Consider the following 72,089-nt stretch of genomic DNA (forward strand, 5'->3'; position numbering starts at 1 on the left):
TGGCACTTTACGGCGTTGGTCACTTTGAGTTAAGCAAAGAAAATGGCTGATGTCGAAAACAAGGGTCAAAGGGTGGGATAAATGAAGTCGTATATGGTGTAAGTCTTATATCGCTATTTGTAAATCAATAAAATAATGCAGGACTGGTAACTCTCTTCCACAAATGTTATATGGGTGTAATAAACACTTGTCTTAGAGAGTGACCAACATTGCAGTATACTTTCTTGAGTTCTTCTGCAACAACAATATAAACAGTGCAATGCAATTTAGCTTGAAAACCACGGCCCTCTTTCAACAACAAAGGTAGAGCAATAGCGTGCAGAATGTAGTATACAGAACAATATTGTAAGTAATTTATACAAACAAAGGCATATCTAAAACAAACAAAACGAGTCACTCATTTTGAGTAGAATATTGCGCCTGCAGCCAAAATAAAGCATTTGAAAACTACATCTTCTGGAGTAGCATTTATTGTCTGTGACAAGTAGTCTTAAGGTATGACAAATCGTCTACATGTGATAAAATATGTGATAATATTTTCATTGCATAAAAGGGTTTTGTAAATACGTTTCTTTCAATTATACATCTCGAGCAAGCCGATTCTGACAGTATAAGGTGAAATTAACTAAAGGTGCCCGTAATGCGCGTGATATAACTTTATCCAGTATAAGTGAAGTTACTGATATGACGTGACCTTTGGTTTTTCTAGCTTGAGAGGCAACGCTGACATACTAGACTCATATCACAGTCTAAACCGAAAATATATTTTCGACTGTATGTCGATATTCGACGCACAAAACAGGGTCGGAAACTTACCGATGCTATAGATTATCCCTTGGAACCTGTCAACTAACAAAGATGGCTGCCAAGTCCTTGAATGTTGATTGGCGTAACATTTCCCTAGAACTTCTCGATGCCGAAGACATCGATAAAACGCAATCAGTGTTTCTGCCGTGTCGAGGCGGACTGCATGTAGGTATGTCAGCTTAAACGTAGTTCTTCGAAGCTGCATCTATCAGACGAATTAATTGATATATGTACCAGTGGAAACATGACAAGAACAATCGTTATTGTACAGCCCGATCGAATATTAAACGCCTACTGCATGGTCATGAGGGCTATTGCACCCGTCTATTACCAAGAGGGGCCGTGTGTTACCAGAAACACATCTGTTTTTCTGGTAACACCCGGCCACGAGGGGTAATAGACGAGCGCTATTGCCCGAATAAAGACCAGGCTATAGGTGTTTTATAACACACCACATGCTCATGTTGTATTGTTATATAGTTTTTAATGTGTTTTGATATTTTGCACCGCGACAATCCATTGTGACAAGTTTACTAGGCGATATACAGCGGTTTCAGTTGTACATGGTACCACTTTATTTCAAAAAATATTCTGAGCATACCTAGCGACATCGTTAGTTGCACTTTAATCTTTTCCGTCGATGAGCTGTTCAAGTTCCTACGCTGTTGGAATGTTGGAAAATGTTAGAAAATCTGTTTTAGAGAATGTGTCGTCACCTATCCCGGACGCACATCACGTCCAGTCAACCGCCATTGTTGAACAGCTGCAGACGACACTACGGTCACGTGACCGGGCACTTTTCCAAATTTGGTCAGAACTATTTCTCTAGGGAAATAGCTTTTCAAAAAATACCCTCTGACGTCACTTTTGTCGATCCGGAGGGGACTAGACGTATCTATTTTCTCGTCACGTGACGTATTCTGGCGAATCGCAACAGGAACGAGCATTTGGCGTGTTATAATAACTTATTTTTAATCTACAGTACCACGTGGTGATAATGGGGTTCACAGGGAACAAGTGATGTATAGTCCTCTATCGAAGCGACACTGATAAATCAGAATGAATCTTTTGAACATAAGTCACTGAGTGCGAAACATGAACAAAACACTCGCTTCAACCTATTCTAACCTAACCTATCGTGAATTTCCAGGAAACGACAATAACACCGGAAATACAGGACTACAACATGGTTTTGAAACACTAATCTCGGAAATCGACGAAAGGGCTATTGAAGGAAATCTTTCAAGCAATGGTAAGAATGTTTATTTTAAGGTATATTGTTGGCTTCTTTTGCTAAAGGTATACTGTCACCTGTTCCAATTTAGCCACATTTACCCTAAAAAGAGATAATCTAACCAATCACAGATTTTAAGCGGGTGGCAGTTTGTAAAAAATAGCGCCCTCATATGGGCATTTTGAATACCAAGGAACCCCCTTTGACCATGTATGGGCATATTTAGATTACAGATGACTGTATACCTTTATGTGTAAAGACATATTTTAATTTGGCAACTCCAGCTCAAACACTAAAGTCAATAGGTTGAATAGATGTTTTCATAGCAAACAACAGGACACTCAAAAGCTAACAAATTCATTTGTATTTCTATGATGTTTCCCATGTATTGTCATCAATCACCTGGCCACAAAGTCACTGGCCAAATGCTTGATACACATATACTGATTCTGCACATGTCAAATACGTTAAATATACACGTACGTATGCCAATAAAATGCAAAATTACAGTGTACACTTAATGTGCAAAGATCTGCATTACGTATACGCATAATCTGCATAGATATACGCTACGCATATCAACATATTGGAATACACGTTACGTATGCAATTAATATTGTGTTCCATATACGTCAATATACGTAAAATACTTAACGTATTTTAAGCATATTGTCCAGTGAAATCTTGATTAATGACATTATTGATTTAGATATTAAAAAACAAAAAGACCAAGCAGCAACATCTATGTTTGTTTGAAAAACAAAATGAAATTTGCAGTGATGGTAGTACATTGATCTTAAAAGTTCTGTCAATTATGTTGTCAAATAATAATCTAAGTGTAGTTCATAAAAGTGTCCATACAATGCAAAACTAGTATATCTGGGATGTTTTACAGATAATGGACATATGTTTTTAGGCAAAGTATAATTTATGAGACAAAAACTCTTAGTAGCTACGGTGAATGGACAAGCGCGTTCTTATTCATATCAAAGGCATGCTCTCTTCTCTTGTACAGATGTTCAAATAATTATGAACACTTTCGCACATTTCGGTTACATCTCAATGTCGCTCCTGGATTCCCCAGAAAGCAAGGAAAATGGCAGTGTTCACAACAAAGAAACACCAAGCTTCGAACTGAATAACAAACGTAACATCAACTCAAACGAGCCGGGACGTCATTCGAGTGAAAATTTCATTGAAAGAGAGAATCGAAAGAAAAAAGACATTGCCAATCATAATAAGGTTGTAAGGGCATCCACTCGGCTTAAAGCCAGAACTAAACACACACATCGTCAGTCTGAAAACAAATCGAATACCTGCAAACGTCAAAGAATGGCGCTAAGACACGAAAGGTTGAGATCTAAGGAGGTTACATGCAAAGAAAAGAACAGCAACAACTCAATGATTAAGAAGCACTATAATAACCAAAAGGCAAATTCAACCATTCACCCGAAAACACTCCGGCATAAAAGCATCAAAAGTGGTCGACATTCTTCACAAAGATGTAATCTAAGAAAGTATTCGAAGATGTGTAAACCTTTTAAGTGCACCGAGTGTGGCAAGACATTCAAACGAAAGTATCATCTTAAGATTCATCAATTAATACACACACAGAAACGACCACACTCATGCCATCAATGTGGTAAGACATTCACTCAATCTAGCAATCTAAAGACCCATCTCAAGACTCATTCGAAAATACAGCCATACTCATGTAAAGCTTGCGGTAGACGATTTTCTCGCAAAGGCAACCTACAGCGTCATCGTCGGATCCACACAAAGGAGAAACCATACAAATGTAAAGACTGCGGGAATCGTTTCTCTGATCCGGGCAACTTAAACAAACACCACAAAGTCCATTCAAACGAAAGGCCATACCTGTGCCACCAGTGTGGTAAAGCCTTCAAGCGTAAAAACAACCTAGAGGTCCATCTCCAAACGCACAATCGGTAGACGATTTTCTCGCAAAGGCAACCTACAGCGTCATCATCGTATCCACACAAAAGAGAAACCATACAAATGTAAAGACTGTGGTAAACGTTTCTTTGATCTGATCAACTTAAACAAACACAGCAAAGTCCATTCAAACGAAAGGCCATACCTGTGCCACCAGTGCGGTAAAGCCTTCAAGCGTATAAACGACCTAGAGGTCCATCTCCTAACGCACTCACATGAATATCTATACTCCTGTGAGGACTGTGGTAAGAAATTCAAACAGAGTTTAAACCTGAAGCAACATCGGAGGATCCATACAAATAAACGACCATATAAGTGTAGAGACTGTGGGAGAGCATTCACTCACAGTGGTAACCTTCGCAAACAAATGCGAATCCACTCAAATGAGAAACTTCAAGCTTTCTCTATTTGTCAGAAACCATTCACCGAAAAGGCTGTCCTTAAAACTCCTCTGAAAGTCATCAACAGTGAAAGAAGGTATCGGTACGAGACGCGCAGTTGCGCCAATAACCAGAGGGGCAAGTTGAGATCGAGTTTACCTGTCTACTCGACAAAGCCAAACCGTCGGACAAGTTAAAGGCAAGAGATGGACGTAATCAATATAAGAAGTGTTAAATTGAGGCAATGATAGAATAGTAGAAGGCAGTCTATTGTACCTTTGCTCGAACAAACCGCAATTTGTGCCCTTGTTGTTTTTCGTTTCTGAATATACAATGTTACGAGGACTGCAATAGAAATGGCATAGAAAATAGAAAATATGATACAGTAATACTGCCACAGTATTGCTCAACACTGTTTAGATTTCCGTACCGGTAACGTGACACCGGAAGATCAGCTCCAGCAGTTCTCCGTATCTGTTGACATGACAGTGGTTACGACATTTAAGTCAAAGTCATACGCAGCCAAGCAAAATCGCACCAACCCATCCAATTCTCTCTCCAACCTTGCCTAAAGAATTCATGAAACTACCCTAGTTTCAAGTATTGTTATGTGTTAATATATAGAATCAAAACACTTCCTACAACGACAAGTTTAACCAAGGTTCTTCTATTGAGACTTGGCCTCAGCCGTATGGTTCCAGAATGGCACACAGTCCGCAGTTACAAAATACATTACTTCGCCTTCATTGAGGAAAACTAGAAGGGATACTTAAAATGAGTCGGTAAAAGGATACTTGCCCTATATGCATGAAAATAGGCTGCCATCAGATTATTTTGAATGCACACATTGATTTATAGTTGTTGTTGGGATCTTTCCTGGAGATGGTGTAGGGCTGGTCGGAGGAGTTAGACCTGGAAGAAGGTGATAAGAAAAGTGAAAGATTTGAATAAATTCATGCTAATGAACTTCTATATGCCGTACTATGGTGCTTAATCTTAACGCTCCCTCTTGGCATTTTTCTGTTGAACAGGTTGAGCTACAAGAATTTTTCGATTTTACTTACCTTGTATGACTCTACTTGCACAGTCTCTCAAATTTGTACGTACAATTTCTAAAATTACGCCCTTCCATAGTGCTTTTGGATAATGACTCTCTATCCTTATTTATGTAACTATGAAACTATGGAAATATTTTCCTTTCTGAGAGATTCTGACGAGGAATTTGTTTTCTTAATGCCGTGTAAGCTTATTTACTTTGTAAATAGTTTTTAAAATTGTAGATATTGGATTTTCATGAGTATTTAACGTATAACGAAAAATAGTCTCGTTATAGGAAAAGTTATATGTTTTAAACACGAGAGACCTTTACAAATGTGGCCTTATGTGTGTTTGCGTCCTCATCAGGAGAGACAATAGTTTGGTTTAAATATAATTATGCCATTTTCTGTAAGTAAGGGTCATGTAATGTATATTCACATACAGTGTATCGCTTCTTAACCTAGAAGATTGATCAAGAAATCTTCCAATTCTCTGCAAATGCTGATGTGGTAATGAAAATCTAGTTTACTATCGATATTTACACCTAGAAGTTTCACATGATCATTTATTATAATGTTATTATAGCGTTCAATGTATTCAATATGGTTTTTGACATGTCGATCATTTTCATGCTTCCTCAATAATTTAACTTTGATACATGTCTTTTTTATGATGTAAGAATTTTCGTAGAACTTCCGTCTATATACAGGCGATAATAAATCAGCAAATACATACATACATACATACATACATACATACATACATACATACATACATACATACATACATACATACATACATACATACATACATACATACATACATACATACATACATACATACATACATACATACATACATACATACATACATACATACATACATACACGTACGTACATACATACATACATACATACATACATACATACATACATACATATATACATACATACATACATACATCTTTCAAAATATACAGTATTTTAAAATATATTCATATGTCTATTGTTTTTAAGAGCACTTTAAATTCTCTTTACAGAAAGAAAGTACATTCGTTTGATAACTTATAAGTAAGAACGCGTGGTAACTATGATTTATAGTACATATAGTTCGTGGTTTATCAGCTACCATAATTAGTCAATGAAGATGTAAACTGCTCTTGCTAGGGTTATTACAACTGGAAGTGAGTCTGCTTGAGTTCTAAGCTGAGCAGCAATGAGAGTGTAACCACTCCAACATCGGAATGCATATAAATGTTTAAGAATGCTGACTGGCCATGACGGCAACATCATATTTCCCCCCGGGTGCCTTAAAGATGTTGCACTCACTGTCAAGGCTATAAGCCGGATAAAGCAAACTGTTTCGGACGATGCACCGATCTGTAGGAAAGCAAGGATACGCTGGCTCCGAATATTAGCCGGCAAATATGTTTCTGTTACACACTTCACCAATTTACTCAGAAAGATCGAGTAAAATCTCCACAGTTACTGGTTTCGTTTGCAGACGACACCGCCATGAGCACTCTCGTTTTCTAGTATATTCGCGTGCACATTTGGCGCTTAAAATTTTACACGGGTAACGTTTGTTCAAACCTTTAATATTTTCAAATCTACCAACAAGGATTCGGCTCTTCGCAAGCATCGACGCGAAAGTGATGCATACCTGAAGACCACAATTTATATAACCAAGGGAGGAGATTTGGATAAGGTGTGTTATAAATCAAACTTTACGACGTAAGAGAATATCTGTGTATTTTACACTTTCACTCATTATTTCTCTGGGAAAAATCTTTCGAGCATTTGTCAAAATTAACATAGCTTTCCGACACTGTAATGCTCATATGAAAGCGTGCCAGTGTTAAATTTCTGATTTCAGAAACGGAGTAAGTTTCATTCAAAGTCTTTAATCTAATCATTATTTTGTTTGTCAAGTTATTATCATTTGCCACTGGCTGATCTTTCATTAAGCAATGAATATTCTACTTACATTGAGTTACCGACTGACATAAGTACACAGATCTTAACATTGTTTAACCAGAATGCAGTTATATTTTCATGTGTGCAATCACCAACTTAAAGTTCCCGTATGTTTGCTTTTCAAAATGAAAACTGTTTTACGTGATCGACCAGGGCATAAGTATGCCATCAGCTCTGGGCCATTGCTGTACACTTATTCATTTGAATTCAAAGCATTGGTTGAACTAGCAGCCCTGAACTCGGGTTAGCATACCAGTTTAGTGTCACGACCCATTGGTGTTAGCATACTGTTAGCTTCATTGGTAAAAGTAGACATATTGAACGTTACATCATGTCGCTGTTGTAAACTACACGACCTTGGGCTAATTGTAAAAGCATCCTAAGAACACTTTGGCCTTGATCCATTTCTGTCTGTCTGTCCGTCTGTCTGTCTGTCCGTCTGTCTGTCAGTCCGTCCGTCCGTCCGTCCGTCTGTCTGTCTGTCTGTCTGTCTGTCTGTCTGTATGTATGTATGTATGTATGTATGTATGTATGTATGTATGTATGTATGTATGTATGTATGTATGTATGTATGTTGTATCTATGTATCCATGTATCTATCTATTTAATTAGCTATCTATCTACCTAGGTCCGTCTGTCTGTTTCTTCTATCTATCTATCTATCTATCTATCTATCTATCTATCTATCTATCTATCTATCTATCTATCTATCTATCTATCTATCTATCTATCTATCTATCTATCTATCTATCTATCGCTTCATCTGTATCTTTTCCTTCAACAAAACGATAATGCAGCTATGGTTTCAGAAGTCAACTCATCATATTGTGTTCAAGGCAGTGAGAATATAAATATAAGAGTTGTATTGATTAGCTTGCGTATTTCTCGAAATCCTTCCTGTCGATATTGTTTTCTGGTTGTGTTAAGTTGATCGACGATGGACAAAATGGAGGATTAGAGTCGTTGGACAGTGTGCTTTATACAACTAACCCCCAGCAGTTTTTTAAACACACAGAATTCAGTGATTAATTTGAAAATTACAAGTTCACCTTGTGTTTGCAAAGCAAACTCACTGACAGAAAATAAAATCAAAAACGAAAAGAGTGCTTGATGAAAGCCCATTTTAGAAAGAAGCAATGGACAGAAACGATTCTCTTTTATACGCCCAAAAGTCGATGTCAATGATGCTGTATTTTAGTCCTCTAAACAGCGCCACCACTAGCTTTGATTATAATTCCTAGACATACACATCAACAGTCCGCGGCACAGTGAGGTTAGTAACTATAGATCTGATAATGCCTCGTAAACCCGAATATTATCGACGCGCCAGCGCCCGCTACAGTTACATAACATCTTCACCTGACCTGCCGCAATTTTTTATTGACACCCGTTCGCATTAGACGCTCGTGTCGAGTGTGTACAGTATTTAGTGATAAGGTAGAGACGATGTGTAAACAGGCTACCTGATAGTGACTTCACGTTTTGGGTGCACGTACAAAGACTTCAGTCGGCAGATAAGCCTGCAGTCAGGACGTGGAAAGACGGAAGGCGGAAGGCAGCCAGATTGGTTATTGGCCCGGAAAATGACAAGAACGACGGAGCTACTGTTTTTAGCTGGGTTTGTTGTGGGTTAGTGTTTAATATGACAGTCCTTCGTACAGATAGGCATGCTTGTTCACTACTTGTATTTACGACTATTCGTGTTACCAGAAGTTTTGAGTTGTCGTTTATTGCCGGGATGCAAGGCATAGCAAGACTCTTTCGTGATATTGTAGCGAAATATAACGGTAAAGTGGGAGACGGCATGTTTTTATTTGTTGCCGAAATGATGTTATGTGTACAGGCAGCTTAACAGAATTGTTTGATTGCTTATGTGGTGCAATGGGATTTTTACAATACATCGATTAATCAGAATATTTCGGCTTAGAATCATCATTATGCATTTCATATGACGAGTTTGTCTCGTATGTTTTCCCATGATTGGTACATGCGAGTTATCGCGTCAGATTGACACGCCGTCCATTTCTCGTCGACAGGTTGCGCTCTATACGGCGGGCGCGCGTTCGAAGTTGTCCCCACAGACACGCTGGTGCTGTCAGGCGACGTTACGCAACTGAACTGTACGTTCGAAGGACAGCCAATTATCCCAGCATGGTACAGAAATAACAGCCTGCTGTCGTTAAATGACGACGTCCGTTTCGAAAATGATACATATGAAATAGTCGGCATCGGACCCGAATATAACCTCCGCATTTTAAACGTGACTCGCGATGAGGAAGCATCGTATACATGTAAAGATCTCGCGATCTTGGACAGCGAAGCAAGCGCCGATTTATTCACTGTAGGTAAGAAACTGCAGAAATAATGGGGTGCTTGGATCAGAGACTGACAAGGTGAGACGAACTGATAGCCAGATAAAGAGATAGATATCACGTTTTCGAAAACGTGAAGACCTCAAACTCACTTGTAAAGCATGGAGTTTAAATTTGAGCTGCTTGTATTTTGCAGGATTTTTTTTTCAAGCGTTTATAATTCATTTTTTTCGGATACCCCTTATTACTTTGGAGCACGCATCTGTACATGGCCTGCTTTGGCGGGACTGCTATGTGGTCCCACCAAGCAATCAAACGTTTACGGCTACATAATTGTATTGTGATCAATATAGACGATATGTGACGTAGGTTTGACTGAAGCAAGTTGACATCAAGTTGGTGGGTAAGATTGTATATCTCTGCAACTCACTTCTCTGACGCCCGTTTTTACAATAGTGGTGTGCTCATTAAATATTAGGCAAGCTATGATGAATTTCTTGAGATCAGGTATATTCAAAGACATGTAATGTGAAGATATTTGTTTTATAAAGACGTATTTCAGAGTGTGAGAGAGAGACAGAGAGAGACAGAGACAGAGAGACAGAGACAGACGGACAGACATAGAGACAGACACACAGAACGACAGACATACATATGAACTGGAAGGGATGAAGAAAGACAGTCATACTTTTTCTATCGTCCATGTAAAGTTTTAAATGAAAGAGTTATTTTCCTTGTCACTTGCACATCTAACATCGTTAAAGAAACTTCAAACAATAACACAAGCATGCCAACCCCTTTGACAGGTTCTGCCCCGAGTGCCTCGGCGTCACCGGGAAACACCGTCATCGAATCCGAGAACGTTACCTTCACCTGCGAGATAGACCTGGATCCCCTGGCGCCGGGAGATCTCGTGTGGCTGAAAGATGGGAGGGAATCGAGTCGGGGAAGGACGCCAGTCAGTCAGTGGACGACACAGTTTAATAGAACAGACAACGGTGCTGACATCCGTTGCCGACTTGAGTACATCACACTGCCATCGTCGAAGTGGCCGCTGATAACCAGCGCCGAAAACATCACCATGGACGTTCAATGTAAGTTATTAATTTTCTACATTGATTTTTATAACTTAAAGGTCAATATCTGTAGCTTTTAATGTAATCTTTTTTTATTAACTTCATTATATGAGATAAATCTAACTAGCGTTCTCCCAGAGTGTTGACATACAAAATAATCATCTAGTCACTATGTATAAATATTACTGCTGATACATGAATTCTAGTCCACACTGGAATTCAGTCAAAGTCCTGATCATCTGATATTACACAAATGCCGGCTTTATTGACAAATTGATGGCTGGAAATTTCGACTTGAGTTTTAATGTAATCAAACTTTTACATTCGACTTCAATTTATATTACTCTATTTAGTCGTCTAATCATTATCCACCTTTTATTTGTTCACTTTCTCTTTAACCATTACATCTTAAAATCGTTATAAACAATATTGTAAAAACCACTTTCGTGTATTTTTTCTGGCACAAACAAACTTTGTTTCCTTTCTCCCTTTTAGTAGAATACGCCTCCGAGACAGATATTCAGACTAAATTTGTACATTTCTTTTCTGATCTACCACTTGTGTGTGTTGATTTTAAAGCTCTTGGTGTAAGAAAACTTTTCGCTGTCTTAGTTTTTTTTTTTGAAAAAGGATGGCGGCCATTTTGATTTTTAAAGTATGGGTAACTTTTGGGAAAATCGTTTCTCCAGTATTAGGATTTGTACAGTGACTCCCTATTTTTATTCTCGATTTTGAAAGAGAATACTTGAAAGATTCATTGAGGAAACTCTTCCACTTTCGAGGCACATACTGTCTTAAAGGGCTAATTTAATTGGTTTTTTTTCTTGTTCTCGTTCAATTTATACTAAACACGTTGAATCGTCTGCTATTTATCGAGCCAACTCAACGTTTCTATACATGTAAAATGCGCTATTATTGTTTATATTCTAATTCTAGCCCGGGCCATAATTCGTTGTCAACAACAATACTGAGGTGTAGTCTCCATATGCTTTGGAAAGTTGAACATTAGATTGTTGTAGTCGACGTTAGAAACAATTGATGTGGGGAAAAGGTTGACATTAAATTTAAAGACACTAACCCGTCAAGTTTGTCGCAATGCAGAATACAATCATTGCAAACGTTGTTATACATGAACAATATGAACTTCTTTTTTTTCTCGACAAGTGAATCCTAGTCCACGTCTAAATTTCAGATGTCAAACATTTGGCATAATAGTGCATACATCCTCAGCCCAAATGGAAAGTTTGAGCTCTATCAAGCATAACATGTTCTTGTTAGTAAAGCGCGAAATATTTTTTTCTCAAACGGAATAAACAAACTAGAAAATACATAACGGGGTCAGTGTGGATTGAATCTTAATATGTGAACTGGTTTATCTGTATTTTGAATTTAATTTTTATTAAATCACATTTATGTACAACATTTAAATATAAGCACAGCCTTACTGTTCCATTTTAATCATGTCACAGATATTGTTATTATTATGTCATCAATAATCGTCTTATTCAGTGATGAATGAATAAGTGATGACTATGTTATATCTGTACGATTCAGTCACTACCATGTCGGTCGGTACATTTTCTATGATCGATGCTTTTTGAAAAAAAAAGTAACATTACAATGCGGGGTATGTGTTGTGTATGGATGTTTAAAGGGAGTAAAAAACAGATTGACTTTAATCAAGACTTTTATTGGTGTAAAACATTTCCATACCAATTTAACTACAGTTCACCTATTCGGTAGGACAAAATCGTCCGGCGATGCATGGCTTCGTTGGATACAGGCCATGCATAAATTACACCAAATGTGACACTATCTTATTTTTCATTTATATGATTAATAAACAAATATTTTATTTTCATTACTGGAATTAAGAGTATTGGATAATAGTTAAACTGGCCATGCATTTATTTTGGGTCATTTTCACATTGAAAACTGACAGACTTTATTAGCCATATTGTTATATCGCTGACGATCAATCAGTGGCGTAGCAAACGTTAAAGCTGTACATTTTCTTGTTTTCTATTTTTATTGCTGTCTTTTCCCCCCATTGTTCTATATTCGACGTGATTGATCGGGGCTTCACCACATGTGTGCAGATGCGGCAACCGTTCGCATCGACTCTGACGACAACACGAACTATGCCATCGAAGGTCGGCCTTACGAGGCCACGTGTGTTATCGTCGACGGCAACCCGGCCGTCGCATCCGAGGTGTACTGGACCAGCCGGGGAGGGGAGAGGATCTCTGAGAACAGGACGGTTCTGACACTGGCAAATGTCACGGTGATGGACGAAGGCAACTATTCGTGTTTCGTCTCCAACACGTTCTACAACGAACAAACTGGGACGGGGCAGGCCAGTGTATTTATAGACGTGCAATGTAAGTGTACCTGGTATAGTCAAGAAAAATCGTTCGCGGCATTAAATACGAGGGGCTATCGGCTGCCTTGACCATACATGGGGACATACAAATCAGCAATGATGTCATTACAGTCCGACAATTACCGTAGTAAGATATTTAATTAAATGACCGGATATTGGAAATTAAAGTTAAGTATTAGTAAATAGGAAACGTTAATACTTCAGATTATTGCAAATATTATTGACAGTTGCAATAATGTTAAAGTCTCACATACATTGGAGAACAGAGATGGATTAATGGTTAAAAATAAAGTAGAAATAAAACAGAGAGAGAGAGAGAGAGAGAGAGAGAGAGAGAGAGAGAGAGAGAGAGAGAGAGGGACTTCAATAATGTCGACATTCGCAAACTTCGCAGATTTTTCATAAGCCAATGATTGTTGCTGATAACCAATTCACAGATCACCCAGTAGTCTTTGTTGATGACATAAACAACGGCACGTTCACGGTCATCGAAGGTCAACCTTACACGGCAATCTGTATGGTCGATGCTGATCCGGAGGCGGACAACGTCACCTGGACAACCTCGAACGACGCCATTGTCGCGACGGGCGAGGAACTCGCGATACCCGCCGCCACAAGGGACCAGGCCGACGTGTACACATGCCGTGCGCAAAACACTTTCTATAATAACGAAACTGGCGAGGGTTTTCAAGGGGTCTATCTGGACGTACAATGTGAGTAGTCGCGCGTATGCTAATTCTACTAAATGCGCTCTAACTGTGGCTTGCAACAGCTGTGCATAACTTATGTAGATTTACGGCATCAGTCATTTTGAACAATCAACGATTTGATTGACCCATATCTCATATGAATTCGACGCTCCTATAAACGATATCAAAATGACGTTTTCCTGCTCCAGCTTACAGTACAGACACGGACCATAGCGGAGCGGGGGAGGGGATGGCAAGTGCTCCCCTCGCATTTTCAACAATATGTAAATATAATTACCAATATCCTAGCTGAGCTAGGTTCTGACCCCCTTGGCAAGTTGGTCAGGTTGCAGCCCTGCAGGTATTTTGCAAATCAAGTCGGCTGTACATTCGGCAAGGCAGAACTCCAAAGTAAATTATACCGCAGGAATTTATGTCGGATTTTTTATTCGCCCACAGAAGTATTGCATGCCATTAATGGAGCCAGATGTAATCTATAAAGTATAATTACTCAACCTTTTGCGCGATATCGTTCAACCACACAAAAACGACACAACTGTTAACATGGCATGTCAGACCATAACTCCCTTGTTAATAAAATGCATAGCTACAGTGCTACAGAATGGCGGTTACCTTTTTCATCATTTTGACTCAGATGCTCGCAGAAAATGAAGCTTATGTTTTTCAATCTAATTTTTCCAATTTTAAAAAAGCAGAAGAGTACATTAGCCTAGTTTGTTTCAAGGAAATCACACTAAATTGATGTCAGTGCTAAAGAAGGGAAAGTTCATGTGTTTTTTAATGTCTCTAAATATGCAAATGCTGTTCCAATTTCACTACAGATAAACCGAACGTGACTGTGGTCGTGTCCGGCGATGCAAGTGACGGTGGGAGGGCGATAGAAGGTAGCTCATTCAGCTTACAGTGTCACGTTGACGCTAATCCGGACATAGACACCCTGACCTGGTCGCGCGGTTCAAACTACAGCACACACAGTAACTGGCTGAACTTCACAGAAATCCAACGTTCGGGCTCGGCGAACTACACGTGCGCAGCGAGGAACACATTCTGGAATGACCAGGAAGGAAGAGGATCGGCCACATTTAACGTCCAAGTTGAATGTAAGGTCATCATCAGTTCAGCCTTAACTGAATTTATGAATTACTGTCAGGTCTTACAATCGTAACATTATTGTGAAATGCCCGCAATAGCTTTCCGAGTGAATGTGCATATATTATTAACAGCAGAAATATCAAAGCAGAGAGACAGACAAAGAGACAGAGACAGAGACAGAGAGACAGAGACAGAGAGACAGAGAGACACAGAGTCACAGAGAGACAGAGACAGAGAGAAATCGCCAGGGAGGAAGGAAGAGCGTATTGTCATCTCTAGTATCTTTAAATCTTTTTATTGCATCATGTAGATAGTCCAGACGTAACAGTCGTTGGAGACTTTGTTCGAGTTGAAGGTAGTGTGTTCACGGCAGATTGTGAGGTTGACTCATTTCCGAGAGCTGCCGTGGTTTGGGTGGACGGCGACGGGTCAACTGTGCAAGAAGGAGAAAGCCTCACCATTGAAAACGTAGGCAGGAGACGAGCTGGCTCCTACACCTGTTTTGCGACTACCCTGTTCTGGGACGGGACGACGGCTAATGAAAGCATAACACGTTATCTTGATGTGCACTGTGAGTACCGTGTGTTATATCATTTGAGCATCAAAATGATCTCCCATTGCATTTTTATGTAAACTGTGGTACAAGAGGTGGTATTGCCCATTGCGAACATACATACGTCTGTGGAAATAACGGGATCGGAGAAGATTTGCGTCCGTATGTATGGCTCTTCAGTGATAATGCATAAGTTTTTTCTACCATTCAGTTTCTCCAGATTTGCAGTGCCGTTCACGCTCAGCCTAAGTCTACAAAAGATATAAGTGCAAGCGAAACTGACGAGAAATGATGTGTCATTCTCGTCACATTATGCAAATACTATATTTTTGTATTGCCCAAATCGCCAGTGTCAGAAGATAGTGCTTGTGCTACTGCTCGCGTTCCAACATTACGTAAGAGAACATGGTAGGGGTGTCGCTCAAAGACAAATGCACGACCACTGATTCACAGGGACGAACGGTCGGTTATGCGTGATTGGCGATCAGTGGAGGAAAACCTTTGCATATGACCTACACGTTACTTTTGTTTTTGTTTGTTTTTTTTTTATGGATGATGTGGTCTCTAGCTGTAAACATAATCCCTGACCCTAATCCAACAAGCTTTTAGTTTATCACTCATAAATACTATATAGTGTGCATGCTCAGTGATTCAGGGCTCCATTGCTCCATCCTTATCTTCTGATCTATTCAACAGCGTAGAATGAAATCACCAAAACGTAATATGTTGTTGCTTGCCACGAACTCTATCGACTTGTTAGCGTTTAGCTGTACACGCACGTACTGACGCTCTAGATGTCTATCTTTTTCATCATCAAATACAGGTGTCTTTAACCAGCCATCACGGCTTTATCTTTCCTTCAGATGCTCCCTCGCTATCAACAGAGCAACTTGTCCGGGTGAAGGAGTTTGAAAACGTGACCGTTGACTGCTTAGTAGCTGATGCTAATCCGAACAATGTCTCTTTTACTTGGTATGACCAAGATGGCGCGATCTTGTCGGAAGACAGCGCCCTCGTCCTGGATGACGTTACACGTGATGCATCCGGACGTTACGTTTGCAACGGCACGAACTTGCTGATTGGCGGAGTTGTCGGGGAAGGAAGCAATCGCACCGAATTGGATGTGCAGTGTGAGTGTCAAGGCCATTCCCATATTCAAATAAATCTTCGAAAGATCCGAATTTGAAGTGCGATTAAATCGAAAATACACACTTAGGTTATACTTTCACAATGCTTTATTGTGCTCGAGTAAACTTCAAAAATGCATTTTCCACAATATACAATTTATTCTATAACCGATAACAGTACAGCAGAAGGGATACTAAGACTTCCTGGTGTGTCACCACGTCATATAAAACACACGGTGTCATACCTAACAACAGAAAAAGCTAGCATACTAGTCTGTTGGAGCGATCAAGTTACTTTCTCTTACACCCCACTCCAGAACACTCGCGTCCATGTACCTCAGAGATCCCCTCTACTAAAACATTTTACATTTTATTTAGTACGTCAATTTTCAAGAAGCAAATTGATTCTTGCTTTATAATAATATTCCGCGAGATTTCATTCGGGTTACCAAAGACTGTGTAATAAAGAAAACAATATTAATAGTATTTTGTTCAGTTTAGATTATAATTATGTCGAAACATGTAGTTTCATATCTGGTAAATAAAAATAGAGCAATCCAGGGTAATAACAGCGTAGCGACATATTGCTCAGTTACATATCAGCTAAAAATGGCATAATATTATATGGGTTAAAGTAACTGTCTTTCTTCAGTCCAGATGTTAAATTACTTCGATTTGACATATTTTAGTGTATAATTGTTGAAAACATTGTTTTAACACTTTGAAAAATGTCAGATTTGTAAAGTTAACAGCGTAATTTTCCCTTGTTTTAAGATCCCCCGACTGTTAGCGTAAATGGATCCGTTGTCACTGTGGAGGGACGCAGCTTTACAAGCCTGTGTGAAGTCGACTCGAACCCAGATCCGACCATCACCTGGTTCGGTGATTCCGACCACTATGTACAAAGCGGCAACGAACTAATTTTAGACAACGTAGATCGACGCCAGAGCGGTAACTATACCTGCCACGCGCAAACTGTCTTCTGGGATGGCACGACCGGAAACGGAAGTGAAATTCTTTTCTTGGATGTCCAATGTAAGTATGCCGCCATCTGTGACCGACTATTGTCACGCGACTCGAAAATTTTTGCGTGTCGCCAATCAAATATAAATATAGGCATCGTTTTTGGCCTTTCATAGATATTCCATATCAGACACAAGTGTAGTTTTGTTTACTTATTTTTACCATGGATTGATTTAATATGTCCTCTTACATACAGACAAGGAGAAAAAATTTGTCCGTGTCTTACGTATGCGTACTTATTCAACCAGGATGTCATTCGAAGGTCTTATCGTTCTGTCAAGGGTCCTTAACGAGAAATAGGCGTGCAACAGCTTCTTATATATGTACATTATACATTATTCTCTGTTTGGCATTGTGCTTTATTATCAATCACTTGCATTATTAAAAGATAAAAAAATGTCAATATTGATATTTGACTGTTTTATCGGATGTGCCATTTTAGTCAATATATACAGAGTCCATGGCTGAACAATATACTGGATGACAGCTGTGCTTTGTACGTGCAGACTTAAACCGTGCAGTTTTCTTTTGTTGGGAAAAATATGTCTGACCTACGGTGTTCACGTTATGACATAGACATACCATTTTACGTTGGTAACAGCTGGGATTGTTTTTCAAATAATACCACTTAGTTGTTACCGTCGAATTTTTATTTTATTTATGATAATACCGGGTCAAACGTACAGGCATTTACCAAATGGAAGTATATTTGCATTTTATGAAATATTTGGTGATTTTTTCCAGGAAAAATTAAAATAAAGAAACAATCTTAGATAAAATGACAACTTTCCACTACAATCGATTTCCTTATCGTTCACAAAATCAATAAATCTATGAAAAGCGTTGTGTGATATATATATATATATATATATATATATATATATATATATATATATATATATATATATATATATATATATATATATATATATATATTAATTATACGGTAAATCGCTCTGCCATACACGTATTGAGCACTGTTTTACACGATGAAGATTTCCGAACTTGATATATATATATATATATATATATATATATATATATATATATATATATATATATATATATATATTATATATATATATATATATATATAATCCCATGGTATTTTCTCTGTTTGACGTCATCGTATACGAGTGGTTTTGCGGAGCCGTACAACTTCGAGCCGAAGGCGAGAAGTTGTGCGGCTCCGCGAAAAACACTCGTATACGATGACGTCAAACAGAGAAAAATTCCATGGGATTATATATTTATCACATGAACAGTTCTTATTTTTCTTTGATGTGGATGGATCAAAATTGTTGTAACAAATTGCATGATTTTTATCGCGATTTGTGTTTTATATACGCGGATTACTTACATTTAATGAGTAAAGCGGTCCGTCACCCAGGAGATGTGCAAATGTTTACAGGTATACTTTCATTCATAAATCCCATTAAGCAAAAACTTTGATACATGGAATGGTATCTCCACCAATCAGACATACGGATTCGGTCACGTGCGCGTGTCAATTATTGTCTCTCGCTGGAGCGATGCCAAGGCAAGTCTGCCATCGGCGGACATAAGTAGTAAAGAAAAGGTGGTCAACTGGGACAAAATAAGAATTTTTACACCATTTTATTCATTTATCTACATGGAGCGAAGGAAAATTTAACCATCCATGTAACTAAAGTGTGACCCTGACCTATATATGAACTCACGCGCAGCAGCTTGCGCAGCAGTGCATTGTCCTGAACTAAGCAGGGAATTTCCCTGCTGAGTCAGGCGTGGACTTGCGCAATACACTCACTGGGAACCACTGATGCTGGTAGTGATCCGTGACATGTAGAAACTCGTTCTGTCTGACCTAAATACATAACATGTATAAACATGTACGGGAAATTCCGTGTGAGTCATCACCATCAAACTAGCCTATATAAAGGACGCCCGTTGTCAGTCCGGCCGGCCGGTCGCGGAGTCTAGCTGACGTTAACTAACTTTCATATCCATTCAATCCATAATATCGTAGATATCGCTCCAGCGGCGGACTAAATCCTTCTTGTTTTTGTATTTCTAGCGCCTGATGAAATATGTCCTGAATAAGTTCTGACCCCGGAGCCTCCTCGTTCCGAAGGGTTGCGCCTTTTTCTTGTATTTGTGTAAGCAGCTGTTTATATTGAACATAATAATGTTTATATTTCTCTCGTCTCTTTGCTACACCCGTTTTCCCTTGTATTACATCAATAATAACACCTGGTATAGGAGTTAAAGCTAAAAGAACTGGAACTGTTGGAATTGCTGCTATGACAGCAGAACTTACAAGAATTCCCTTAGTAATATTAAGAGCCATATCAATTCGACCCATCAATTTGTAACTTCGTCGATATGCAGCACTTGTTCTTTCAATATAGTCGGCCAATTGTTCAACGCTTTCAACAACTGAGATGTGCATTTTTACTGTATATGTAAGGGGGATAAAAAATAATTGTAGTAATATAGAAATACAATATGGCAGAAGGCGGAGAAGATATACCACTCCAGGATTTCGATGATGCAAATTTAAATGATGATGATGACGCTACTGCTGAAACATACTTCATAGACGATGATAATGCCCTTGCAGAAGTCGATCCTTTCCGGGATAGACCCCCAGGTGATTCGTTAATTAACCAGAGATTAAGAATTACAAATCATTGGCTGAAGAATTCTTAGATGAGAATAATATTACTGATGAAGCAGCACGAAACGAATTAATTTTGAATGCAAATATTAGGGATGGAAAGCTGTATTATAAAAACCTCAAGCTATCAAAAACTACAGGACGTGGATTTAGATCACTCGAGACAGTAAAAAGAGAAGCGGGAGGATATGAATTTGTAAGTAAAGTATACAGTTTGAGGGGGAGCAGCGCAGAGCCCGAAAATGTGAGTCGTGAATTGCATTCTGAAGATGTAAAAAAGGATAAAATACCGGCTGAGAAGATGACGCCAAAAGACATGGGTATATACAGAGATGAACTGACAGAGTTACGGAAAGATGCTTCTGGTAATGCACACAAAATACGAGCTTTTGAAAATAAAATCGACCAATGGAACAATCTAAACCCCGAATATAGAGCTTTTGTTGATGAATTAAAGATGGCAAATATGCGTCTTGATGAGCTTTACAGTGAAAGAGAAAATCTGTTAGAGCAGACAGAACTTACACCCGAACTCAGAACAAGACTAGCTAAAATTGATGATCGAATTGAAGTACAACTTGATATGATCAGTGGGGCACGTGAAAGACTGGCGTCGACTAGGTCTCTTCGTGATGTAATTTCTGATCCAGAATTATCACTGAGACTGAAGCTGACAGAGTTATTTAAACGAAATGGTATAACAATCGCTGCAATACTGACTGCCCTTGGAATGACAATATCAACAATTGCCCTGGCTGTAACTAAAGGAGGAGGAGGAGGAGGGGGAGCAGGAGCAGGAACTGGCGGGTCTGGTTCAGGTCCGCCCAAAGTATATACAAAAGCGAAAGAAATTGTAAAGCAATTTGGCGAATGGTTAAAAACCTTGGCTGCAAAAAGTGCTGCTGCAATACCCGGTCTAATCGGTTCCCTCGTCAGTTTTCTATTAAAAACAGCAGGATCGGTTGTCGGATTTGTTGGAGAACAGCTATGGATATTTTTAACTGGTTAACATTAGTCATTATAAATAAAATTATGTATTAATATATGACACCCCTACGGCATCGACATGTTTGGTGAAAAGAATATTGCAAAGTTTCTTTCTAAAAATAAAGACCTGTTTGGTTTCTCCGTCGAATTGGAATGGTGCAAACTCCGACGAGTAAATCGACATATACTTCGAGCAAATCCAGGTGTCCGACTCAAAGATGATAATCTATATCATAACATATTAGCTTTCGTGAAGGAATGTCAGAAGACTAACTTCTTTAAGCGACTAGAATTCATAGCTGTATTCCAGGATACTGAGGATGACCAAGAGGCTCATCATCTCCAAGAATATTGGGTTCTTCGATTGATTCGCGACACAGGCAATCGATTTATCTTTCAGTCAGACGGAAATATTTACGTAAAGATGTGATTTTTTCTTCTAAGTCATTATATACACGAAGTGAAACGTAAGATGTGATTTATTTTCTTTTTTTCTTCTACTATATACATTACACGAAAATGGGGTACGATAGAACATTATCACCGACTTTCACCAACCGAATACCGAATGGAACGAAGTCAGAAAGAACTCATCATGTGATTGCTCATAATCCAAGTGAGGCAGATCCAGGCCAGACACTTATCATACGATGTCCGAAGTTAGAAAGCGGAGTACTCTTAGTTCCAGATACTTTCGACCTGGTTTTTGATCTCGAAGTAATGGGAGGTGGAACTACCCGTGTAGTACAAAATGTTGCAAAAAATTTGGTGGAGAGTATGAAACTCACATTTGAGGGCCAGGCACTTTCCGATTTGAGTAAATATAACCTCATTGAATGCTATCGTGATCTCTTCAAACATAAAAAGGAGAGATCGAACATGACACTGTACGGAATTCAGAACGAAAATCTAAGAAAATTGAGAAGTGGCGCGGCCGATGCAGATGCCGCCGTCGTGGGCGATAATTTACTTTTCGACACATATAAAACAAAATATGCTATTCGTCTCACTCATCCCTCATAACAGGTCATGGAGTTGCATATCCAAAAGCGTTAGGGAGTCATATTGAATGGGAAATTACGTTGGCACCCGCCCCCAATTACTTGTCAGTAATAAACTGATTACAACCAATTATAAATTAAAAAACATTCAAATGGAATACGAGACAATTTCTGACCTCGATCTCACGAGGTCAACTGCTGGTTATTACAACGGTGGAAAAAGTTACCTTTACGAGCATATACATTATTTTAGAAAAATCCCATTCAAAGAATCGGACACGGTTATCAATGAAAATATAAATGTACCACGACGTAGCATTAGAGGTATCGCTATACTCTTCACTAAAAATCAGAATCAGTCAGAACTGAACAGTGAACTTTTCTTTAACCCATCCATTGAATCTGTGTCTGTAATGATTGAAGGCATTGCAAATAAAGTGTACGCTCAGAAGATGATACCAAGACAATTTTGGCGAGAGGTGCGACGGTATTTGCTGAAGATAAAGATTGGTGTGAAATTGATATAGATGAGGCCGATTATTTGAAGAATAAATTCTGTCTGTTTATCGATCTGCGTAGTTTTAAAGATATTGAGTTTCATGGAAATGGTTTAAAAGTAATGAACACAAAGGACGGAATTCAACTTGAGATCCTGAAGAAAGATACCGCGTGGGTTGGCGATGACGCTCACAATGATAATATATTTGCCCACATTTATGTTATCAGTGATGCCCTGGTCTCTATTGAAAATAGTAGATTAAAGTCTTTACAATTTTAAACCCGTCGTCCGTCCTATCGGCCATGTTTCTGCCAACCATTCGCCCGTGTCTGGATTATATAGCTGCACACGTTTGATATCATTTGGCGCCATCATGATTTTACTACGCTTTTCACTACGGATTTCTCCAGCCTTTTTCCGTACAAACTGTACAAATTGTGCCGGCTCGGGCTTCTTCCCAGTTTCAAATAGATCTTTATAATCTTCAAAGTTTAAATGTTTTCTAACACAAACATCTTTCACCCCTTTATTTTTTTTCGTCTCCGAAGTTGGAGTTCGAAAAGCATACACTTTCGAGCGTATGCCGACAAAATCAAGAATAGGTTCACCATTCAACTCATCTTTAAATTTACCTATCACTTTTTTATTAATCTTCGGAAAGTTGGGTCCGCTCATCCCACTAGTATCATATATAGACTTCTCACCATTCTTTTCCACATCTTCCCGAACTATATCATTGAAAGTTACGTCCGGGTCCGGGGAGGGTATTGGCACACTGTAAACAAAACTGTCAGTATCCATGTAGGCTAATCGTATTCCAGGGAACTGGGCCCGAAAGTAATTGTAATGTGTCTCATACATAAGCAGCTTAGAAAGTTCCAGTACTGCGGCGCCGATGAAAACTGGTTTTACATATCTATGCTCATCCGTTTTCAGTTCCAGTAGGGCACTGTCGCAGGAATCACCATCCTCTTCGGAAGTTATGAAAGTTATATGTTTCATCTTTGGATTATACTTCTGAATCTTTTTACGACCACTATCCGTACCGTTCCAGTCCGAAACAAATTTAAAATCTCTGTACTTTCGAACATCTTCTATTGTCTTACCGAACATTGCATTATTCATCAGCTTATAGAAATTCTTTTCGAAATCTGTCCTCCCCTTTGCCCTCATTTTAGTGTTAAAGTCAATATATTTCGCGAGACATGGAGCCTCATCGAAAGCAAGCACCCGATAAATCTTTTTCAATCTCATTCCCATCCGAAGATAGAATTCCAGCAACTTGTAGTGTAAGACGTATCTCTCTCTATCCATCACACTTGTAATCAGTCGACCGCCCTGCCTCGGAAATTCATAGTGATGCGGTGCTAATGGCAAATCGCTGTGTTCTTCATGTAATTCGGCTGGGTATTCTAAGTCTACTTCTAGAAAACTTGGTGGAAAGGTGGAACCAGGTCCCCACGCCCCGCCGTCCGCCCCCCGCTCCGCCGTCTCGGCCCCGCCGGCGGCCCATTCCTCCCACTCTTCCATCGTCATCCAATGAAGTCCGCCCGTAGGCATTGCCTGACTCATTGCCCAGCCGTAGAGATTGTTTGCATCGAGATATTTTATTTCGGTCACCGGCTTCTCTGGATCGTAATTCCCGCCGGCGGGGCCAGCGTAAGCCGGATGATTTGTCTGTAAATAATGAATATTACACTGGCTGATACCACCTCTAATTCCCCGTTGTACGAAAGTCATCTGCTCAGCATCTTGAATGAGTTTAAACTTATTACCCGTGTAAGTAACATAGCATCCCATGTCAAGCCAGGCGCTGACATGTAATGGGCTGGATCTAACTTATATGCTTCTAAACATGTGTCACGGAAATTTTCGAATATATTTGCAAGAAGGAGAACATCCGTCTCACAATAGAATTCCATATAATCACGAATCGTCTTACATCCAACTTCGTCCCATACTCTTAATGCATGTTCGTAATCAGACTCAGAAATCCCCTCTTCCGTCAATTTGCTATAAAATTCCTCTCTCTCCAGGAGCTCCCCCTCTCCCAGTCTGTCAACCGAGTCTAAATATTCGTAGGGGAAGAAACCTTTAGCCCTTTGAATGTCCGGGTACATAAGTGGTACTGCCGTCCATCCGTGGTCCGGCACAGTTTTTGCCAACTTCGCCAATGACCCCATCATCAGCTGAGCACTGTCCATAAACTTTATAGAAAAGAACGTCTCTTTATCTCCCTCTTCCCTCCGGCAACAACAATTGAGGCGTGAAAAATAAATGTTTTCGAGAGACCCATAATTCCTCCATTGCTCGTCTTAGCTATGATTTTAGGCTCTGGTCCCCCTCCGGCGTCGATTTCATGTAATTCTTTCAAAATAAAAGAACCATCGTATCCCTTGAGGTTGTGAAAGTAGATAGGAATGGTTCTCGACGGCCGGCATCCTTCGCAATAGAAGGTCGCCTCCTCCTTCACTACTCGGTATCCTGCCGGCTCTCCACATGCAATACAGACTGGATCACATCCGTCGCGCCGGTAATTAGAAGGATCCCTCATCGGTATTATTTTCCAATAATACGATTTAGAATAATACTCGGCCCGTTCTTTCATATCCTTTAGAAAGTCTGTAACACAGGAGAGACCTGTGAATGTTCTTTTACCATAAACAGTGGGTCGGCCCGGGCCTCGTTCCGAAGGGGTCCGCGATCCTCCCCACCCCCGTTCCACCATAACATACGAAAGACAAATTGGAATGTGTCGGCCGGTCCCCTTCTCAATAATTGCCTCAGTATCTGCATAGACGACGTAGGGAGAAGGAACCTTCTTCCGATGTCCTTCAAATTGACACACTTCCTTAGGAAAATCTGGCTGGGCAGTGTCTGTTCCACAGTATACCTGATGTTTTTCTAATTCTTCTGTTGACTTAAAACCTCTTTTACAAACCATACAAATACACTTCCGTCTGCGCTCATTCTTTCGATTAGTACGAGAATTACGAAGGCGATTTTCCGCAGTAATTGGTACGAAGTGAGAACGGCCGCCGTCTTCACCAACTATCAGTAAGATATTTGCTATTTGATTCCTATCGGCTTCACCTTCGGAATGGGCTCCGCCTTCCCCTATCGGAACGGTTCCGTCAGGGGCTCCGCTACAGCTACTATATAACACATTTATTCCGGACGGATCGGGATCATTCTCGTAGATCTGAAATACTTGAAGTTTGATGCCTGGATTTTGCTGCTCGAAGCGCCTGAATACAGTCAGATCGGCGGGCGTAGGAAAGGGAATACCTTCCCAACAGTAGTCAGCCATAAATGGGGCGTACGTATTCCATTTTCTCCTTACCTGACCACATTTCTTTTCACGAAACTCGGGGTCGGCCAACTTTAAACTTGCTACGATGGCGTATTGAAAACAGTTCTCGCTGCCCGAAGGTAGCACCAGATCGCTAACACAATGTTTATTTTTTAACCATCCAGGAAGTTGGACTGCGCCAGCCCCAGCCCCGAGTAAAACTTCTACTAGAATTACTTCAAAATTAAGTATCTCCTCGAGAACGAGACCAGAACCCTCAACATTTTCAATTGTATCAAGCATACGATCGTAGCGATCTATTAATTGTTGCCCCACATCCAATCCCGATCCTCTTACATCTTTTGTGTATGTATCATTTAATTTAACATACAATGAACGCGATTGTGTATTACCAGTTTTCGGATCCGATAATTTGACTTCCATTTCGGTATAAACAGAGTACATCTTTCGTTCCGTTTCTTTGACCATACCTTCAATATCCACCAGCTCCCCGATATCCTTGACTCGCTTGACTTCAGGAAATTTTTTTTGTAAAACTGCTCCCTTGAATGCTGTATGTAAACTGGCCATCTTTATGATATATACTATCCTAAAATTTTTTAAAATGAAAAAATAATTATTCTATGATAGGTCATCAAAATCCACTATAATATTTTTGTCAGCATTTATTTGTTTATATATCTCACCTAATCTTTCTAAGTCGACTATTTCTTCCGCATCTTGAATTTCTGGTTTATTAGGCGCAGCACAAAATATTAATCTCTCAACAGTGAAAGAAAGAGCACGCTTACTTAAGCGCGGTTTAAATGCTAAGAATTCTATCTTACTACCTTTTCGGATATTACGAGGTACAATAGCAGGATTTTCTCGGACTGGTAGTAACGGACTCACTGTTTTAAAACCGCAGTCAATTTCTTGAACCATATCAATACATGTAGCGAAATCGTGAGCCCCTCTCCCTCTACCTCTTTTAAACTGAAATTTAAAATACCTCATGCCCGGCTGCGCCCCGCTCCCTCGCTTCTGATACACTTTAGATGGATTGTAAAATCCGGTAGTATTCTTGGAGTGAGCGGCCAGGCTTGCAGCATAACTTTTAGCAGTGCTTGCATCGAAACTTTCACCTAGGGTACGGAATATTATTAAATCAGTAAACTTTTGAAGACTCGGTTGCCAACGAACACACATTTCATCGCATGTAGCAGGATCACCTCCCGATCCATATTTAGGTCCGATGTTGAAAACCACTTCTAGCTCACTGTCTACATATATAATAGGATCTACCAATGATTCACCAAATATGAGTTTCCCTTCGTCACTGATTTGAATATTCTCTTCTCCGGTTTCAAGTATTTTTATTGCAGTTGAAATAGAAAGGATTGTCATTGTCTTATCGTATATATCTTAATAAAAAATAATTTAAAAAATTTTTTTCTATGATATAGTATCCTAAAATGTCATACATATTCATAAATGGACCAACTGGAAGTGGTAAGAGTTACGATGCAATAAATTTGGATCCGTATCACGTACCAGAATTTGACACTAGTTTTTCCAGCAACATTGCCGACTTTTATAATGGGCGCCACGTTTCGATTGCCGATTTTCAGAATCAGTTTATAGAACATACTCTTAGTTTACAATGTCAGGCTGGGAGGAGGAGGGAGGAGGAAACCTCCCCCCTCCCTTCAGAACAATACATTATTTGTGACTCTTCCATAATTCAACATCTGACTTTTTCTCGAATCCGGGGCGTTTCCACGGAGTGGGAAGAAAAAAAGATTGTTTCTAGAGCATTTGACCATTTACATAGTTTCATTATCATATTCAAAGATATGCCCTGGGATTATTGCAGGCGGAATATTCTGACTCGAGCAAGACAATATGAAATAGCCGCCTTAGAAGAACTAGAAGAGATTCACAACAAGTTCAAACAGACTTTCTTAGAAATTTGCCACGACTACAGGCTTCCATGTTTGGTAATTCGGAACGCTCTTACCCCCCTCGTTCTCAAGAATATACTTAATCCAACAATTGATACCGAGACAGTCGGACCAGTAGAATATCCACGAGCTTTTGACTTTGGAATTGCATGGGGCAGCTCACGCGATAGCGGCAGCCAGGGATTTTTAATAGACGGTTTCAAGGAGGAGGAACTTGAAAAAGCGTACTTCCCACCTGGTCAAGAACAACTAGAACAACCTCGAGTCTCACTAAAGAACCTACACAAACTTCTTAACGCTTGTGAATCTGTGTGTGCTTATAATGCTTCGTTTGACCTACGAGCACTTGACATTATGAAAAGTGGGACTTTGAAGTTACTTGTCTATGGCTTATGTCAGTTGTGTACATTATACTTCAACCAGAACTTATTGATAAAGCTGAAAAAGGGACTCGAAAGAACTGGACTGTGTGATTTATTAATTCTTTGTGGAAGAGTGTAAAAAAAAGAACAGGACTGTGGTAACATGAGAAGTCGTTTTGAAGATCTTGCAAACTTAATATGTGCCTCCGGAGGAACTGAGGGGTACCCACCTCATCCACATACGGCCGAAAAAGATGCAGTAAGTGAACATTACTTACGACAGTACATGATAAATACTTGGCCAGGTGGGGGGTGGAAGTGGGGTGGTAAACTGACACTTTCGGCTTTCAAGAAATTAAGACTTTTTCCATGGTACTTATTGAATAACTTTCGTAAATACTTACGTTAGTACTTACGTAGTACTTGACAAGTACCATGGACAGGAACTTACGAAGTACTTACGTAGTACCAGCACAGGAACTTACGAAGTTCTAATAACATTTTCCTCCGGCTCCCAACTATTGAAACTTTCTGGATAACCTTTCCATTTTATGGATAACCTTTCCATTTTATCAGATAATATTTCTTTCCTCTAATTTTTTTCGTCTTCAAAATTCGTTCTACTCTGTACAGCTCGTCGCGTTCTGAAGGTGCGCTCTGAAGTTCATCGGAGTAGAAAGTGCCAAGTATTTCCTCTCCATTCAGATCTTTTATTTTGTAAACTGGTGGCGTTCCCAAGCCAGCTGCGTACACAACTTTTGAAACCACGAAAATCTCCTCTGTCCAATTTGGTAAATACCCTTTCTTAAAAGTGGTCTTGTATTTTGTAATTCGAACCCGTTCTCCGGCTTGAATTCAGGGTTGGCTCCCCCGGCTGCCAACTCAGGACCGAATAGTGTATAAAATGCCTGCCAATCGTTCTCCTCTGTTACGTCCCTGGGTTTCATTTGATACTTCCGTGAACGGTGTTATTGTAATTCTCGAGAAGTGTGGGGTAGAATGGGGAGCCAGGAACGTGTCTGTTTATATGTAAAGTATTTCCACATCATCGTCTTGAGGGTCCGATTAAAACGTTCAACGACGCTAGCTTTTTTGTCACTGTAGGTGTGAAACCAATGAATGCCTGACTCCTGGAGCCACCCCTGCATTTTCTGGTTCGTAAATTCCCGCCCCTCATCTGTCTGAAGTTTGTCGGGCCTTCTCCCGGATTTCTTAATCACGTCTTGTAGCGCCTGTAACGTATCATCAGCCGTTTTTGACTGTATCGGCCTGGCCCATGCGTATTTACTGAGCACATCGATTACTGTTAGCATGTATCGAATGTTTCTATTCTCTTTTGCGAATGATGAAGGGAATTCCACGAGATCAGCTTGCCATTGAGCGTCTATCGATGTTACAAAAACGCGCCGGCCGCCCGAACGCGCCACGAGTACGAGGTACCGGTTTATGTAGATTATAAGTTAGCTGAGTTTTTAACCACTCCTGCACCTCTTTCTTGGTCACTTTCAGTCCGCTGGCCCGTGCTGCGTCATACAATTTTTGTACACCTCCAAAACCAGTTTTCGGGTTGTAATATAATTCTCTAAGAGTGCCTTCGGCTTCAGCTTCCATAATTGCTATATTATACGAAAAATTTTATGTCGTACGGATGCCGTAAATGAAATACTAGTTTACTGAATGGCCTACTTTTCAATTGTCTGACCAGGTCCGTGGCCTCCCGTTCTGACACCTCCATTCCATATTCTTTAATAATAGTTTTGTTGTCTGTCTTGCTCGGTGTGTAAAATAGTACTAACATCTGTATGTTTTCCCTAAATGGTTTACTAATACTAGTATATTGTTGAGTCAGAACCCAGACAGATAGTCCGTCGTGTCTTGCGCTGAAACCAAGTTTGACTAAAACGTCACTGCGCTTCTTCATATCTTTGGACGCGGCGCAGTCGTCGAGTACTATTAAAGTGTTTGTACCGACCCATTCGTTCCGTACGAAGGCTAGTGTATCATCCACAGCATCGAGTCCGACTGGAAACACAAACACATTGTCATCGGTGAAAATGAATCTTTTATTATACGTTTTATTGTTCATGAATGTCGGACAAATGAAAACTATATATTCGAATTTTCCTAGGTACGGACCGGTGAGGAGATCCATTACATATTCCGTTTTGCCAGAATTTGTCGGTCCAGTTACAATCATGTTGAATGGTACAGTTGCATACATCGGATCTATATACTGTACATTAATGTAATGAATATTGCTAAAGATAACAAACCAATTTTACCATATTCATGAATAGGGTCTGCGCCGGTCACTGCTGCTGCCCGTTCCGAAGGCGCCTTCGGGGACCGAGTCGTGTCATTGTGAGGTGGTGGTCTCCGGGCTCGTCCTGCCACTTCACAGGATCCTCCCTCCCTTCCATCTCATGTATCAGCACTTTCTCGAACTTCCGTGTTTATATCACCATTCACCCGAAGACATAGATTCTGTTGCGTATTGCAATTCATTATTATAACCCGAGATTGCCGGGCCCGAAAGAATGACCATCTCAGACGGTAAGAGAAGTAAATTGGGTGAAACTGCCATATCAAGTTTGACACCAGTATTCATTATTGTGTCTTGATATCGCCTATAACTGATTACTTTGTCGGTATTACGAATTTCATCTTCGAGGAGAACGCCGAATTCTTTTCGGACTTGCTCTGCACTGCCAGTATCGCCCACTATGGTACTACGAATATTTGCTTGTGCGCCGAGTATGCAATATACGTAGGCTTCAAGACTTTCATTGAGGCGGGCGAGACCGGCCTTTGTTAGTCCCGAGTCTCCCTTCAGAGGAATGAAACTATTGTATTGTCCCTCCGATCCATCATTTCGGAAGAAATATAGTGTCGGTCGGTCTTTGTCGGACAGTACATGTTTTTCTTTCCAAAAATGGTATGTGTATAGAAACGCCTCCGTCGGCGGAGAGGAAAAAGTCCCGACCGTTGTATATCGCTTTTGGCTGTCGAACAGGCCACGATTAGTGTAATATTCATATCCATAACCAAGACCTTTATTTTGACCTTTTCGATAACGAAAGTCGGACTTCGTTGGACTTATATTTCCAAATTCTGTACATAGAAGTTCATATTGGACGAGATTGTACGGATTGTCGCCCGCTTTGAAGGTGGGGGGGGTCGTCTGGAAGTGCAACGCCCATTTCGTGAAGGATACGACGTATTGTAAAGTATACATGGAAACGGCAGAATGATCGTATTGCGGAGGAAATTTCTTATCGAAGAGATGGGGAATGATATACCACAACCAGTAGTGCTACACCATACAGCGAAATTCATTGCTGGTCCCATATTTCATTTGCGGGCTGCCCAGCCAGACATTACTTTCTTTTGCTGTTCGATGAGTGATTACGTTATCTTTTAAACATCTCCGTGGATGAAAAGTAAATTTATCTGTCGGCGTTACATATATTTCTAAGTCCATGAGAATAGGTTTTATTCCCCCGTCGGTTTGGAAGGAATATCAGCATGCTGTACTGTCGGTACGCTCGTCTTATTCAATTGAAAAGCAACTGGGAATAAGTCTGTACTCATTATTCGTGTTTCTATATACATATAGATTTAAATGGAGGAGAATTTTCCCGGAATCCCTGTCGGAACGATTTAGGGGTACTAACATTCCAGACTATGTTAATACTTTATTTCGGATTCAGGTTTAAACGAATTTTTTATTTTTTACTAAGAATAGATAACATACTGCAAACAATGGAGAATTTAATAAAGTCATCGGCAGCGGCAAATATGGCAGCGCCCTCCGAACGGCTTCCGAAGGGGCTTCGGCGCCTTCGACAATAATCAATCCATAATAGAGACAAAACGTGAAAAAATACTCTGTGTCATCGCAAGTGGTCAAAGTAAGTTATTTTTTGGTAAGGAGATTACAGTTGCTGACGTAGAAAAATGGAAAGATGAAACGGTGAGTTAAAGCCTTCAAAGTGTACGAAGCGAAATACAGTTCTCTTATAAGTGATACCATCACTCAAAGTTTCATAGATCTAGGAGCCCCGTGCAATAAGTCAGGTAGTTCCAATCGATGATCGAGATAACTATGCCACTGATCTTAAAAAGGATTTTATTCTAAACAGTGAAATAAAACGATTATCAGGACGGATAGCGTACACGTGGGGGCCCCTGATTGCTCTAATTTCCACCGGTTTAATTACGGGTAAACATTTAAATTTTAAAAAAATCGGGTTTAATATAGTACCTGAAATAAATGGATTCAACTTCGCCGACTCAGCAAACGGCTCCGCAGGGACTCCGTCAGAAGCCCCGCCGACGGAGCCCACACCGCAAACGACTCCGGCGACTCCGACACAGCGCAACATAGAGAAAGTACGTTACCGCCGAAGCATCCAGGGAGAGTTGCTGCGGGCAAGAATTAGCGGAATGGAACAGGCAAAACAAGGAGAAGAAACTAAAAGCAATGGAGAGGGAGGGGGGGATAGCGATGCGGTAGCGACTGAAGCAGACCTACCGCCTACAATGAAAGAACAGTGTGATAATAATTCACGCTGGTATAATAAATGTTATCTTGTTTTAGGAATTGTGGGAGTTTCATTGACTGCATTAGGGCTATATTGGGGCGTGCTCGGCATACCCCTGTCCCGTTAATCGATCGAGTCCAGATCGGAAAGATCCTCCCCAAAATAAGAAAGCGGAAAAACAGAGCCAGTAGCGGCTCCCTCCAGAACAGTTCGGGAGGGGAGGGGGAGGGGGGACCCAGCTCCTCTACATTGTATGAGATGGATTAACTCCCATATTTTTTATTTTTATTTTTTATTTTATATACTAGTCAGCAATCATGGATATTAAAACAGTTGTAAACACAATGTACGATGGTATTGTAATCGCAGGACTTGCGATGGGATATCTTATGATCTCCAGCAAATTTCTGAAAATAGAGGTTGGCGATCCAAGTCGTCCAAATTTGACTCGATTGGCAAAATTAGGCGGTGCGACTGCTGCCGCGGTAGCAACCAAAGATCTCCTTGAACAGAAAAATATTATTCCTGCAGAACCTTATACTTCGTAATGGGCACCTTCGGAATATTATTCATCGAACATTTATACTTAGTAATATATACACGCACAACAATGATCATTTGGATTGAAAGCCAAACAGGTGAACCAGTCACTGTTAATTTTTACCCTTGCATTGACACGACACAGTTTACGAAGATAAGACTGCTAGAGTGCGGACTATATAATTCATGGCATAACATAACATCGACGAATAATGTAATAAAATATCAAGAAGGTGACCAACCGAAGAAGACTAAATCAATACGTCCAGGTAACTACAATATCGATACGTAAACAAAGCAATCGGGTTGAAGCAAAAAATTAATTTTGAAAAACATCTGCCGACAAACCATGTTTATCTAACTTTGGCTAAAGATATTAAAGTCTATTTCAATGCCACAGGTAGCTTCGCCAACGTCGTCGGCTTTTCAGATAAACCTGAGAACAACCCAGTTATAAAAAGTACTATGAGTCCGAAGAAAGTGGATTTCTTAACAGTCACTAAATATATAGTTCATTCAGATGTAGTCGATGTTACTGGAAATTATGTTTCATTTGGTTCGGGTGCCTCCGGAGGATACATACAGGGGAAAGTATCGAACTGTTTACAAATACTTCCCATCCGGGATACGAGAGAAATAAGTGAAAAGGTTACTTACGATTTTAAAAACGGAGCAATTTCTATGCCATTGAGAAAAGGGGGAGATTACATGAATTCAATGCGTATCTGGATAACAGATCAGGATGGGAACATGATCGATTTCAATAACTGGCCAATTAGCTTTTGTATTGAATTGCTGTAGTCGTTCTGAAGCGTTCCGAGGAGCCCCTACCGGTGTAACATAAACCATCCCACGACGATCTCCCACCAATCCTCCAGCAATATAGATCATCTCATATTTCTTTTGCTCAGGACTGGCTGATAATAATCTGAGAATTGAACTGGACTTGACGATAGAGTTGCTTTGCACCGCTTCTGCTTCTTCCAGGATTCTGCATCTGTATCTCTTAATTCTGCCGCAGCATGCGCGTCCTTTGCTTGATTTTCTCTTTCCCAGTCAGCCTGTAGTAATCTTTTTTCTGACCAGACGTTGCGATCATGTTCAAATTTTCTAATGCTTTATCATGTCGGACTTTCTCTTCAATAAGAGCCTCACCATTCCCAGAAAGCTTTTGTCCGATAATATTTCCTCCTGTGAATGCCGTTGCATTTAATACAGCACCGAGAACTGTCATTCCTATTGCTGAAGCCATGGGTTGTGTATATTACAAGTATATTATTTAATTTTCACTGTATATAGGTCCCTACGGAGTATGTCTGATCCAAGTGGCTTCGGTCTAGGTACAATTCGTATGCAAAATCTTGAGCTTGAAGATCTGAGTGATGTTAAAGTTAACAATAATACTAAGATGGCTGCTAATCATAATAAGGATTACGTCCTTCGTTATAAAGACCGCGAAAAATATTTCGTTTTAGCCAATGCCGCGGCGCCACCCCACGAACATGCTGTAGAATTTTCCGAACTTAAAGACATTGATGAAACTGTAATTGACGCCACAAAGGCTTCGAATGATCCTACTCCTTTTGCTCTGACATGGGATGGGGATAGTCAGAATTCATGCCTTATAATGTGCCGCGTAACATCTTAGATATATTGGATAGTGAAATTGCAGGAGGTGTTGCTGAACCACCAGGAACTCCGAATGTGATTTATTTTGATAGCAATGTAAACAATATAAATTTAGATTTTCAAATATAAATTGTTAGATTTCGTAGTTGGCTTACTCCTACAAATCCATACATTGCACTTCTTGGTATACCATTCACCTTAAAATTAGTCCTCTTAATACAATAATGAAGGCAGATAATACACTAAGAAGGTGGATAAACGAGGGGGAGAATTATTGCTCGTATACAGCTAGCGGAGTTCCAGTTAGATTATTTTGGGACACAACTTTAAAGAAACTGGGTCTTAAAAGTGTCGGTGATGAGGCAGCTGAATTAACTTTACAGACAGTAAATCAACAGATGACTGATAATATGAAAATACTTCAACATGGTACAGTTCTCATTAGATGTGTAAAGTTAGCTACTGGAGATGAATTTGACGATTTGGTTGGATATTATGCTATGAAAACAGATAACAGAACAACTTGTGATATTATCATAAGTATCGATAAAGATCGGGGAGGGGAAATGAGTATTGAATGTTTTGTTGGTGGGAATAGAATAGAGAACGACTTAGGAACTACATTTGTACGTAGAGATAAAAGAGTGAACACTTTAGATATCAGTACCATTCATCTGAAACGTCTCATATTATTTGAAGTAATGGTCTTCCGTCACATTTTAAGTTCAGAGGAAATTACTAAAATTTTATCTATCAGGTGAACAAGTTCGCACCGATAGGAACTCTCGTGTTCAACATCAGCTAGACTCCGCGACCGGCCGGCCGGACTGACACGGGGCTTTATATAGGCTAGTTTGATGGTGATGACTCACACGGAATTTCCCGTACATGTATAAACATGCTCAGCAGGGAATTTCCCGATTAGTTCAGGACAATGCACTGCTGCGCATGCGTGAGTTCGTATATAGGTCAGGGTTATACTTTAGTTACATGGATGGTTAATTTTTCCTTCGCTTCATGTAGATAAATGAATAAAATGGGTGTAAAATTCTTACTTCATCCCAGTTGCCCACGTTTACTTTACTACTGACATAGCTTTCACCGCGCTGGCGACGGATAACGATAGTATTTTGAGTTATTTAGAATATTTAGAATTATATTTATAAAGCGAATGCAACGGCACGATCGAAACAGTAATTATCATTCTTAGAGATGCTGTGGCTTTTAAAATATCACAAGTTTACGGCCTTGGCGAGCCCGAAAGTTTCAGATCGATGACACACACAGTGTACGCTTGTAGTGTGCACTGCCGGCACCGGTCGGTCTCCGCCGGTGGCCATCTCAGTCGTCAATGTTTTCGTCATACGGACTTTGATATTTGCTGTAACACATATATCGCCCGTAGGTACTTCCCAATTTTGTTACTTGACGGGAACTCTGTTCTGTTGTGAGTGTTGTCCGAGTCAACTTTCGAAATGCATCGGATTCTACAGCGCTGCACTGCAGAGTTTAGGCCTACGCTACAGTTCGACAGCTTAAGCTTAGGCTTGATTCCGATCGAGAAACAACGGAATAGTATTTGTGTGATGAAGGAAATTTATCGTTGTTCGTCGATATTTGTGCCTTCTATGTCGCTTTCCCGAAGTTTATACAGTATTCATTTATTAAGTTGAACTTTCGTTGAGGTGTATCTTTCGGGTTTATCGCCAACCGGGATCGCCAGGTACGACGTCGCTTGGCGATCGCCAGGTACGACGATATCCACATTGAGCCTTGCTACTGGAGCCATGACGTTACCGAGCCAAACGATCGACGGTATCCTCATTCGATTCTTCGGAATAGTTAAGCTTTAGCGACTCGAAACTTCGTTGGGCATGCCTTCTATGTTTCCGTATCTGGATTTATCGGGTCACCTTTTAGTCAAAATGCCATGAGAGCACGGCATCGATCACGACAAATCGGTCTGTGTCGCGACGTGCACGTACGAACGGTACCATTGCAGGAAAAAAGTTCCGGTTGATGACGTACAACAGCGGTAATATGGATTTCTTATCTGTGCTGGTGTACGTCACACAGGTGGAGATACGGGCCAGTTCATGTGATAAATATATATATATATATATATATATATATATATATATATATATATATATATATATATATATATATATATATATATATATATATATATATATATATAGATAGATATATATATATATATATATATATATACATACATACATACATACATACATACATACATAACATACATACATACATAGATCATAATTTATGTCAAGTAAGCAATAATATAATATCGAACATTGTAATTCCAATATCTCTATATACATCTTTCTATATATTGCTCTAATGTTTGGGACGTTTTTTACAGATCCCCCATCGGTAATGACTGAACCGCTTATTCAAACGAAGGAGCTGGACGATGTCAATTTTTACTGTAATGTTACAGACGGAAATCCAAGTGACGCAACGCTGGCGTGGTTTTCACCGAACGGTTCACGTATAGCCACCATTGACACTGTCGTTCTTGAGAACGTCACGCGCGATTCAGAGGGCCTTTACTCGTGCATCGTCGGTAATTTGTTCTTTGACGATACCGAAGGCGAGGATGTCGGCTCAACGTATCTCGATGTACAATGTAAGTGTTGCTATTGGTACATTTTCATTATATCCCCATTAGGAACTGCTGCTCAATTATTTGACCAGAGCCCACTTTTTTATTTATAGTATGATGTATTGCCCTATCAACGAGGAAGTAGGCATGAAAGGGTCAACGTTTTGTATACTAAGAAGCCAAAAGCGTGAACGTTTTGTTATTGTAGGGCGGCGCTCATGACAGAAATGGTGATTAGGGTTGTGAAAAGGTAGTCACAATATTGAATGCCACAAAGTTTAAGTTACCTTATCAAACGACAATGTACAGGGATGCTTCCCACTGTGACAAAGGGAGGAAAACCTGATTTTTGGAAGGTTCTGCCAAACGCTTGTCACGTGACTATTATGCAAATAATGAATATGGACTGAACAGTCGGATTTCCCAAAATCATGTCTTTCAGAAAATATCTACTTTATTTGGGTTTGGGGCTTCTATGTCTGAGAAAAAATTAAAATCTTAAAGTGTCATAACGTATGTAGCTAACTCAAAAGGACAAATATACAATTTAATTTTAGTAAAGTATTCATTTTTCAAATAGCCGTTGCCATACATTTTTTGATAAACTCATGTCAGGCCGGCTGTTGAGATGGCCTCCATTCAGCGACTAGATCGTATTCGTCAGTCCAACTTTAGTCAAGTGAGCTTATTTGCCGACGATTCGGGGCTATAGGGTGTGATTAAATAAGGGTTGTTATTATGCAAGACTCGTTCCTTTTTTGTTTTCATTAACGACACTGTCGTTTAAATGATAAAAGCTGGTTGCATCCTCGTAACAGCCATGACACTTTCGCTTTCAAAACGTCGCGATGATTAAACGTAACAGTTGTATCAACTCTAGCATGGCACTAAACTTTAACGACGCGGCAATTTCTTCACAATATAGGCAATTTTTATTACTACAGCTACATGGGACTGACGGGGTAAACATATTGATTTTTTTCCTACAAGACGATAACAATCATTGACGCAGATAATGCTCCCGCCACTTTGCACAAGTGTATCATTCTGAAGTTCTTTTTTTTACAAATTGCCTCTACACCACTGACACACTCGACCAAAGTTCTTAATTTTACAAACTGTGTCTACACAACTGACACATATGGTCAAAGTTCTTTGTTTTTCTAATTGTGTCTACACCACTAACACATATGTTCAGTAATCATTGTTTTAATCATAATAATTTTAAGTTGCCGATTTTTCTTTCATGTGCCGTCCCAAAAGATATTCCAGATGTTCGTGTCGCCGATAAAACTTGCAAAGAAGGGGAGGATGTGTCTCTGGAATGTGTCGTCGATGCGAACCCGCCACCATCAGCTTTCAATTGGACCAAGGACGGCGAGATACTCTCCAATGAGCAAAATTTCACAATCCAATCATGTGACAAGTCGCATCAGGGCACATACACCTGCGCGGTGGTGAATGTCTTTTACGATGGAAGCGAAGGCAGAGGGCAGGCATCGCTGGAACTCACTGTCCAATGTAAGTTATGGTAATATTGAACAGTTTTGAAAAGACAAATTGTATTTTTAATGTTGCATGTCTGAACAATTAAAAGTTGTGGCAGTTATTATTTAAATGGTAGTTAGATTAAATAATACGATGTCGTGTTTTCGGAGTTAACCATATGATTGTAAAACAACATTGATGTGATGTAAGAGATGGCGCGCAATAAAGAATATGTAAGCTCGCCGAGGATATTCAACAAAACGGCAAAATTTCCTTTAAATAATCGAACTTTACGTTTTAATAAGAATTGCCACGTACAAAAGTTATGTGCTTATGATTTGCATAATGCTGAACGTTATGCTGGTATCTGCACTGAGATTAAAATAACCAGTTAGACTTTTTCAACCTATCGATTAGAACAGATGGTATACCAAGTACCTGGGTCAAGTTTATTTATAGTAACACCAATTGAGTCTTAACAAAAACAGTCATGTCCTGGGACTTAACGATTTATGAGACAAACATATACTAACGTTGTTATAATGCGCCACAAGGCCAACTCGAATTACTTCTCTCTGAATGTACATACATAAATAATACATACATAGATACATAGATACATAGATATATAGATACACACAAACACATACACACACACCTACATACATACATACATACATACATACATACATACATACATACATACATACATACATACATACATACATACATACATACATACATACATACATACATACATACGTCGTAAGTTCGTCATTTTTTACACGATAAGATGTTTGATACGTGCAATTCGATTAGTTCATTTGAAAGCATTTGCCATACTTAAACCTATGACGTCATGTCTTACTTTAATGTTCTCTTTCCTTAGTACACACACCTGACGATTCTGATGCTTCGGAACCAGTGACCGTCATCGGGGTGATCGTCGTCGCTTCGATCGGCACTGCTACCGGCCTCTTCATCCTGACTGGCGTGTTGTTCTTTGCGTGTCGCGCCCTCTTTTGCAAAACGTCCACGAAAACTTTGACGTCCGGTACATTAAATTTTCGTGACATATTCTTCAAGCAGTGTCCTATGTAAAGGAAGTGTAGAACGTTAGTGTGGTCATTGCATCGACCCAATAACATCTAACATTTTGGACATTCCTTTGCCAGTGTTCTAGGGCGTTAACCTTGAATTGAGAGAGGGAGAGAGAGAGAGAGAGAGAGAGAGAGAGAGAGAGAGAGAGAGAGAGAGAGAGAGAGAGAGAGAGAGAGACAGACAGACAGACAGACAGACAGACAGACAGACAGACGGACAAATCTGTTGATCTTTACTGTGCTCTATTTTAATTATATTGTATTATCCTTTATTATTATTTTACAGGTGACCAGGTGGAGATGTAAGTTACTACAAGTCAAATAATATATTTCGATTTTTAAAGGAATATATTTGAAAAAAATGGATCTTTATTTGACATAACTGAAATAAACTCGTAATGGAGTATATGACAATTTACGTAATGTATGTATAATTGCAAATTATTGACATCGTAGAGAAATATGTTACATATCGATGTTCAAGATTTTGCCTAGGTTCTTATACTTGCATTACTATTTATCCTCCGTCAGGTAATCCCTTTACAATGTGCACGAGCCGAGCTGAAAGACATGTTGGTTTCTTTTTGTAAATCTCGCGTAATTTGAGTTTTCTCTGTTTATGTCCCTAGGGTTGATGTTGATGGAATGACTGACATCGCCATCACCGCCAGCGAAGTGGAAAAACGACCAGGTAAGGTTTGAATCGTGCTTTTTGCCGCCAAATCCAGCATCTCATCAAACACGCCGATATTTATTTCACAGTTCAGAGTAAATATCTATCCGTCTGGCAAAACATAAATAATGAGCAACGTCATGTAATGTCATATGTTAAACGCATATGTAACTAAATTGGAATTTGAGACATGATTTAAAGACACAATCAATTTCGACATGTTGCTTCCCTTAGTACGTATCATCCTTTCTGTCATATTTGAGAGAGAGAGAGAGAAAGAGAGACAGAGACAGACAGACAGATAGACAGACAGTCAAATAGACCGACCGAGTGACCGACACGACTGGACCGACAGATCGACTGACAGACAGACATGTACATATAGAGAGTTGGGAAAATGAGAAAAGACGGAGAAAAGAAAAGAGGAGGGGAATAAGGGAAAGCCTAATTTGCATAAAGGCTCTATCTGTGTCCGGAGAAGGATCATCATCATCACTTCTTGTAAACCTACTCCATATCTCGCCATTCAATCAGGCAATGTCAACCCTGTCTGTCCTCGGTTGTTCTGTTGCTACGAAGAAACATCTCCCACTGTATCATTTTATAAAACGCGAACATATAATTCAGCTTTCCCTAAAATATGCCGCTGGAAAGACCTGGCCATATTGCAAACAGTTTGCCATCGCCATTATATATTTTAATCCTTCATTTTCTTGTTAAACCGTTTTTATGATCTTTGCCAATTTAATCTGTCGGGCTCTCCCCTTCTTCATGTGTTTTTTTTACATTATCTTTTAACATGCGATTTCATATAATCTAAATTGCTATCGCAGAAAATACGGCAATGGGTCTCCAGTTCCAGAGGGCGCCCCAGCAAACTTATGATGCACACATGGTGTTGTATCCAACTCCGAGACCTCGAAGCGAGTTGTACCAGGTATGCTAACTTTGAACTTATGTTCATGGTGAAAAAAAAAACAAATTATTATATGTGCATTTGGCATTACGACGACTACAGTTATGAGCTGAAAGTGCATTTGACGTTTCTTCGCGTCGCACTGGAGCTGAAAGACTCTCTCAAGACAGAAATGTTTTAGGCTTTATTGCTCTCTATTGTGACTTATGGCGGAAGAGAATAGAAGCAAGGCAAATGAAGGGTTAAACTTTTGTTTAAACTTTGTAAATCGGAACTTTAATCTGTATTTGTTTTTAAATCAAGTACAAAAATCAGTGATCATCGTGAAACGTTTTGTACAAGAGAAATGAACAACTTAATATTTCCAGTGTCACTTGAAATCGAAAATAGCTATCTTCCTATGCTAACTTTAAGAAAGAGCACCATGGCATTGTTGATTTGCACACAAGACACGGCAAAATCTGAATACTAAGAACAGTTTATTTATTGATTAATTTATTCATTTACTTATTTACTTTTTATTAATTTATTTATACACTTACCAATGTAGTTAATTGTTTTATTGGTCCTGATATCTTTCAGCGAAAAATATTGTACCATGAAGCCTTGGCAAGTTTGACGGCTATCTAGTATTTTTTTTCTGTTACTCCTGTGAAACTTAAGTTTATATGGTCGACCTTCCATGGGGCAAGCACATTAGTTTAGTTCTAATAAATTAATAACTACATATATTTACCATCAAAACAATATAATTCTAAAAAGTATAAAGTTAAGGTGGTTAAATTTGAACGAAAACTAACAATTATTTGAATACGTTTGCCTTCCTTGCAGTACAACAGTAAAGAACGTACCACGATCTTCAAGAAGCGAGGTAATATGGCACTGTTATTCGGTTTATGTCTACCCTGTAATGAAAATCTTACGCTTGATTAAAATCATGACTCAAATCGCTGAAATGCGTGAAAAATGTGTCATTGACATTATTACTCAGTACTTCAAAATGTTATATCGTCATTCCGCTTCGAGTTAGCTGAGAGAGAGAGAGAGAGAGAGAGAGAGAGAGAGAGAGAGAGAGAGAGAGAGAGAGATGTAGTCGCCAGACACAATCATATGATTCATAAAAGGATACTGTGACTTTCGATCGATATAATGATACGTTTCATTTTGTTCGTCTTCACAGAATCGACGAAAAGCCGCACAAATGGTAAGGAAGAAAACAGCGATGAAAACGAGACCATATACACTTTGTACGATGAACTGTTGAAGAGCGACCCCTATCTCATGGTAAGATTAGATTAACATGAAGGAACAATATTGCTGTGCGTTGTCCAGTAATATAAATATATTGATAGAGTAGAAATCATTGAGTGTTGCAATGCTATGGATGGCCATCGAAAGATTGCAACTTAAAAACACGTAATATGTAATACTATGTAATACATATATTGAAGTTTTATTTAAAATAATTTTCGTTGCTCTGTCGATCATTTCCATATGATCGTAAACGTAATTATGGCAAATGAAGTTACTGACAAAGAGTTTTGTTTGAACGATAAGAGACGTTATCGTGTGCGTGGCAAGGGCGGTACAAATATCTCGCATGAAACAAGCTTTGTTATTGACTGGTGTTAAAGCAATCATGTTGATTAGGTTTAGTGGGAAACAGTTCACGAACTTTCAATAAATGTAAATCGCGGCTCAGCTGATGATTGAGCGTAATGTCGTTTTTCATGAATTGAACTTGATGAGCGAATGAAATAGGCGGTGAGCGAGTTAGCTTGTGAGTAACATTGAGTGAGTGAGTGACACTTAGTAAGTGAGTGATTGTGTGAGTGAATAATTGATTGATTGATTGCGTGAGTGAGTGAATGACATTTAGTACCTAAGTGAGTTAGTAAGCAGATCAGCAAGTAAGTGGATAGGTCCGCACTGAGGGTCAGAAAGTAAAATAAGGACACAAATGACTAAATGAGTAAGCAAGTGAGTGAGTTTGTGAGGAATTGTATGTACAATTAGGTCTCGGCGATTTGCTTCGAAAGTATGGAACCATAAGTCTAAAGCTACAAGAAACAACAGACGTAAACAAAGACAGAGATGCATAAACTCACATTAATGTAACTTAACTTTGGCTTAGTACAGTTTTTGTCTGTTGACTTCACAGAGTGTTCATTTTTTTTCTTTCAGAAGGGAATAACCGACAAGAATAATGAAAACGGATCAAATGGTAAATAAGTTTTCAACTGAAAGATAGTTTCACTTTTCTTTGCATCATTCAAACAAACATGTGACTTCTGCGCCATTGAATAATCGTGCTCTCTTAAAAAATATTCGAATTTCTTTATGGATCATAAACATTAATACCATAGTATTCAATTTACTTGCTTGGCTTTCAATCCCCATTCTTTAGTGGTAAGGAAAAAGTTGCAATAAAGGAGGAGAAACTGATCACAAATTTATTGTCTTCACCAGATTCCAAATCCGTATCTACCGATGACTCAGATACAGGTCTGAATAACCGTGTAACGTTCCAGTCTAACGGCCGTGCTAAAATACAGGTAGGTGATACTGGTATCGTGTCAGCAGTGGCTGCCAAGACGATGTTTTATCGGATACATGCAGAATCTGCGCATTGCAAGGTTGTGTAGTAGGACAATTATGCAATATGATACTTGTGAATGGCGTTAATTCATTTACCCGTCGTCCAACCAACTGTCCACACCATTAACTTCCATTCTGACATACGCCAATTTTCGGGTTGTGCTGGTGGTTCTTTTTCAGACAAGCTTATCTCTGTCGGTAGCCCCTTATCCTATGACAATAAACGTTTGGTAAACGTGCAGCAGCGAGAAATCAACAGCCACTACACTGTATCATGTGGGAAAACAAGCATGGAAATCACGTATTCCTCAATACGTGTTCCGAATGTTATTTGACTGTACCATCGTCACATGACCGACTGCACACATGTTAAGGGTGGCCATTCCGGGAAATTGTGAATTACACTGTAGAAAGTGCAGCGTGTCGTCCGCTGATTGGTTGGCTGATACTCATTGCAACTGTTGACTCATATCCAAACAGCCGATCGAGTAATAACTATCCCTACATTAAGATTCCTTTTAAGTTACCTTTTACTAAGTAATTTCAATCCGCTAATCAGATATAACCGACTGAAACGCTACGCGTTGTCAAAATTGCCATTGTGTGTGCGTACCCTGTACACAAAACCCTTCGAACGCTGGTGGCGCTCTGTCAAAATGTGTGCTGAATTCATGTGTCTGCAGTTGGTAGTATTTCTTGTAGCATGCCTTTGTGAGACGTTAGATGTCACTTTTAACATTGCGTTTTTGTTGAACTTGTCATTTCACAGAATGAAAACAAAACAAGCATGATGTAACTTGAAATCGTGCTGATCCGAAAGAGGGAGAGAGAAGAACACACACATTTGGAGACTATGTATGGAACGCGAAACCGACCTCCAGATGCCGTGTAATTTTGGTCTTGTTTGTATATATGTGTATATGAGCGTGTCGTGTGTAAGCCTTACAGCCTTACTTTTTTACTTTGTGTGTTCACTTGCGTGCATGGTCTCCTATGTGCAGTTTGTATGGGCATATTTTTGTGTGTATGTCAGAGTGATACTACATTTGATTTTTTAATTGGATTCCCGGAGTTTTGTCATATCGATGATCAGAAATGTATTGCAACTTTAAAGAATATACCAATAAAGGAACTTTTATATTTAAAATTGTTGCGAATTCTTGCCTGGCTTATCCAACTTGAAGGGGATGACCATAAAGATGAAGATCTGTGATGGTGGCGGTCACGTCAAAAGCATGGCAGGCATTTATATTTGCGGCAAATACATATTTTGTCGGAGTCTATAAACATTACGTATATATTCTAGACAGTCATTTTAATACTTCAAGCCTTACAAACTTTCGCTCTACAAGAACACCTCAGCTGTTACAGTCTTCCCAATATGTTTGCATAATCCTTCTTTTTTCTTTTGCAATCCCCTCCCAAGACAGGCAAAAAATACGATCCCACGTATTCACAATAAAAGTTTCATTCAGAATATGTGAATACGTGTCATTATTGCTTTCAGATATACGGCTTTATGGACGTCTAGTTTGACAGCAGAATTAGAGATATAGTAACACTATCGTGTAGCAAGATTCGCTGTCATTAATGTCATATTTTATTATTTGTAACAGAGCTTATATTCATGATGGTCCAATCGTAATTCACATAATGTTATTTTTAATGTTTCGACATTGTGATTACCTTTAATGTTCATGATACTAGGTCTTGTTGTGATGTCATTTCATCATTTGAAACATCCATAGAGTCAAGCGTGGTGTCATACAGATAGTGCATCAACATATAACGTTCTTTATCTCCCTATGTAGACTATAAATAACCAATATGATCATAGTTGTCACAGTTGTCCCTCATAGTCCACATGATGAAGTCGAACAGTCACAAGTATTTAATTTTGAAACATACGGCTTGGTTTATACAAATAAGAAAATATCGCGAGAGAAAAAATACGATATTTTAAACGACGGATAATTATCTGTGTAGTAGGATGGAAGGTGTGAAATAGAATTATAGAAATAGTTTTGCCTAGTCCCGTCGATAGAGCAGCTAAGTTCACTTGATAAGGAACTGGAAGGAAAGGGGTCACTGAATAAGACCGGATAATGTCCAAACAAGAGTTAAATATTCGTTTGTTACTTAATATAGTTTCTTACTATATTGAAGAGTATGATTGTTTTGGGTGAATGGCGTCACGGTTATAGTAACTCTTGTCTAACCATTCTAAACGCACGTTTATTGACCAATGATCGAAAGCTATGGTATTCAACATCATGTTTGAATAGAATTTTAAACTATCACAAAGAAATTACAGGTTTGAAATATTCCAGTAATCGTAGTAATCCGTAATTATCAACCATAAACATAGAATAATTGCTGCAAATGGGATGCTTTTAAAATCAATGTTTGCAGGTGTTCTACATTTCTAGAAAGTTATCTGTCAATGTGGAAATGAAAAAAAAGAAAAGTTCAGTCCGCTTCGCTTTCGCTAATAACTCTGCACATCGCCATAAGCCTAAAAGGAATATAACTAACCATTCACGTTACAGAGTAGTGATAGGAATTTTTATCGACAAATACATATCAGATGTAGAATATTGAGAGAGAGAGAGAGAGAGAGAGAGAGAGAGAGAGAGAGAGAGAGAGAGAGAGAGAGAGAGAGAGAGAGAGAGAGAGAGATGCAAAAACCATGTGTTTGCTTTATGGTAGATTAAATGCCAATTCTCCTGGCCTGTGTGTAGTGCATGAGCTACCTTATATATCATGGTAATAGTTATATATTTCCAGTTCTTGTCTGCAAACATAGGTTTGACATGAAATGTGGTAGGATTAAACCAAATATATTTACGTATACAGCCTTTGCAAGAGTGGAATTTAGACAGGTTCTGCTACACGTTTTATGTGAACGTAAACGCGTAGAATTCACGTTGGCGTTGGTGTACACGCACTCTCGAACATCAGCAGAGTATCTCTGGCACAGGCAGATTAATATTCATGTGACCCCGAGGTCATTGAAACGTCAATGGACTACTTATTTACCTGTCGCGCACTGTAGCTATGGTATTGCCACAGTAACGCGCGGCAGTTCGAATTCGTTCCAGCACGCGCACAGTTATCTACAAATTCAAATAAAAACGCCATTTTCTCTTTTCAGTGTTTATTTACTGTTCTTTCTTGAGTATTCATATATACGGCCTTGATAAATAACTTGGGGTCACAATTCAAGAAAATACATCATCAGCAGACGATACAGGGGATTCGCCCGAAGGTCAGAACAGGTCAAAGCCTTGTTTCTTCCTGAATAATTACACTATTTAAAAGTAGTTCCAATGGTAATTATATTTTCCAGTTCGTGTTTTGCTATAAACTTATAGTAATTGGTTTTCAAACCGATGAACATTTTTGCATCGAGGATGGACTTTGTATTTATGGCGAATTCATCTCGGTGTCGGTTTTCGAGCTGACTTACGGTTTGCGGATCGGTATGTGGTGATTTACCACGTAAACAAGACACCTGTGGCAGAGTCATTATCGGCGACAGCGCAAGGAATTGTGGGAAATACACGCCGATAAGAACTCCTCGGTGGAGATTGGCGTACACGTTCACGTTCAAAAGAGAGATTAAGATTGCTTACGTGAACGTAATGTGAACGTAAACGTCATCACTTCTTGCGCGCCTTTCCCGTAATTTGATTACGTCACTCGTTCGTTTGTCGTCTGCAAGCCGTATTTTACGTGAAAAAGGTAAGTTTCACGTATGCGAATTCCGAGAAAAAAATAAGGGTTTATTTGAGAAGTGACTTCAATGCCAATGATTTGTATTCAGACTTTCTTTATCACTTAATGTGTTAACGTTGAAAGTTGTTCAGTAACGATACATTGTATGTAAAAAAGAGCACAATTTATCAGAGGGGATTTTTCGTTGAGGGCATCCTTCAGATTGCCGCTGTAGTGACCTTTGGCCGAACACGGAAGCAACAAAACGGCAAGCGAAAGGATGCCCGCTGCAAAACCCCCAGTTCATAATTACTGGATATTAATTTTTGGCTTATATGACTGTCATGTTGGTGAAGTGCATAGCATCGTAGACAACTTTGAACTGGTGTAGCCCCACTCGGAACCTGGGAAAACTTGACTGTTCGCTCGATGCCCGATGATGTTGTGAAATGCATTGAGCTGACCTGGTCTGTCATGCAGTTCACCTCCACTTTGCCGGGCAACCTTTGTCTTTTTACGCAATATGCGATCTATTTGAAGTATTTTATGCATGAAGTATATCTCTCATTTTACCAAGAATACCTTATTTAACTGCTGACCAATTGTCAGGTTTTCTGTTTTGTTTACGCGGAACAGGAAATTTCTGAAACCACTAGTCATTGCATGTAGTATATAGGCCCCAGTGCAGTGGCTTTGCTACCTCCATGGTCACTGCCTTCCTTTGCTGCGAAAACGAGCCCTGCCACTCCTTGACGTGTTCTGCTGGGAGTGGCAATGACCAAGCTACCCGAGTGGCAGAGGCTACGGATTCGCAGCGATGCCTTCCTAAGATACTTGTTGGGTTTCACCAATTGGAAAAGTTGTGTACGATGCTTTGTGGTGTACATGAACATGTAATTTTGTTTGGTAAGTAGTAAAACTTTGATTCTTGGTAATTGAAAGCTCAGCAACGTTTGTTTTTCAAAATGTTGACGGTTTTTCTGAATGTTCTGAGCTAATTGCAATTTTGGACAAATTTCCATGTCACTGTATCTAGCATGATTACAGAACTTGTAATTAGATTTTAAGTTCAGCCAAAAGGTGACATAGATTTGATTGTTTTTTCTATAGACTATAAACAATAATGGGCTGTACTTGCTGTATTGTGACAAAGGAAAACATTTTTAAAAATTGTTTTGTTATAAATTATATTTTTGTAATTTAGCTACCTAATACATGCTAATAGCGTTGATCGGGATTCAAGGTTTGTTTCTAAATATAGTAAGGCGCGCGCGATATCGGCACGTCGCGCTAGAATTTCGGACAAATTTTGTATGCGATCAGTCTGTGATTATTGTCGTGACTTATAGCTTGAACTTGAAATATTTCATTTATATGCCTCTTGCCGTCACGTCAATAGACTCCAAGCTCGATTTTTGTCGTTCTTGTTTGTTCAATTTGCTACCTTGTCTCTGAAATTTTCGGACAAACAAAATATTTGCATATACAGTGACGTCATTTACGATCAGCGTTATTATGTTTTGGTATGCCTGCTAAACTGAATGATAGTGAATTTTCAGTGAATAGAGCTGAGCCATTAAATACTGCAAGATGATAGTCAGTACTCTGATGGCATAATTTTTGGTATAGATCAAAATTAGATCATCAAAGTAAATATTGTTATACCCACAAGCAAGAATGATGAAGTGTAGAGATGATGAATGATATTATCATAATTTTTCAATTAAGTGCATGAATCTGAAAAACACCTTACATGAAAAATACAAAATTGTTCATTGTATCTTTGATGTTGAAGTGGCTGTAACTGATAATCTTTTAATATTCTGGTTTAGTGTATCAAGTGTAGTTTCTTTCTACACACAAAAGCATTCAAACACTAAAAGTATTCAGCTTGTCAACACAGGTGATGCAATTAATGAAAATATTGAAAATGCACACAAAGTTACACCTACTATCCTTTAATCTAAACATTCTAGTTTAGTTTTTAAATTTATGACCAGGTTATTTACATGTCAACTATCTAATTTTGGACTATAGTTCTAGAAATGACAACACCAAAACGGATTGCATTGCGCTGGACGGTTCAGCAAGATGTTGATTTGCTGAAGGAGGTGGTGGCCAGTAGGCCTGATACATCAGCAGAGTGGCAAGCTATTGCCAATAACCTGATGAGTCATTGGTCCTGGGCTGAAGACAGAACAAAAATATCACCAAGATCTGTCCGAGAGCATGCAGATTTACTGCTAAGCAAGTTCAAAGAAAATGACAAGAAGTCCATGAAAAAGTAAGTAGTATGCAAGTGCTGTTGCTACTCAGTATATGATACCTGTATGTGGTGCTAAAATCATTTGGGCTTTATAATTTAGAGGTATTTAAAATTAGGTGATAACTTTATCATTATTATATTAAAGGGAAGGTTACTCAGGTATTTTTTGTTCAGTAATAAAAAAATCGATGAAAAACTGGCACGAAATCTGTCTCTGTTATTCACTTTCACTCACTCATAGTACAATGGCACCCATTTGAAAATCTTTGGTTATAGGCGGAAGTGATGTAAGAGCCTAGCACTGCACTCACAGTTGCAGGGCTTCCCCATAGTCTATAGCTTGGGAAGCCTTACAAGTGTCGGTGCAGTGCTAGGCTCTTGCGTCACTAACGCCTATAATCAAAGGTTTTCAAATGGGTGCCATTGTGCTATGAGTCTGTGAGTGAAATTGAATAACAAAGACAACAACAGCTTTTCACAGATTTTTATTGTGGAACACAAAATTGCTGGATAACCTCTCCCTTTAATCATTAGATTGATTTGTCTGAATGTTTCTGAGTTTTTTAGTTGCTATTATTATAATTCATACTTCAATATTTCAGATCTGGCACAGAAGAACAATACAATGAGCTGCAACAATTATGCCAAGAAGTCCTTTCATATGTAGAAAGTCATGCAGCCAGTACTTCTAAGGAGGTTGTTGCATCAAAGAAAAAACATGAACAGAGACAGAAAGCCCTAGCCATAAGAGAGACTGCCATGAAAAGAATGACAGCAACAGCAGGGAACAATGACCAAGAAGGTATGCTCAGTCATTATGAACTATCACACACTTCATTTGTATCTTCTCAGATTCATTGAATGTTCATGTCTTGCTGACAAAACTGTTTAATCAGGTATCATCTATTCTGCTGCAATAGCATGAACAACTAGTCCCATAGCAAATCCAAATTGATATTTGCATGAGGAAACATAACTTTAAACAAAGTTATCTTCTGTGACAAAGTCAGAACAAGACATTTTTTGGGTGAGAATATGGCAATATGAAGTGTGTTGTATAGAACAGTTCATTAAGGATAAGGGGACATCCACAAATAGACTCCACTCTCCATTAGTCCTGGGAAACAGTCTATAATGTGGTATATGACTCCTTGGTTTCATGGCCAACCATGGGTACTGTCAAATCATCAAACAAGCATGTGTCTTCAGTGCTGTGTACAGCCATGTCATCACAGCACTGGTCATATGCAGACCGGCCCACATCATCCCCAGTCACAAGACATGGGATGTCTTGACATATACAGACTAGACCAGTACCACAGCATTTTGTCAGGGCCAGTTGCTAGAGTAATTTATTTTTGCTTTGTACAAGATTATTAATTCCATTGTTTGTAATAATTAGCCATTTCATGCCAGTGTCAACTTTTGACACCATCCACAAAACAGTCTGCTTATTATCTACTGTAATTACAAAAATTGTGTAGATAATTTTTAAATAATTTTAACCAAAATCTATAACCGATGTCCTGCTATACATTTTGTGTTCAAATTGGAAAAAAAGTGTCAGTTAAAAATATATGAAAAATGTTGCAACAAAATTTAGGCCAGTAAATGTGGCATTCAGGGGGTTAATTTCTTTAGAAGTGTTTTGTTCTCCAACACAGCCCCCCCAAATAATTATTCCTTTGTTACAGGCTCTGTGTATACCCTGATACAACCCTGTGGCAAAGGTCTGTGTCATCAAAGATGTCCTATTGCTGTGACAGAGGCTGATGTACATGTCTATAGTCAGTGCTGTAGTCCTGTAGTTGTATACAGTGTTGTAGACACAGTGATATGAGCGGGTATGAAAGTTTGACCTGCATCATCATCAGTTCGTGTATACTCAAATAAACCAATGACCGTGTAATTACATCATGGCGAACAGTGCCGCCAACCTTGAAACCTTGACAAGCACAACAATCAGGGCTGACGGACTGTCAGCGGCCACTTTGAAAATTCAGTTATTGTTTTTTTTTTCAAAATGATGGCTGACAGACCGTTAGTCTCTGGTATTGGCTGATCCATCAGCAGACAGTAGTAATATGTACATTTCAAGGTTGGTGGTTCTGGCCAGCATACCATAATTGGCACAATCATTGGTTTATTTTAGTCACATGGGGTTGTGGGATGTATTCTAAACCTCTTCAGTTTTAGAGTGTACACAAAATGATCATTTTGTATACTGGACTGTGTACACAGACCTGCAACAGGGTCTGAATTTGTTTAAATGTGGATACAATTATGCCTTTATTAATTTTTCTCTTCAAAATTGATCCATTTTCTGAACATTTTCAAATTTTCAGGCCGTGTAATTTCAACACTGACACACCACTGTCTGTCCACCAATGTCTCAATCATGTGGTCACAGCACTGGATACAGCCAGAAATTATACCACTGTATACATTCATGCAATAATAGGCCTGATTCAGATCTGTCAATATTTTCTTGATATCTGACCAATTTTACATGTCCTGTAACAGACTAAAGGTCTGTTACTGGTACTGATCAGACTATGTTGCAGTCATGTACTAAAATCTCCATGTGCTTTGTTTAGCCGGGTACACTACAGAATCATCAACCATAACATTTCAAATTTTCCATTCAATTTATAATTCACTCTTTTATCATATAATTTCATTTCTCTCCAGAGCATCACACTAGCAAAAAGCAAAAGGTCAGGTCATGAGGTCATCAAAGAGTGAACTCTTTTCCTACCTACAACAGAAACATGAAGTGGAAATGAAGTATAAGCAGGACGCCCTGGAAGTTGAAAAAAGAAGGTTGGCACTTCAAGAGAAGTAGTTAGAAATGCAAATGAAGATGATAGAAGAGCTTGCAAAAAGAAATTAAATTTTAAATGTGAATAAAAATGTTCAGTTTTTCCCTGAGCTATTGTGTTTAGTTCCATGTTTAGGTTGTTTTGTTTTAAAATAAATAACTGTTCATAAGATTATGTTTTTGTTATTTTATTGATCAAATGAGTGAAATGTGTTGTCTCCATGCAAAAGGTTTTCTGAATGAAAGTTTAGCCCAGCCTCTTGCTTATAAAAAAAACATTTGTTTTTAGCTGTGCTGTCAGTAACGCGGAGCTTATCTGATAGGGTAGTTGTCCGTCGTCGTCATCTGTTGTCCATCCATTCTCCATCAGCAATGGTCTTCTTCTCTGAAACCGTTTCAGATTGCTTTGAAACTTGGCCTGGAGGTTCACATGATTCACCTCACTCAAGTTTGCTCAAATTGTGGAGAAATTGCATCTCTTAATTTTTGTGTAATTTTCCTCTATCTGATGATAAAATTTCAGAGTTTCTTGCACTGATTTTATGCAGTTTCCATAGGCTACCTTGCCGATATTGTAGCAGTTTTTGTAAAATTTGCATCGTTATCCTTTTTGGGTACTTAATCATTGCAAATTTTTTGACAATCACAATGATTGTCTGGACAGTTAAACTGTGGTTGAATATGAATGTCACTTCTCACATTGATGTCATCATCTCAGTTCTCTTAAATATCACAGCAGAGCTATATCGGCCGTTAGGTCACTTGTCTTTTAAGTAAGTCAACACACATACATGGTTGCAGCAGGTTCCCAAACAACTTACCAATTTACCAAAACTTTGAGTGAATCCAAATCTGAGACTGTCCTGTAGCAGACACTATAACTCCTGACAATCATATATCAAGAAAACATGTTTATTAATAATGATACTATTTTGAAAATTTAAAATACAGTGAAGTATGACCATATAAAATTATTTCAAGTTATACACCAAAAAGTAAAGATAATATTTCTCTGTTGTTGGACATCACGCAGTAAAATTTTTCATTTTACACATCAAAAAGATGCTCTCATTTTGACAAATTTGCAAATTTGAATTACAATCTATTTCAACCTCTAATTATTTTTCACTGGTTGAAACAAACAGGTTTTTACAGTACTTGTTCATTTGAAAGATACATTTCAAGTGTTGGTGGCTGCAGATCAAAAAATGTTGAAGTCTCACTCCCATACAGACAAGTGTGACAATTAGTTAGAATGGTTGCTACAAGAAAGTACATGGCAACAGGCTGTAGGTACAGTTTTTGATTCTTCTTAAAATCAAGAAATGCAAACAAAGTGATTATCTTTGCAAAGCCCCATTCTACACATACACGTACTTCAGACATGGACCGATTGAAAATCTGCTGCTGGGGTGTTAGGTGTGCTCCTTTGAATGGGCCCATTAACTCGGGTCGGAGTGGATAAGCAGGGTCCCCGTAAACACACATCATTGGGCCATCATTTTGAAGCTGCTCTAGTTTTGGAAGTACTTCACTCTCTCCAAGCATGAAGGCATCATGACGGCTCCCTTCTATAGGTCCAAACATGTGGGCAATGAGGCCATTTGGAGCTTGAATGGACTGAAATTGAATGGAAAAATATTGTCAACTTGGTTTAGAAAGTGAGATTCTGATAAGAAGACAAAACACATTTTTTTCTTACATGGAATTCTAAACATTTGAAGAAACACTTGAATTATTCAGACATGAAAATTCGTTGAACAATTTAATTGACACCTTTCCAAGCCAATAAATTTTTTTCAAAAGTAAATTTGAAATTTTTAGTGGGAAGGCTAATTATGAGTGAGTTTGTGAATGATCCCTTGGACTTAACAGTAACTAGCTCAAATTTCTTGTATAAAATTAATATATAACGTGTGTAAGGTCTCCTTAAGGAACACAGCTTGCTCTTTTTTTCCAATAGAAACCTGTGAAATGAATATGATTCACACATTATGAAAAGACTATGCCTCCTAAAAAAAAGATTGCTAGCTGAGTGAAAAACATGATACCCTTACTTGGAATTTAAGACAGTGAGTTCGCTTATGCCCAGAGAACACAACACCTTGGCCACTTGTTGGTCTTGAAATTGATCTTGCAGTTCCATCGATGAACCCCCAACAATTATCTAGTGTAGCCCCCTTGTTATGAACTGCTTCAGCAAATGTCACCATATCAAGCCACACTAAATTCAGAGATGTCAAAAGATGACCAAATTCTTCATAGATATGTTCTACAATCTGTATAAAAGTAAAACACCCAAAGCACATTTGAGATAGGTAGCGCAAGTTATAAAAATGCAATTGTTTTAAATACATATCTGCATGTGACTGTGACTATGAAATCTCATCAGTTTTACAGACTGTTATTTGTTCCCTGCATCTGATTTTTATCAAATTATGGTTTGCCCATAAGCCTCATGTGGGTTTCACTTTCTGTGTACCAGTATATAAAATTAAAATTATTTACCGTGTTGAAAATAATGCTCAACTCTGGTTCATCCCTCTGAAAAAATGTGACTAAATCACACCAACGGTTTGGGTAGGCTAGTCTGCGTAGAAGTATGAGCAGAGCTTCCATACTTGTTGCAGCAGTTCCATTGTATCCTACAATTTTTTCTGGGAGAGAGAGTCCATCATGCAACCGGGTAAGGTCTGGTTTTGCAAATCTGGAAGTTGAGTAATAAAATTTGTACTATAAGAGGAGAATTTGCTGAGTGCTATAGAAACAATTAAATATATAAATGTTTTTATAATAATCAATAAATAAAATAGACAAAGATAACATGAAATAAAATTTAGTTGAACAAAAGACAGTTCCATATAGATGCAGGTATTTGCATTAAGGCATGAGATCTACATTACCTGAAAAATTCAAAGCACTCATCATCCGAAAATTGATCGAGGTTCACTGGTGTATTTTCAAGATTTCTTCCGCTTGAGAATGTATCAGTTAACAGCATATCCAAGTCACTATCATCTTCCTCACAAACCAAAAGTGCGTCAACGATTTCTTCTCGTCTGCGTGTACAATTTTAACAGGATAGAGGCAAATGTGAATGTTGTAGCCCGTGGATGCAGTCGAGGCTACCACTGTAGTTATGGCAAGGGACAGATCACCTACACACGTGAACACTACGCTAAATTCAAAAGAAATTATTTTTTTCGTTCTAAACTTTCTGGTTACTTGATTTCATGATACAACTGCTCGTCGTCAACATAATTTTTTTGACTCGCTCGTCTTCAACAGCTGTGTTGCTACATCATACATGTAGGAACTACACCTATTTTATTTCCTCGTTGTTATTTTCAAGTGATTTTGCCTTGCCTCGAGTTTATTCATCTTATAGGTTTTTTCCGGTTTAAAATTTTCTCATAAAAACAAAATATGCAATAAAATGTGTAATTGAAAGCCTACATACCTTCTCCGAGCCGCAGCCATCCTTTAGTCTACTTGTAATGTTTACCAACAAAAAGCATACAAAAGAATGCTGTAACACTAGAGATGATTGGATAAAAGTAAACTTCCGCGCCAATCAGATTCATTTTTACAGCTTGCAAGTTTCCTCGATGTCAAAGGTCACGTTATTATCTTATCGCTTTCCCGCACACGTAGCGCGAACGCAACGTGTGTAGGCGTTCGTCGTTACGTTCACGCTACATACGCACATCTTAACCTCTCTAAAAATCCATTTGGCTACGCGTTACGTCACTCGTTTGAGTGGCACGCGCAAGAAACGGGTCGGTTCGGCTTCGGTCCGCGTAGTCTGTTTCTGCATCACAGGGATACCTCAATGGTTATCCGGTATGCCGCGAATCGACGAAGACATTTCACATAAAAATAACGAAAATACATAAATATGTTTAAGAATGTCATTACCATATATACAACTTACAATGTGCATGAATGATTCACAGTTTATATCATGGTTTGCTACCTGAGGATGAGAATAAATTTACACGTTTACAAATTACGTGAAAACAGCTGTCTCCACGTAAATATGCTACGTCGGCTCCGTATACGTGGAGAACATACGAACGAGTCGATGACATCATCGCAGAAATTCGTGGCGTTACGCGTTCACGTTCACGTAAAACGTGTAGCCAAACCTGTTTATTCACTGGAAATCAACATTGACAGTTTCGAAGATATAACCCGAATATACGTACGCTACTTTGTTATTGCAAGCAACGAACTATATATTGCATTAATAGCATACTGTCACCCGTTCCAATTTCTCCACAGTTACCATGGGAAGAGAAAATCTAACCAATCACAGATTTTAATCGGGTTTCCGCTTTTTAAAAAAAGCGCCCTCACATGGGCATTTTGAATATCAATAAACGCCCTTTGACCATATATGGGCATATTTAAATTACAGGTGACAGTTTACCTTTAACGACGAAAAAAAGCTCTACAGTTTTTTGCAAGGTATTTTACAGAATCTCAAATATACCATTTTTTATCCAGTTAGCTATATATTATCCAGTTAGCTACATATTTAGAGTAAAAGGTTCATCGACCTCAACCACCACAGAGTCTGCAATCTCGCAATCTTTCCTGGGGGAACCTCCACATTCCCAGACTATTTTGCGAACAAAATCCTGATGAGAAAAACAACAAGACACGTGGTCAACATGATTTGTTACTCCAGTATCCTTCCTTGCCATGACGTTGCTGTAGAATAGACAATCCAACAAATCGATCTAACAAACACAGTCATAGGTAACAGGTATGTGATACGCAATTGAAGAGAAAGCTATTGACATGAATGAAATGGTGATACGATAGGAAGAAAACAGCAATTAAGGGACGCAGGAAAATTTTTTCTTACCATTCCTTCTAGTACTTTTCCGAAGACGACATTTTTTCCATCAAGCCAATTTGTCTTTGTAAGGGTGATGAGAAATTCAAATCCAATGCTTCTGTTTTTGGCAGAATTAGCAACACAGACCGTGCCCACACCAACGTGTTTCAGAGTGAAGTTTTCATCCGTGGGTAGTCCCCCGTAAACACTCCCGTCTGCAATGATAATTAAAACGTCATCATTTGTCAAATATGTTGGTTTCGTTCTCACATGCATTGATGATTCAGTATATTAATCATTTTTAAAAACACATACTGCTTTTTTGCGATATTTGAATGACAAACTTTCGAAAGACCTTTGCATTCATTCTGTCAATATAAATGGACATTTGATAAACGCTGTGCTCGCAGGCTCTTTAAATTACTGTTTAGAGAAACAAGAAATGTAGCCACTGGGAACTGCAATGACAGGTGCATAGAAACAACGAAGTGACTGAGAAGTACAATGAAAAATGACAACTGATTTATGGTAAAAAGAGATATGTCACTATGCACATTGACGAAATAGAAATTCGTGTGACATTTAAAAAATCTTGGAATATACTCAACTGAAGCCCCAGGAAAGCCTAACTTCGCTGACTTTTACACCTCAAAAAGTAAGAAGGAATTGAAACTAATTTATATGACCGGCAGAAATGCTGTCGTTGAAATGTTGATGTTCTAACAGTTTAAATAACTCCAAATGATTTATGTTTGCTGAAACATATATTTCAGATTTCTTAAAAAAATTATAAAGATATATTTCGCATCTGCATTGAATTAGAACGATGCAATCTAAGCAGGACAAACAAAAAAACCACAATGTACCACAACATGACCATATTCTTTACTTCGTTAAAGAATGTCAGACGAGTAACTATATGTGGGTTAGGCAACAGTCTGCTATGGCATCTGATTCAGTGCGTTGGCACTACACTGACGTGTTTGGAAAATGTACATTTACCCGTCATGGCATATTTATATGTGATGTCGGAAGCCAAGACATCAAGCAGCGTGACATAGTCGTAGCACTGACGCACGGCTACTGACTCATGATGACTTAGTCAGTGGGTCATATAAAAGACGTTCACTTAGTGCTAGGTTTCGTGTTACCTGTAATCGGCTTTCTGAGGCAAAGTCAGTCTAATGGGGATGCATATTCCAGAATGTTTTTTAACGAGGTTAAATCTGAAATCCTCTTGTAGAAACAATACCTCGTAATACCTGATCATAGCACCTATACCTTCATAAATTTTATTGTGACCAAAGTCAGGGTGGTTTTAAGCTTTACCGCAAAATAACCCTGAAAAATGGCCAAAGACTTTTAAATTATTTGCTTATTTCTTAATCGAAAATTGACATGTTCGATTGTTCAAGTCATATTTCAACCTTATTATGCCTTTAATAGGCCAGTTGAAAATACGCGTTGAAAAATAGTGTGCCATCTCTGAAAAAATTATCATATATTTGCAAGTGAGAATTTGGCAGTATCTACTTTTATTCAACAGTTAATCAAGGATTTATATAATTGTCTTATTATCTGGCAAAGAGAAACAAAAAAATATGTAACATATTGGAATTCGCCAAATGAGAACAACAGTGAACCATTTACGTTAGAAAAACAAGTATCCGACAAATGGTGCTCAGCTGACCACACGCGCTAATTTTTGTTGTACCCTAATCGATTTGTTTCGCCGATTGTGGCAGGGCTTTATGTTTTTTAATGCGTGACCTTATTGCTCATGAAATTTTCCAGGTGTTCAAAATATATTCATAGCGATACATGCAATGTAAGTTCATACGAAATGAACCAATCACGTCAGAGATGAAAGTAATGTTACCTATCGTAAGTAATTTAAACCAAACCAACTTCAAGATTTTGACACACAAATAGTGAAGCACAAATAGTGAAGTGATAAGATTATTGGCTTCGACAAACTGAAATGTCTTTTACAGACATAAATAATCATTTTTGACTATCATGTGAAAAATATCTGTAAAGGGAGTATGTTTACTATAGTTACTTTTTTATTACAGTTAAGCCATTAACGACGGGTTAACGGCAATCGCTACAGTGGAAAATTTGAGAGGAAAAAACTCCATCAAACGCAGTGTAGTGACACATATATATCCTTGATTTGGCCGAAAGTCTCCCTAGGCTGCTATAAATGTACAAGTGTAGGAGTTTTCAGATAAGAGTTACGTTTTGTCACATGTTTACCATACGCACATGGGAAATAATATGGCGATGTTAAGCATGTGCAAGTTAGGCTTCTCCCTCGTTGCCCAGATATATATGCCGTGGTACCTTATACATTTGACTTTGTTTTACAGACATATATTTTCAAGTGGCTCTCCCACTTGGTAACATTTTTAAAACAAATTGTGTTTTAATGCCAACGGTCGATATTTGACGTGGCGACTGCGCGCGGATCACGAGATATCGATTAAAACATGTCATCAAAAAAGTAAAAGTTTGAATTCCGGTGGCCCACCTAAATTCAGCTTCCGAACATCGAACGTTCGGCACTGGGGCCATTGTTAGCTAAGCTATTGAGTACGAGTCTATGCAGGTCTACGTTGCTGTACGCAACAGTACCACTCGCGTCGGTGATCGATCATGCCCCGTGGGTGAAAGCCGAGTCTTACTGACTCTGAGAAAAAACGAAAAACAGAGTTTGCTGATTCCACCAGCATTCGCATAGGTGACTGGCACAGTTGCGTGCGGTTGATACATAGCAGCCACTGCGTGGTATGCACAGACGCATACCACGCGGCGGCCGTTATGTAGCGAACCACGCGTAACTGTGTGGCAGACGACAAAATGTAGTCATCAGTGGCGGCTTATATTTTACACGTAAAAACTGATATCAATGTGGTATTGGTTAAAAATATAATAGAACTGATTGAGAATAATGAAAACGACAAAAACTAAGGAGACATTTAAAAAAAATACCTGAGGTAAAGGCTTAATGCTGTATATAAAGTCTTCGCAGTGGGAAGTAAATGAATTGTGTCGTTCGAACTTATTATAGACTCCCTAGTATATCGTCAATCAGCACAACAACAAACCTTCAGGGGATTTCGGGTCACAATCAGTAACGATCGTAAAACTTCGGGATGTGAAAAATACGCTCGGGAAATGACATGATTTTATCGATATCTCGTGAACCGCGCGCAGTCGCACCGTCAAATATCGACCGTCGGCATTTAAAAACGTATTTTAAAAATGTTACCAAGTGGGAGTGCCACTTTACTATTACGTCCTGTTGACTTGCATAGCAGCTCTGCAAATTGGTTTTAACGTATGTATTTCTTATTCCGGCTACTGCTTTCCGTCAAAATGGTGAAATACGATCTTAAACTTGGATTTTTGTCCCAATTAGTAGTCTTTAATAACCGTAAATAGTTGTGTGCCATGAATCTAACAGTACGGTTTTCTTTGTAAACATGTGCTGAAAACAGACAGATGAGGTGAAATATTTCTATATTTTCAATGTGTACAACTTGACACTAAAGCAGACAAGGGATATCAGGATATCCTGTATCCTTCAAATCTTCAAACGCTAATGAAACATTACCGTTAATTAAAACGTAGTGATATTTCAGTATTCGATTCCTACGCTAGTCAATGTCTATTGATGTAAAGGTAAGCGAAAGGAAGCTGGGCATTTAATGGCGATAATTGATATTATGTGGCAGTACGATAACAGAATCAAAATTTTGCTCAGAAATTATTTAGCAAGTTGATCCTAAGTAATTGTTTCGGATAAAAAGGCAGAAACTGGCAAAAATTTGAAATATAATAACATTTATAATGATGACGTACGACTGTTTTTGTCATGACAATGTAATACAGTTATGTTGACGTCTTGAAATATATCTGTGACCATAATAATGATTTACATTATTGTGTGAAGACTCAAAACCGTGATATTGTTGTTTCCTAGACCATCACCACAGTTTGATTCATAATGTGCATATACTGCAATCTTAAATGGATAAAATGTGTAGACACTGACGCACATTCAAGGGTCATTGAACTGTCAATAGAACTTTGAACAACAAATATTCCTTGTGTCGACTGGAATGTCATTTTTTATAACAAATGAAATAGTATTCGGAAGGTTCGTTAAAATAGTATTCAAACAAGTAAATATTATTTTACTGGCCTTCTATTCCTTCGTCTCTGGAGATATCTCCTCCTTGAATAAAGAAGTCTTCTATGACTCTGGAAAACTTGCTTCCTTTGTAGCCTTTGCCTTCCTGTCATTGCGTAAAACCGTAGAATAAGTAGTTTTTATTATAACACTAATAATTAAAAACATCAAGTTATAAGCATCTCTTTCCGTCACAATTGAAGGGTGCTTGTTACTTACAGTATCATTTTTTGACACTGGACAAAAATATTCAGTGCCAATTCTATTGAGATCAGATGAGACTTGGATAACTAATGCCAATATAAGGAATACTCAGTGTCATAGTCATTTCTATGATGTCCCACAGTCAACTGCTCAGAATAACGCCTCTTTACAACCTGGATTATATTAGCATGTCACTTCTTTTGAAATGGCTCACAAAGAATCCTACTTGCAAATGTTGTTCGGTGGTCTGACATGAAGAAGATGATAAAAAAAGTGAGTGATGTGTTACCTCTGCGTTGGCAAGCTCGGTAAAACTATGGACAGTTTTTGGGACAGTTTCGCCAAACAAGCCGATGACAATACTCCCTTCTTTCCTACCGTCGATCTCTATGTCAAAAATTACTGCAGATTATAAACCAGGAAAAAATCTTCAATAAGAAGCAAATTGCCAGAGCCGTTTTGTGGTAGTCCCTGTAAGGTTGTTACTTTTAAACATTAAATTCTTAATATGGGTTCGAAACGGTAGCCGACTGGTTTTGTGTGAGGCCTAGCAGCTAGGCGATGTTGCCATGAGTGTGTGGGGGTTCGAATCCCATTTGGGTTATAGTAAAACATTTTATCAAGCAGTTTTTAACCCTCAATGTATACCCTCTTTATTGGCACAAACCCGTATCATATAGTGTACGGGCCTTTACAGACACTCTGAGGGTGCTGAATTATTTATTATTTTTCTATTTTGTTATGTAGGAATTGCCTTGTTATGGTATTGAAACTGAAACATACTGACTTCGAAAGACGCATCACATTTAAGCAGGAAGAACTGCTGTTGTTAACATATAAATCATGTAAAGAAACAGTTGCTGCAACACTGTAAAAGGATACATGTTTTATTTACAATTACAGTATTTTGTTATTACTTCCTAAAGCAATCAAGAACCCAAGATATGCAGCTAAACACAACCTTTGAAAACGATGCTTTTAATGTTGACAATTGTCAACAAAAGAAATCTTTTATACTTTTTGCTCTGTGCATAAATCAGCTTTTTTCCTACTCCTTATAATAGTGTGTATTAAAGAGACAATCCCACTTGGTAACATTTTTAAAATACATTTTTTAATGCCAACGGTCGATATTTGACGGGGCGACTGCGCGCGGATAGTGAGATATCGATGAAAACATGTCATTTCCCGAGCATATTTTTCACATCCCGAAGTTTTACGATTGTTTCTGATTATGACCCGAAATCCCCCGAAGGTTTGTTGTTGTGCTGATTGACGATATTCTAGGGAGTCCATAATAAGTTCGAACGACGCAATTTTTCCTCCACTGCGAAAATTTTATATACAGCATTATGCCTTCACTTCAGGTAAGTTTTTTTTAAACTTCTCCTTAGTTTTTGTCGTTTTCATTATTCTCAGTCAGTTCTATTATATTTTTAACCAATACTTCATAGATATCAGTTTTTACGTGTAAAATATTAGCCGCCTCTTATGACTACATTTTGTCGTCTGCCACACAGTTACGCGTGGTTCGATACATAGCGGCCGCCGCGTGGTATGCGTGCATACCACGCGGCGGCCGCTATGTATCAACCGCACGTATCTGTGCTAGTCACCTATGCGAATTCTGGTGGAATCAGCAAACTTTGTTTTCCGTTTTTTTCTCCGAGTCAGTAAGACTCGGCTTTCCCCCACGGGGCATTACCGATCACCGACGCGAGTGGTACTGTGGCGTACAGCAGCGTTAGCGTAGACTCGTACTCCATAGCTTAGTTGACAATGGCCCCAGTGCCGAACGTTCGATGTTCGGAAGCTGAATTTAGGTGGGCCACCGGAATTCAAACTTTTACTTTTTTGAGGACATGTTTTTATCGATATCTCGTGATCCGCGCGCAGTCGCCACGTCAAATATCGACCGTTGGCATTAAAAATGTGTTTTAAAAATGTTACCAAGCAGGAGTGCCACTTTAAACACAAAGTATTCACTTAACGATATTAAGGTGTATATTGCTGTTATTTGCATTCCGGGCTAGCTCTTGTCAGTATGTAATACAAAATTTTGGCAAGCAAAACAATTCATTCCTGGGAGTAAAATAAGAACATTGCTTACTAAACATATGTAACATAAAATCAGAACAATTGCAGCTACTGCCACTTCCACATGTCATCAACGATAATATACATATTGGACAACTTGTGTTCCCCAAAGCTTACACAAGAACATTTCTGCATGGTTGAGGAAAATGTTTTTAAAACATGTAATTATTACAACGAACAAGCTGCACTCGGTCATAGTCATCCTCACTGAAAATCGTGATTGAGACACCCTCTCATACACAATTCTAGACACTGATCGTAGGTTGCATATAATTTTGGAAATCAGTAAAAACGATTAGTAGATTTTTCAACAAACACATTGCATATAGAGAGTAACAAAGATGAGAATGATCAGTGACCATGTCGAACATGACATCTTTTCTCAACATTTTTTTTTTCTGTATGTCAACATCCGTGTCTTTTGCTTGAAGGTTTCAAAACATGTTGAAACATTTTAAGCTTGTTAGTAGAACTGGAGTTTTTAATATGAAGCAGTGTTATTATAATATTGTCATTCAATTTTAATATGGCTGGACTAAAATGTTACTGCAAGCAAAGTAAGTGTACATATATGCATGTTCATTGATTAACTGAATTAATATTTCAACATGATGGGTGTAAAGCAATATTAGAGATTATCCGAAGAGGAAAATATCGAGATAAACTATATAAAAACCAGTTAGATATGGTTGGCTGATAAACATTTTGCCATATTATAGTTTAGGAAGTTCAATATCTTGACTATGTAGAGGAGTTTAAATTTATTTGAAAGTGTTCGTAAATTCTGCCTTACGTCGATCGACAACTAACTCAGAATTTTTTTTCTGCATGTTATTTATTGAACAATTTTAAGGTCAAGGATGCCTGAAAGTATTTTTACAAGTACGAGGTCATAAATTTTATGAAAGGCTTCCAAAGCAGAGGGGAACGCTCGCCGTCTTAAGTCGATAGAATTCACTCATCATGTCTAATTCTTTGTATACTTGCTGAGCTGTCAAACACGTACTCGGCCCCTCCCTCGTTCTATCAGCAGCCTTCCTAAGTACTGATGTCAATCGATCGTGGTGAGCAAGGAAACTGCTAACCATCGTTCAAGAACAATACAGCGTGGCTCTAAAGAACCTAGTACTTTACTAGTCCTTTGAAGCAATTTTCACGTGTGCTTTTTGGATGCGAAAAGACGTTAAAGGTCATAATGAAATATTTCAAAGTTGATAATAAATACATGTTGAGCACCTCATACATTGTCATGAGGGCTATAGTGCCCGGTTATTTACCACATGGTTTGTTTTTAACCAATTCACTACACACTGCCAGGTTGTGTGTTCATGTCAGAAATTCGAATCTTTATCATGCTCTTACCTTTTCTGTCACTTTAGGAAGTTTGCTCGAGTCACCTGCAGATGTAGCAACTACCAGGTTTGTTAAACCGAACAGAACCGACGTTGCGACAAGCAATTTCATGTTTCTGCCCAGGGAAAGTTGCAACGGAGATCACTTCGTAACCAAATGAACACAAGTGACAGATCGATGAATATTGTCACATTAGTGTACTCTGATTGGTTGATTTCGTAAAACAACATTTCAACGTTCCTGACGCCATCAACGATAACGTTCATTTAAGTAATTTTAATTACTCAAGGCAGTATGCGCCTCAGAGGTGAAATACTTTAATTTTTACCCAAACTATTCTCTAGCAATAATTCAAACATGCCCTTTCAACTAAAAAATAAACGTCATGCATCACTATGCAAAAATTGGTACTAGAGAAACAAATTACTAAAATTTTACCGATACATGACATTCAAAATGGACGCTATCCCTGATCAGAAAAGACGTCTGAAAGGTTGGGAGTCTGGATATCTGTCCTAGTAAGGTATTATATCTGAAAATCTCACTTGGTGAAAATTTGAAATGGCTTAATTTTCAAGCCCATTGCATCAACTATTCTTATCAAGATTATAAGAAGACTATATTGATAATTTCTGATAAAACTGGTTAGAGATTCAGAAATTTAATTCGGATATGATTCACTTGTTCTAAATCTGGCAACTCGTGAATTATAAAAAAAATAATGATCACAATTCCTTATGGTACGTGTACTCCGTGTATTACACATCTGAAGAATATTGTAGGTAAATTTGGTCGTTTTCTCCTGTATTTTTTGTATGCTTTGCCAAAGAAAACCCAAACAAATTAAAATAGTAGAATTACAATTGATAAAACAGCACATGTAGAGTCACATCGAGGTACAATAGGATGTATTTAGTAACAGTGTACGCAGCACTTTTTCAGCACTGAAACATTAACTCATCTCCAAAAATTGACGTTGTTATCTGGACAGTCTGAAGTTTTAACACGCAGCCATGGTACTTTATCGACAGAAGTGTCGATTAGAGATATATCAATCAACACAGACACACAGACACACATTCCCCCCCCCCAAAAAAAAACAAAAAACCCAAAAAACAAAAACAAATAAACCCCAAAAAACAAAAAAAACGAGAAAAAAAACGTGTGTACGCATTAAAAACAAACCATCGAAAGTTATCAAGCATTTTTGCACGGTTTTTTCATATTGGTCTAAAGTAAAGAGCAAAAGATTTTTAATAGTTTCTATTTCGCTTACCGAAGTACAGCGTATGTTAAACCGAATTTTATGAAGTTAGAGAGGAGTGACCATTTTGTTGTTGCCAGTCTGTTTGCACACACGGCCATACTAAATGCCGCTTACCTTATTTGGTAGAATCACACAAAAATATTCATAATCGATACAAATCATTTAATTAATTACATAAAATGGTATACAATGTTCTGTGTTTCAAAATGCTGACATTAGTAAAATAACCAAGGAGATATATAATCATGTTTCTTTACAACAATTAACCAACGGTTTAAGTTCGCAGTAGCTCGCAAAATTTTCTTCAGATATGGTTAAAATGTGGTACTGTCCTTCACCTTTTTTACTGAGTACAGTGTCTACGTTTTCCAAAAATACCGATTATAACTGAAAGTGTTTGAGGAAATTTATGCATGCTCAGTTCATTTTAAAAGATGTATAATGTTCTCACAGATATTCAGAATCTAGAATACACTTTTTCAAAATTTAAAGAAAACACAGAAAAAATATCCGAAAAAAAAAACTGCCGCCAGATTAACCATGTAACTTACGGAGGATGTCGAGACTAATAGAATTACACATTTTATCAGGCGAAATGTGTCTCTACAACCCTTTCAGCCTACGTTCTCTGTTTACCACTTTTTGAAATTATGACATCGCACAATTCAAATTCTTACACGAACGTGACAGAAACAAAAATGTAATGACAAAAAAATTAAAGAATGTATATTTTGTCCTATATTGCGCTCCAAAAATGTGGTGATCATAGGGGATTATTATTTCGTTATATTTTGCTCGCTTTGAGAAAAGGCAAAGTGCAAATCCTGCAAGAAGGATATAGCACAGTTACCACTTTCAAAGCAGGATGTGAGTCTTTCCACAGTAAAGCGCAACATTTGACATTCCCAATTTTGGAGCTCTAGCTTTTGCAATGATAACAGCATTCACACAGAATGATATTATTTTTAGTAAGTACTACATATGAACATATATAAAAAAAAATATTAAAGCTGTATGTCCAGCTCAACAAAAATTATAGATTTTTATCTTTGTAAATATGGCCTCTATTTGCTCACCATTTTGTGACATTTTGTACCCCTGTAACATTAGGAAGGGTATTTACAATATTGATACTATTTGAATTGATTTCAAATGCAAAGTAGTAATGTATTATAAGCAATTACGAACTAAATTTATTCTTAGAAAAAAAGCACTAGGGAGGGGCCAAATATTATGCCCAAAAATATTGCTAACGCGTGTAACAATGTCTGTCCAACTCTATGCGAATTGATAATATGAGAACAATAAATATAGTGAAGGCTGTAAGCTGCAACAAACCACTCATACATTTGACTAACAATGAAATCTTCCACTTTGTAACATTCTTTATTCTGTCTTTATTGAAGCTTGGGTTCTCTTGCAGTTAAAAATATTTCTGGAAGGAGTGTGTCCACATGTTACACGTGTTAACTCATTTCCAAAATCAAGATTTAAAAAAAATTCTTTTGGTATACATTGCTGAAATTTTGTCATTTGAGGGTGCCCTAAAGTTCATGTTTTATGGCGCAATTGAATATAAACCGATGGCCACCATTACAGAGAGCACCTGAATGGCAGGATGTGTGTCCTCTTTGTTACACGCGTTACCGGTGTTACACGCGTGGAAGTAATTGTAGTTTAATTAAATACTGGATAGAATAATGTTAATTTGTTTTTTTAGTGTGACAATTCTACCTTTATCAGAAGTTACTGAAAGCTTTCTTTACAACTATTGATGCACCTTAGATGCCCATATCGTTTATGAACGAATTGGACAGAACTGATGATGTGTGTCCAATGTTACATACGTTATCCCATAGACAATACAGGGTCCTTCCCTCTGTTGTCTATATGGTTATCCACAGAGCCAATTTATAACAATTCACATCATAATTCTGAGGTATTTAACTTCGTCATGACATATACATATATAAATCAATCAAGTACATTTTATTCAGAATGGAACACACACAATTTGTGTATAAAGCCAATCCAGTGTCTGTATATGTTACATACGTTGCCAGTTGCCATAACGTTGCATCAGATATCCTCCTTTTCTGATAATATTAAGATTAAAACATCTTCTGAAGTGTGTTTCTAGTTCTTGTAGACTAATGGGTTTCTTTCAAACTTGGCACAGGGATGATAATGGCATACATGTGATCAAATACAATACAATGTCATGTCTGTCCATGTTACACGCGTTACTGTTGCCGCGACAATTTGCCCTCCTTCTTAAACAAAGAATTATTCATCTTAAAAAAAATATTTTTAGATGACACACCTGTAGTACTGTCCACCCACTCAACTTTTAGATTCAGATTAATAAATTTACTTTTTGACCTTATTGTCACAAAGTGGTTGCACTTTACTGTGGAATGACTCATGTATCATGTTATAATAAACACGTATCATTTTAGGCAATAACATGAGCTCATTACCTGAAATACACATCGTTCGGTTAATAAATCAATTTAGCGATCGTCAATACAGAAATGAACACATTTAAATCGTGCTTACATGCACAGTGATCTTAAGCATTACCGCTGGTAGTTTCCTGTTATTATAACTTATCTGATAAAATATGCTTCCTTTAATATACTACAGTGTTTTAGGTGGAGGAATGCAATACACCCGTGGCCACTTTAGTGTTGATTAAGCCTGACTGGTACAAGCAGAAATTCTTTTGTATAAACGAAACAAAGTGGTTATCGGTGTAATAAATGTAAGGTTCACTATCGGCACCCCACTGTTAGGATTGAGATAACGTTCTACTAAAATGCCTCGCCTGCCCAATTCAAATCGATCACAACACTGCACTGTAGACCTGCTGTAAGTCTGCACTCCGACAATGAACATCAATAACAACGGTCGCGAATATCATAGGGGCAAATCCTTCAGTGAGGACGTAGCAAGCTTGATTGTTCAAAATATAAGAGATTGTGGTGGCAATCCGGCACCTAGCGAGGTACTATGAGGAGCTTACAAAGTAACAACCAAGCGTTTTAAGATAAGCGTGGAGGGAGCCAGAAAAGTTTGGAAGAGATGTATATGTATCAGGACAAGTTCCCTTCAACCGGGATGAGAAAAGTGTTGTTCATGGTTACACACATGAGAATACATGTACATGTAAAAACGCCACCTCGACTGTACTTTACTCTTACCTTTTCTCTCGTACCAAGTGAAATTGGAGTTTTATTCACGGTTTTTAGGAAAGAAACATGGCTTAGTGCAAGTGAATGTTTATTTCGAAAGTGTTGCATTCAAGACAGGCGATGTCTGTAATTTAATCGCTAACATTTTCAAAGTGGCATTTTCTCAATTCCCGCGTCTGAACAAAGTCTGAACACGACATTTGCGATACACGCTATAGTATCGTTGGTATTCATTCACTGCAATATTGAAATCGACACAAAATGTGTGATGTTCTCTAACACTGACTACATTTGAAACACATGAATTTTAGCAGATACTGAGTACTGATAGGGCAAATGCTGTGGTCAACATCATTTGTATACAGTGTATTTTACAATCACTCCCTAATTTCAGGCTAATCGGCGTGTCCATGGGGTACTGATAGTAGGATCATTATCACCACTGATACAGGGTAAAGTAACCGTTTTATCACCCTTTTGCAGACAGAATTCTGCTTGTACCAGACAGGCTTGATCAACACTAAAGTGGCCACGGTGTGTAAGTCAACCAAATATGATAGAAGGCGATCAAACAGGCTAGAAGGCGATTAGCATGTGCAATCTCTCTATTGTTGCCTTTTTCAATTTGAAAAAAAGGACATCTGTCCCGCACACGCATATGTCGTAAAGTAGATTTTCAAAATCGAAACATCACTTACCTATTATGTGCTTATGCCATTGAAAGGCTAGACGCATTAAAAACATATTAAATACTAAAATAATATAAAATTTCCCTCATTATATCGTAAGAATGTTGAATATTAATAGTTATGGCATTTGAATTGCTGTAACGTTGATATTGAAACGTAGTGTCGACATATGCACATTTTAGTCTCTAATAAGGACTAAATAAATCCTGACTTTGACTCGCCGCAGCAAAATTGATGTTCACCAGAATAACACCTGATTGATCACTTTGATCAATTCCGATAGGTGTATCATGTTCGCAGAATAAGGTTGCCCATTCATCATACCTTTTACTTCGTTTTAATGTAATTTTACCATTTTAAGCATACCTTGGTGTCAAGCGTGGCGTCAGCAGGTTGTGAATCAAGGATATCACATTCTTAATATAGCTATGCAGACTAAAAACCAACACAAAAAGCACTTAGTAGTTCATTGTGGTCCCTCATAGTCAAAATGCTTAAGTTGAACTGTTTTCGAGGTTTCATTAAAAACGTAAATTTACGGGTTGGTACATAAAAAAGAGAAACTCAAATTTAAGTGACGGATAATTATCTGTGTGAGGGTTTACCAATGCGAAATGTGTCAAATACTGTTAAGAAAAGGTTTTGCCTAGGCCCGTCTAAATTGCAGCTAAGTCATCTTTTATTAGCAACTGGAAGGAAACGTGAGACTGATAAGACTAGTAGTAGATATTGTCAAAAAGAGTTACTTATTCACCTGTTACGGAGTCCAGGAGTCCAGCTTGTAATATTCAAGACTATGCTCATTTTTAATAAATTGCGTTGTGATTAAGTCTAGGGTAAAAGTTCAAAACACAGGTTTTTGCCATTTTACACCACTTACCTG

The 72,089-nt window shown here is 38.5% G+C and overlaps 3 protein-coding genes across 4 annotated transcripts; 2 read left to right on the top strand and 1 right to left on the bottom strand.

Moving 5' to 3' along the window:
* Positions 1-8,825: 8,825 nt before the first annotated feature.
* On the top strand, positions 8,826-46,029 carry LOC139129773 (hemicentin-1-like). The gene is made up of 20 exons (XM_070695460.1): positions 8,826-9,020; positions 9,428-9,736; positions 10,510-10,797; positions 12,879-13,160; positions 13,600-13,875; positions 14,694-14,972; positions 15,275-15,535; positions 16,381-16,647; positions 17,419-17,679; positions 37,537-37,803; positions 39,043-39,300; positions 40,157-40,321; positions 40,654-40,669; positions 40,997-41,058; positions 41,874-41,977; positions 42,788-42,827; positions 43,137-43,240; positions 44,141-44,180; positions 44,426-44,511; positions 45,324-46,029. Exons 1-20 carry the CDS (start codon positions 8,975-8,977, stop codon positions 45,348-45,350), a joined length of 3,438 nt encoding a protein of 1,145 aa, XP_070551561.1. The 5' UTR covers positions 8,826-8,974; the 3' UTR covers positions 45,351-46,029.
* Positions 46,030-48,590: 2,561 nt separating this feature from the next.
* Positions 48,591-53,373, top strand: LOC139129774 (uncharacterized). Of its 2 annotated transcripts, none has more exons than XM_070695462.1 (4): positions 48,591-48,738; positions 50,315-50,555; positions 51,140-51,339; positions 53,229-53,373. In XM_070695462.1, exons 2-4 carry the CDS (start codon positions 50,317-50,319, stop codon positions 53,264-53,266), a joined length of 477 nt encoding a protein of 158 aa, XP_070551563.1. In that variant the 5' UTR covers positions 48,591-48,738; positions 50,315-50,316; the 3' UTR covers positions 53,267-53,373. The 2 variants fall into 2 exon arrangements, with proteins under 2 accessions (XP_070551563.1, XP_070551562.1); XM_070695461.1 differs by lacking the exon at positions 48,591-48,738 and adding an exon at positions 49,096-49,177 and having other exon boundaries at positions 50,309-50,555.
* A 1,046-nt stretch (positions 53,374-54,419) lies between these two features.
* LOC139125594 (uncharacterized) lies at positions 54,420-56,956 on the bottom strand. Its single transcript, XM_070691696.1, has 5 exons — positions 56,819-56,956; positions 56,262-56,417; positions 55,867-56,065; positions 55,416-55,637; positions 54,420-54,978 (listed from the first exon to the last, which is right to left on the bottom strand). The coding sequence occupies exons 1-5, from the start codon at positions 56,836-56,838 to the stop codon at positions 54,508-54,510; spliced, it is 1,068 nt and encodes a 355-aa protein (XP_070547797.1). The 5' UTR covers positions 56,839-56,956; the 3' UTR covers positions 54,420-54,507.
* Positions 56,957-72,089: the final 15,133 nt, after the last annotated feature.

The sequence above is a fragment of the Ptychodera flava genome, chromosome 3 (assembly GCF_041260155.1).
Source record: "Ptychodera flava strain L36383 chromosome 3, AS_Pfla_20210202, whole genome shotgun sequence".
NCBI lineage: Eukaryota > Metazoa > Hemichordata > Enteropneusta > Ptychoderidae > Ptychodera > Ptychodera flava.

Coding starts and splice junctions, on each gene's coding strand:
- LOC139125594 (XM_070691696.1), bottom strand. CDS start 56,838: ATGGCTGCGGCTCGGAGAAG. Junction 56,066..56,261: donor GAGTGCTTTGAATTTTTCAG/GTAATGTAGATC, acceptor CTCAACTTCCAG/ATTTGCAAAACCAGACCTTA. Junction 55,638..55,866: donor TGAGCATTATTTTCAACACG/GTAAATAATTTT, acceptor ACTTTTATACAG/ATTGTAGAACATATCTATGA.
- LOC139129773 (XM_070695460.1), top strand. CDS start 8,975: ATGACAAGAACGACGGAGCTACTGTTTTTAGCTGGGTTTGTTGTGG. Junction 9,021..9,427: donor TTTAGCTGGGTTTGTTGTGG/GTTAGTGTTTAA, acceptor TCTCGTCGACAG/GTTGCGCTCTATACGGCGGG. Junction 10,798..12,878: donor CATCACCATGGACGTTCAAT/GTAAGTTATTAA, acceptor ACATGTGTGCAG/ATGCGGCAACCGTTCGCATC.
- LOC139129774 (XM_070695461.1), top strand. CDS start 49,141: ATGCTTTGTGGTGTACATGAACATGTAATTTTGTTTG. Junction 49,178..50,308: donor TGAACATGTAATTTTGTTTG/GTAAGTAGTAAA, acceptor TTTGGACTATAG/TTCTAGAAATGACAACACCA. Junction 51,340..53,228: donor AGGGAACAATGACCAAGAAG/GTATGCTCAGTC, acceptor ATTTCTCTCCAG/AGCATCACACTAGCAAAAAG.